This window comes from Papaver somniferum, chromosome 4 (genome assembly GCF_003573695.1).
Source record: "Papaver somniferum cultivar HN1 chromosome 4, ASM357369v1, whole genome shotgun sequence".
NCBI lineage: Eukaryota > Viridiplantae > Streptophyta > Magnoliopsida > Ranunculales > Papaveraceae > Papaver > Papaver somniferum.
In genome coordinates, this window is record NC_039361.1 from 22,076,538 (window position 1) to 22,148,626 (window position 72,089).

General features: G+C 36.8%; 1 long non-coding RNA gene across 1 annotated transcript; it reads right to left on the bottom strand.

Annotated features, from left to right (window-relative positions):
- Nucleotides 1-21,333: 21,333 nt before the first annotated feature.
- On the bottom strand, nt 21,334-38,698 carry LOC113274921. Its single transcript, XR_003323319.1, has 2 exons — nt 37,771-38,698; nt 21,334-22,836 (listed from the first exon to the last, which is right to left on the bottom strand). It is a non-coding gene; the product is annotated as an uncharacterized LOC113274921 (long non-coding RNA).
- Nucleotides 38,699-72,089: the final 33,391 nt, after the last annotated feature.

The window sequence follows — 72,089 nt, forward strand, 5'->3', positions numbered from 1 at the left end:
ATGCCACCATCAAGTGTTAATTCAAAACTCTTGATGTCTTGCTTTACGTTAACTGAATCATTATCAGGTTCTACAAACACCATTTTTAGATTCCAGTTTTATAGGTTGGATCGCACCAAACACAGATTGTTAGATCTTTTCGTGTTTTCCTGCTCCGATACCAATTGAAAAGACGAGGGTACCCAAATATACCTAAATCTAAAACTTTTCCACTTATAAGTCCTTTCTCTGAAAGTGATTGTTTATAGACCGAGTCGAGACAATACAACTAATCGGTTCACACTTTGTGATTTTCTATGGATACGACAATAAGATAACTTGTGTGATTGACTATGGATACAAGATCGAGAAAATACAACAACGAAGTATGTTTACTTGATAATAGGTGCGGACTTAACCAAACACAATAGGATTGCTATCAAGTAAATAGGAATTAACGTTTGTGTAATTTACTTTAAATTATAATAACAACAATTATAATTGCAGAAAATAAAAATAAATGACACAACAAGATTTGGTTAACGAGGAAACCGCAAATGCAGAAAAACCCAGGGACCTTGTCCAGAATTGAATACTGTTAGGATTAATCCGCTATACAAAATCAAACCAACTTCGTATAGTTGAGACCAAGCAACTAAACCTATAGTTCACCTAGTTCCGTTTGTATTCTCACGCCTTCAACTTGTAATAAGTCACGTACTTGGAACAATTCTTTTGGTTCGTATTCCAAACAGTAAAGGAACAACAAATCTATTCGATAACAACTCTTCTCAATCAAGTGATATGAGTTCGACAAAAGGCTCTTTTGTTTATCCCAATAAACTCCTTTATCAGGTCCTTAAATCTATCCAATAACAACTACCTAAGTAATTGTCAAGATTTTTCTATCAATACTTTTAATCAAAAAGAATTGTATTGATGTCGATCTACTCAACTAATCAATCAAATCTATCACAAAGATAAACCGACTATAGCTGGATCCTCTTTACCCGAACCAAGTATTGTGCACACCAAAGATTATGAACCCAAATCAGAAATCTTCTTCGTCTTCAAATCTTCTTAGATCTTCAATAAACACCTGCACATAATCCACTTGAATCTCTTGTAATCAATCACACACAGATTGGAGTCTGTTAAGAATGGATTATCACAAGACGTCTTTAGATCTACAAATAGTCTATAGATCCCCGTCGAAACTTCGATTACTACGGGAAAAATCATCATTGATGACTACAAATTAGAGTTGTAGTACCCCTACGACAACTCCATTTTAAGAATTGTGGAAAGGGGGTATTTTAGAAAGTCCAAGCTTTTCTAAAATGCTTGAATAAGAGTTGTATAGGGTGATGTGATTAATGGTTCGACAATATTTTACCAAAGTTGTGATTCTCTTTCGATTTTTTTTTGAAAACCTAACACAACTCTTGCTTGTGTTATAGGACTATTTTACACAACAAAGGATGCGTATCGTAGAAATATGTAACACAACACTTGTATAAGTTATACAAGCGTTGAAGTTATACAAAATTTGAAGTATTTGAAGCTTCGGAAGGGTTCTGACTTCAAACTTAGCATGATACATCATAGAAATCGATAAATATGAAGCTCGGTGTCGATTCGAACTTCAAATTCGGTATGACGACAAACAAACTATGAAACCCAAAACAAACCGTAAACTATGAAACCTTCGGAATATTCTACGAAACCTGGCCGCGAGTTGACTACTCTAAGTCAGAAACTTGGTAAGAACGACGAATCCATCCATTTACAGGTAAGATTCCTTCGGAATATTCTACGAAACCTTAAACAAACTCTATTTCTGCATATTGTATGCATACCAGGCTCCGAGATCGAAACCTGGCCGCTAGTTGACTACTCTAAGTCAGAAACTTGGTAAGAACGACGAATCCATCCATTTATCGGTAAGATTCCTTCGGAATATTCTACGATCCCTTAAACAAACCCTATTTTTGAATATTGTATGCATACCATGCTTCGAGATCGAAACCTGGCCGCGAGTTGACTACTCTAAGTCAGAAACTTGGTAAGAACGACGAATCCATCCATTTACAGGTAAGATTCCTTCGAAATATTCTATGAAACCTTAAACAAACCCTATTTCTGCATATTGTATGCAAACCAGGCTCCGAGATCGAAACCTCGCCGGGAGTACTACTATAACTCAGAAACTTGGTAAGAACGATGAATCTATCCATTTAAAGGTAAGATTCCTTCGGAATATTCTACGAAACCTTAAACGAACCCTATTTCTGCATATTGTATGCAAACCAGGATCCGAGATAGAAACCTGGCCGCGAGTTGACTACTCTAAATCAGAAACTTGGTAAGAACGACGAATACATCCATTTACAGGTAAAATTCTTTCGGAGTATTCTACGAAACCTTAAACAAACCGTATTTCTGCATATTGTATGCAAACCAGGCTCCGAGATCGAAACCTGGCCGCGAGTTGCATACTCTAAGTCAGAAACTTGGTAAGAACGACGAATCCATCCATTTACAGGTAAGATTCCTTCGGAATATTCTACGAAACCTTAAACAAACCCTATTTCTGCATATTGTATGCATACCAGGCTCCGAGATCGAAACCTGTCCGCGAGTTGACTACTCTAAGTCAGAAACTTGGTAAGAACGACGAATCCATCCATTTACAGGTAAGATTCCTTCGGAATATTCTACGATCCCTTAAAAAAAACAATATTTCTGCATATTGTATGCATACCAAGATCCGAGATCGAAACCTGGCCGCGAGTTGACTACTCTAATTCAAAATCTTGGTAAGAACGACGAATCCATCCATTTACAGGTAATATTCCTTCGGAATATTCTATGAAACATTAAAGAAATCATATTTCTGCATATTGTATGCATACCAGGCTCCGAGATCGAAACCTGGCCGCTAGTTGACTACTCTAAGTCAGAAACTTGGTAAGAACGACGAATCCATCCATTTACAGGTAAGATTCCTTCGGAATATTCTACGAAACCTTAAACAAACCCTATTTATTCATATTTTATGCATATCAGGCTCCGAGATCGAAACCTGGCCGCAAGTTGACTACTCTAAGTCAGAAACTTGGTAAGAACGACGAATCCATCTATTTACAGGTAAGATTCCTTCGGAATATTCTATGAAACCTTAAAGAAACCATATTTCTGCATATTGTATGCATACCAGGCTCTGAGATCGAAACCTGGCCGCTAGTTGACTACTCTAAGTCAGAAACTTGGTAAGAACGACGAATCCATCCGTTTATAGGTAAGATTCCTTCGGAATATTCTACGAAACTTCAAACAAACCCTATTTCTGCATATTGTATGTATACCAGGCTCCGAGATCGAAACCTGGCCGAGAGTTGACTACTCTAAGTCAAAAACTTGGTAAGAACGACGAATCCATCCATTTACAGGAAAGATTCCTTCCAAATATTCTACGAAACCTTAAAAAACCCTATTTCTGTATATTGTATGCATACAAGGCTCCGAGATCGAAACTTGGCCGCGAGTTGACTACTCTAAGTCAGAAACTTGGTAAGAACGACGAATCCATCCATTTATCAGTAAGATTCCTTCGGAATATTCTACGATCCCTTAAACAAACCCTATTTTTGCATATTGTATGCATACAGCCTTCGAGATCGAAACCTGGCCGCGAGTTGACTACTCTAAGTCAGAAACTTGGTAAGAACGACGAATCCATCCATTTACGGGTAAGATTCCTTCGAAATATTCTATGAAACCTTAAACAAACCCTATTTCTGCATATTGTATGTAAACCAGGCTCCAAGATCGAAACCTCGCCAGGAGTACTACTATAAGTCAGAAACTTGGTAAGAACGATGAATCTATCCATTTAAAGGTAAGATTCCTTCGGAATATTCTACGAAACCTTAAACAAACCTTATTTCTTCATATTGTATGCATATCAGGTTCCGAGATCGAAACCTAGCCGCAAGTTGACTACTTTAAGTCAGAAACTTGGTAAGAACGACGAATCCATCTATTTACAGGTAAGATTCCTTCGGAATATTCTACGAAACCTTAAACAAACCCTATTTCTGCATATTGTATGCATACCAGGTTCCGAGATCGAAACCTGCCCGGCAGTGGACTACTATAAGTCAGAAACTTGGTAAGAACGAGGAATCTATCCATTTACAGGTAAGATTCCTTCGAAATATTCTACGAAACCTTAAACAAACCCTATTTCTGCATATTGTATGCAAACCAGGCTCCGAGATAGAAACCTTGCCGCGAGTTGACTACTCTGCGTCAGAAACTTGGTAAGAACGATGAATTCATCCATTTACAGGTAAGATTCCTTTGGAATATTCTACGAAACCTTAACCAAACCCTATTTCTGCAAATAGTATGCATACCAGGCTCCGAGATCGAAACTTGGCCGCGATTTGACTACTCTAAGTCAGGAACTTGGTAAGAACGATGAATCCATCTATTTACAGGTAAGATTCCTTTGGAATATTCTATGAAACCTTAAAGAAACCATATTTCTGCATATTGTATGCATACCAGGCTCCGAGATCTAAACCTGGCCGCTAGTTGACTACTCTAAGTCAGAAACTTGGTAAGAACGACGAATCCATCCATTTACAGGTAAGATTCCTTCGGAAAATTCTACGAAACCTCAAACAAACCCTATTTCTGCATATTGTATGCATACCAGGCTCCGAGATCGAATCCTGGCCGAGAATTGACCACTCTAAGTCAAAAAATTGGTAAGAACGACGAATCCATCCATTTACAGGAAAGATTCCTTCGAAATATTCTACGAAACCTTAAAAAAAACCATATTTCTGCATAATGTATGCATACAAGCTCCGAGATCGAAACCTGGCCGCGAGTTGACAACTCTAAGTCAGAAACTTGGTAAGAACGACGAATCCATCCATTTATCGGAAAGATTCCTTCGGAATATTTTACGATCCCTTAAACAAACACTATTTTTGCATATTGTATGCATACCAGGCTCCGAGATCGAAACCTGGCCGCGAGTTGACTACTCTAAGTCAGAAACTTGGTAAGAACGACGAATCCATCCATTTACAAGTAAGATTCCTTCGGAATATTCTATGAAACCTTAAAGATACCATATTTCTGCATATTGTATGCATACCAGGCTCCGAGATCGAAACCTGGCCGCTAGTTGACTACTCTAAGTCAGAAACTTGGTAAGAACGACGAATCCATCCATTTACAGGTAAGATTCCTTCGGAATATTCTACGAAACCTTAAAAAAACCCTATTTCTTCATATTGTATGCATATCAGGTTCCGAGATCGAAACCTGGCCGCGAGTTGACTACTTTAAGTCAGAAACTTGGTAAGAACGACGAATCCATTTATTTACAGGTAAGATTCCTTCGGAATATTCTACGAAACCTTAAAGAAACCTTATTTCTGCATATTGTATGCTTACCAGTATCCGAGATCGAAACCTGGCCGCGAGTTGACTATTCTAAGTCAGAAACTTGGTAAGAACGACGAATCCATCCATTTACAGGTAAGATTCATTCGGAATATTCTACGAAACCTTAAAGAAACCCTCTAACAGCATATTGTATGCATACCAGACTCCGAGATCGAAACCTGGCCACTAGTTGACTACTCTAAGTCAGAAACTTGGTAAGAACAACGAATCCATCCATTTACAGGTAAGATTCCTTCGGAATATTCTACGAAACCTTAAACAAACCATATTTTTGCATATTGTAGGCATACCAGGATCCGAGATCGAAACCTGGCCGCGAGTTGACTACTCTAAGTCAGAAACTTGGTAAGAACGACGAATCCATCCATTTACAGGTAAGATTCCTTCGAAATATTCTACGAAACCTTAAACAAACCCTATTTCTGCATATTGTATGCATACCAGGCTCCGAGATCGAAACCTGGCCGCTAGTTGACTACTCTAAGTCAGAAACTTGGTAAGAACGACGAATCCATCCATTTATCGGTAAGATTCCTTCGGAATATTCTACGATCCCTTAAACAAACCCTATTTTTGCATATTGTATGCATACCAGGCTTCGAGATCGAAACCTGGCCGCGAGTTGACTACTCTAAGTCACAAACTTGGTAAGAACGACGAATCCATCCATTTACAGGTAAGATTCCTTCGAAATATTCTATGAAACCTTAAACAAACCCTATTTCTGCATATTGTATGCAAACCAGGCTCCGAGATCGAAACCTCGCCGGGAGTACTACTATAACTCAGAAACTTGGTAAGAACGATGAATCTATCCATTTAAAGGTAAGATTCCTTCGGAATATTCTATGAAACCTTAAACGAACCCTATTTCTGCATATTGTATGCAAACCAGGATCCGAGATAGAAACCTGGCCGCGAGTTGACTACTCTAAGTCACAAACTTGGTAAGAACGACGAATACATACAGTTACAGGTAAAATTCTTTCGGAGTATTCTACGAAACCTTAAACAAACCGTATTTCTGCATATTGTATGCAAATCAGGCTCTGAGATCGAAACCTGGCCGCGAGTTGCATACTCTAAGTCAGAAACTTGGTAAGAACGACAAATCCATCCATTTACAGGTAAGATTCCTTCGGAATATTCTATGAAACCTTAAACAGACCCTATTTCTGCATATTGTATGCATACCAGGCTCCAAGACCGAAACCTGTCCGCGAGTTGACTTCCCTAAGTCAGAAACGTGGTAAGAACGACGAATCCATCCATTTACAGGTAAGATTCCTTCGGAATATTCTACGATCCCTTAAAAAAACAATATTTCTGCATATTGTATGCATACCAGGATCTGAGGTCGAAACCTGGTCGCGAGTTGACTACTCTAAGTCAAAAACATGGTAAGAACGACGAATCCATCCACTTACAGGTAAGATTCCTTCGGAATACTCTATGAAACCTTAAAGAAATCATATTTCTGCATATTGTATGCATACCAGGCTCCGAGATCGAAACCTGGCCGCTAGTTGACTACTCTAAGTCAGAAACTTGGTAAGAACGACGAATCCATCCATTTACAGGTAAGATTCCTTCGGAATATTTTAAGAAACCTTAAACAAACCCTATTTATTCATATTTTATGCATATCAGGCTCCGAGATCGAAACCTGGCTGCGAGTTGACTACTCTAAGTCAGAAACTTGGTAAGAACGACGAATCCATCTATTTACAGGTAAGATTCCTTCGGAATATTCTATGAAACCTTAAAGAAACCATATTTCTGCATATTGTATGCATACCAGGCTCTGAGATCGAAACCTGGCCGCTAGTTGACTACTCTAAGTCAGAAACTTGGTAAGAACGACGAATGCATCCGTTTACAGGTAAGATTCCTTCGGAATATTCTACGAAACCTCAAACAAACCCTATTTCTGCATATTGTATGTATACCAGGCTCCGAGATCGAAACCTGGCCGAGAGTTGACTACTCTAAGTCAAAAACTTGGTAAGAACGACGAATCCATCCATTTACAGGAAAGATTCCTTCCAAATATTCTACGAAACCTTAAAAAAACCCTATTTCTGCATATTGTATGCATACGAGGCTCCGAGATCGAAACTTGGCCGCGAGTTGACTACTCTAAGTCAGAAACTTGGTTAGAACGACGAATCCATCCATTTATCAGTAAGATTCCTTCGGAATTTTTCTACGAAACCTTAAACAAACCCTATTTATTCATATTTTATGCATATCAGGCTCCGAGATCGAAACCTGGCCGCGAGTTGACTACTCTAAGTCAGAAACTTGGTAAGAACGACGAATCCATCTATTTACAGGTAAGATTCCTTCTGAATATTCTATGAAACCTTAAAGAAACTATATTTCTGCATATTGTATGCATACCAGGCTCTGAGATCGAAACCTGGCCGCTAGTTGACTACTCTAAGTCAGAAACTTGGTAAGAACGACGAATCCATCCGTTTACAGGTAAGATTCCTTCGGAATATTCTACGAAACCTCAAACAAACCCTATTTCTGCATATTGTATGTATACCAGGCTCCGAGATCGAAACCTGGCCGAGAGTTGACTACTCTAAGTCAAAAACTTGGTAAGAACGACGAATCCATCCATTTAAAGGAAAGATTCCTTCCAAATATTCTACGAAACCTTAAAAAAACCCTATTTCTGCATATTGTATGCATACAAGGCTCCGAGATCGAAACTTGGCCGCGAGTTGACTACTCTAAGTCAGAAACTTGGTTAGAACGTCGAATCCATCCATTTATCAGTAAGATTCCTTCGGAATATTCTACGATCCCTTAAGAAAACCCTATTTTTGCATATTGTATCCATACAGGCTTCGAGATCGAAACCTGGCCGCGAGTTAACTACTCTAAATCAAAAACTTGGTAAGAACGACGAATTCATCCATTTACGGGTAAGATTCCTTCGAAATATTCTATGAAACCTTAAACAAACCCTATTTCTGCATATTGTATGCAAACCAGGCTCCAAGATCGAAACCTCGCCAGGAGTACTACTATAAGTCAGAAACTTGGTAAGAACGATGAATTTATCCATTTAAAGGTAAGATTCCTTGGGAATATTCTACGAAACCTTAAACAAACCCTATTTATTCATATTGTATGCATATCAGGTTCCGAGACCGAAACCTAGCCGCAAGTTGACTACTTTAAGTCAGAAACTTGGTAAGAACGACGAATCCATCTATTTACAGGTAAGATTCCTTCGGAATATTCTACGAAACCTTAAACAAACCCTATTTCTGCATATTGTATGCATACCAGGTTCTGAGATTGAAACCTGGCCGGAAGTGGACTACTATAAGTCAGAAACTTGGTAAGAACGATGAATCTATCCATTTAAAGGTAAGATTCCTTCGAAATATTCTACGAAACCTTAAACAAACCGTATTTCTGCATATTGTATGCAAACCAAGCTCCGAGATAGAAACCTGGCCGCGAGTTGACTACTCTACGTCAGAAACTTGGTAAGAACGATGAATTCATCCATTTACAGGTAAGATTCCTTCGGAATATTCTACGAAACCTTAACCAAACCCTATTTCTGCATATTGTATGCATACCAGGCTCCGAGATCGAAACTTGGCCGCGAGTTGACTACTCTAAGTCAGAAACTTGGTAAGAACGACGAATCCATCTATTTACAGGTAAGATTCTTTCGGAATATTCTATGAAACCTTAAAGAAACCATATTTCTGCATATTGTATGCATACCAGGCTCCGAGATCTAAACCTGGACGCTAGTTGACTACTCTAAGTCAGAAACTTGGTAAGAACGACGAATCCATCCATTTACAGGTAAGATTCCTTCGGAAAATTCTACGAAACCTCAAACAACCCCTATTTCTGCATATTGTATGCATACCAGGCTCCGAGATCGAATCCTGGCCGAGAGTTGACCACTCTAAGTCAAAAACTTGGTAAGAACGACGAATCCATCCATTTACAGGAAAGATTCCTTCGAAATATTCTACGAAACCTTAAAAAAAACCCTATTTCTGCATAATGTATGCATACAAGCTCCGAGATCGAAACCCGGCCGCGAGTTGACTACTCTAAGTCAGAAACTTGGTAAGAACGACGAATCCATCCATTTATCGGTAAGATTCCTTCGGAATATTTTACGATCCCTTAAACAAACCCTATTTTTGCAAATTGTATGCATACCAGGCTCCGAGATCGAAACCTGGCCGCGAGTTGACTACTCTAAGTCAGAAACTTGGTAAGAACGACGAATCCATCCATTTACAGGTAAGATTCCTTCGGAATATTCTATGAAACCTTAAAGAAACCATATTTCTGCATATTGTATGCATACCAGGCTCCGAGATCGAAACCTGGCCGCTAGTTGACTACTCTAAGTCAGAAACTTGGTAAGAACGACGAATTCATCCATTTACAGGTAAGATTCCTTCGGAATATTCTACGAAACCTTAAACAAACCTTATTTCTTCATATTGTATGCATATCAGGTTCCGAGATCGAAACCTGGCCGCGAGTTGACTACTTTAAGTCAGAAACTTGGTAAGAACGACGAATCCATCTATTTACGGGTAAGTTTCCTTCGGAATATTCTACGAAACCTTAAAGAAACCCTATTTCTGCATATTGTATGCTTACCAGTATCCGAGATCGAAACCTGGACGCGAGTTGACTATTCTAAGTCAGAAACTTGGTAAGAACGACGAATCCATCCATTTACAGGTAAGATTCATTCGGAATATTCTACGAAACCTTAAAGAAACCCTCTTACAGCATTTTGTATGCATACCAGACTCCGAGATCGAAACCTGGCCGCGAGTTGACTACTCTAAGTCAGAAACTTGGTAAGAACGACGAATCCATCCATTTACAGGTAAGATTCCTTCGGAATATTCTACGAAACCTTAAACAAACCATATTTTTGCATATTGTAGGCATACCAGGATCCGAGATCGAAACCTGGCCGAGAGTTGACTATCAAAAACTTGGTAAGAACAACGAATTCATCCATTTACAAGTAAGATTTCTTCAGAATATTCTACGAAACCTTAAACAAACCCTATTTCTGCATATTGTATGCATACCAGGCTCCGAGATCGAAACCTGGCCGCGAGTTGACTACTCTACGTCAGAAACTTGGTAAGAACGACGAATCCATCCATTTACAGGTATGATTCCTTCGGAATATTCTACGAAACCTTAAAGAAAACCTATTTCTGCGTATTGTATGATTTCGAGGCTCCGAGATCTAAACCTTGCCGCGATTTGACTACTCTAAGTCAGAAACTTGGTAAGAACGACGAATCCATCCATTTACAAGTAAGATTCCTTCGGAATATTCTACGAAACCTTAAACAAACCCTAATTCTGCATATTGTATGCATACCAAGCTCCGAGATCGAAAACTAGCCGAGAGTTGGCTACTCTAAGTCAAAAACTTGGTAAGAACGACGAATCCATCCATTTACAGGTAAGATTCCTTCGGAATATTCTACGAAACCTTAAACAAACTCTATTTTTGCATATTGTATGCTTACCAGGTTCCGAGATCGAAACCTGGCCGGGAGTGGTCTACTATAAGTCGAAAACTTGGTAAGAACGACGAATCCATCCATTTACAGGTATGATTCCTTCGGAATATTCTACGAAACCTTAAAGAAACCCTATTTCTGCATATTGTATGCATACCAGGCTCCAAGATCGAAACATGGCCGCGAGTTGACTACTCTAAGTCAGAAACTTAGTAAGAACGACGAATCCATCTATTTACAGATAAGATTCATTCGGAATATTCTACGAAACCTTAAAGAAACCCTCTTACAGTATATTGTATGCATACCAGACTTCGAGATCGAAACCTGGCTGCGAGTTGACTACTCTTAGTCAGAAACTTGGTAAGAACGACGAATCCATCCATTTACAGGTAAGATTCCTTCGGAATATTCTACGAAACCTTAAACAACCCATATTTCTGCATATTGTATGCATACCAGGATCCAAGATCGAAACCTGGCTGAGAGTTGACTATCAAAAACTTGGTAAGAACAACGAATTCATCCATTTACAGGTAAGATTCCTTCGGAATATTCTACGAAACCTTAAACAAACCCTATTTCTGCATATTGTATGCATACCAGGCTCCGAGATCGAAACCCGGCCGAGAGTTGACTACTCTAAGTCAGAAACTTGGTAAGAACGACGAATCCATCCATTTACCGGTAAGATTCCTTCGGAATATTCTACGAAACCTTAAACAAACCCTATTTCTGCATATTGTATGCATAATAGGCTCCGAGATCGAAACCTAGCTGAGAGTTGACTACTCTAAGTTAAAAATTTGGTAAGAACAACGAATCCATCCATTTACAGGTAAGATTCCTTCAGAATATTCTATGAAACCTTAAACAAACCCTATTTCTGCATATTGTTTGCATACCAGGTTCCGAGATCGAAACCTGGCCGAGAGTGGATTACTATAAGTCAGAAACTTGGTCAGAACGATGAATCTATCCATTTACAGGTAAGATTCCTTCGAAATATTCCTTCGAATTTATGATGCTCCTCTTGTTGATGATGATAGTGTTTCTATGGACCTGTCGGTGTAGAGAGAGATAAAGTGGATGGTGCTAACTGCGAACAAGATTACAAGTGGTATGTAAGTTAGTAATTCGATGTTACCATTCATGATTGATAAAATAGCACTCAAGAGATCAAAATAGTGCTTCTATTGGTGGGAGGTTGGGTAGCTCACCATTCTATCCGGAGTTTACATACGATGACACACACTCTAAAAGCACATATTTAGACAGGTACAATGATGTGAAGGTCGGTGCCTATCATGATGTAACATGGGTAGTCTCCACTATAGGGGATCACAAATCTAATACCGAATTCAGTATGCACCTCATTTTCCACTGGGATGGTTAAATCCAACTTTAACTCTCATACAAGTAAGAAACCCGATCATGTTCTCTGTCATCTCTAAGTTCAGTCACTCTTGTGAGAATCTCGATGTAATCTTAGCGACATGTATACTATGTGACTCTAAACTAACCACAAGTTGGAGTTTTCTTATTCACTATTTTACACAAAAGTTGAAAATTTCATGAAAAATTTACAATGCAAATGCAACCACTCCCCCACACTTAAACTTTACATTGTCCTCAATGTAAATTGAATCGTCCAAATAAAGTCAAGGTGGGAAATCATATAATGATATGCGACAAGAAATCAGAAAAATTAAATACGAGACAAGAAAAATCTAAAAACAAGACAATAAATACTCATCCTATGGGTTGCCTCCTATTTAGCGCTTGGTTTAAAGTCGTCATCCCAACTTGAAAGACGAATTCCCCAAACACCAACAATCTGAAAAGTTGGGGATCCTTCCATGTAACCTGTTTTGCAAATAGTAACTTCACACAAACATTAGTATAATAAAGCAAAAGTGAAGCTATAGCCCAATAGAAGTTTCCCCCACACTTATTCTTGTCCACACTTGGAAGTGTATAAAGAACATAAAATTCAGGAACTTCTATGGTTTCTTCTATGCAAACATTCATAATATGAGAATCAAATGTTTCTAATGGTGGAAATCGAGAGATAAAGTCATTCAACAATATTCTCGAAGCACATACATTCAAACCAACAAGAAGTAAAGGAGAAGAAACAATATGCAAAGGGTTAGAAAAACCTTGCACAATCTCTTGTATCACGGTATCCTCTTCATCCTTGAAAAACTCAAGTGAATTACTCACCACTTTTATATCATGATCCTCTATCAAACCTTGCAACCATTCTTCGTCCGTTTCTGTCTTAACCAAAGTCTCGACATAAACATCATCATTACAATTCTTTGCAAGCTCAATTGGGTCTTCCACAATATTGGTCATATCGGTTTCATTCTCAACACACTCCTCTTCGTTGTAATGCACATACTCTTTTGCGGCTCCAAATTTCGCTATAAGAAACTTTTTTAGAAGACTCAAAAATGCATCATCCTCAAGCTCCACCCTTTGAATAGGCTCTTGATCATTATAAAGATTAATGCTTGAGTAATCTACACAAGTGTCAACATATTCCTCTTCGTCTTCATCTTGATCCCAAAAAGATTCCGCTGTACACCTTTGGGAAATGTCACCATGAGTTGGTTCAAGGGATGTATCTTCATAATCATCATCACTTTCATAGTTAACATAAGATTGTATCTCGCTGAATTTAGTGTTGCTAATCTCAATCTCATCCTTTTGAATAGGTGAATGATCATTATTAAGATCAAGAGTTGAGGTAGCTACACAATTATCAACGAAAGACCCCAAAGGCTGGCCCTTTTCAACATTAGCATCAATCAAATATTCATCACAAACCATAGGCACATTAGAATAGTTATTGTTTTTAAAGCAAAGTTCTTCCTCGTACCTTTCTTCTTTGATTTGATCAATACCTCTTTGTAAGTTAGCAATACCTTGTCAAGTTGTTTCAGTTTCCTATATAAACAAGGGGGGATTTCTTATTTTTAAGTAAAGGAAAATAAACTAAAATCAAATAATGAAATAAACAAGCAAATCAATAAGATGAAGATATTGGTCAAGGATTAGTTTTCATTCACAAACTTGAATTTGTATCAATAACTAGAATTGATATTTAATCTCAACTTTTATCAAAAGTCCTAGGATACCTTGATCGCAAGAATATCCCGCTAATTTCCTCTTATCATCAACAAACACATTAAAAGATGCGAATGTGAATTCTTCTTAAAAAGCAACTTAAAGTGTAAAAGCACAATTAAGTTTCACTCCCTAAGAATACTAAGTACTATGAAATAAGACTAATCAATGCAAACGAACGTGTAAAAGCACTAATCCGTTTTAACAAAGGTTATGATCCACTTGTAACTATTAGGATGTATCACTACAAGAAATACTCACAATTATGCTACTTGCAATCAGGAATTATCACTTTTACGTATAATAACCCTAATCTAGCAATAGAGATGAAAACTAATTCAATCGATTCGCGACTCGACTAAACATGCATTCAAATCATATAACAATATTAAAAGTGAATCATAATCAACAAAATATGGAGACAAAACTAATTCATTGCATAAATATCATGATTGGAACTCCAACTTATTCCTTAACCAAAAGAGTTATCTAATCATATCCATGGAGTTCATAAACAAGAAGAAGAAATAAGAGTATCATGTTCAAAACCCTAGGATAAAAATAGTAGAAGAAGATATTATGCCTCCTGGAGATGTGTGATATAAGTCAAAAATCTTCTCTTTATAGCTTCCGTTCACCTGATTTAGGTCACACGCCCATCTGCCAAAAAATTCACAACTGAAACATCCCATGAGTATAGCCCATTGCAAACAGGTCCATGTCGAGTGAGTCAGCTCGGGTCACTGAGTCAACTCGCCTCGGTAGAAAATCTGGCAGAGTTTCCTTTCTTTTCAGGCAATTTTCAGGCCAACTTTTGGCCAATTTCTTCTCCCCTACAAACCTAAAATAAAATAAGTACCTGAAACGCCAAAATTTGATCGCAGTCGTATGCGTCAAAAATAAATTACTTTCTCACTACTCAAAATATAAAACATAGCAAGGATAAGAAAGGATCGTTCCCACAGAGAGGATCTAGGTTGTCAAGTTGTTTCGATTTCCTATATAAACAAGGGGGATTTCTGATTTTTAAGTAAAGGAAAATAAACTAAAATCAAATAATGAAATAAACAAGCAAATCAATAAGATGAAGATATTGGTCAAGGATTAGTTTTCATTCACAAACATGAATTTGTAACAATAACTAGAATTGATATTTAATCTTAAATTTTATCAAATGTCCTAGGATACCTTGATCGCAAGAATATCCCGCTAATTTCCTTATATCATCAATAAACAAATTAAAAGATGCGAATGTGAATTCTTCCTAAAAAGCAACTTAAAGTGTAAAAGCACAATTAACTTTAACTCCTTAAGAGCACTAAGTTCTATGAAATAAGACTAATCAATGCAAACGAACGTGTAAAAGCACTAATCCGTTTTAACAAAGGTTATGATCCACTTGTAACTACTAGGATGTATCACTACAACCAATACTCACAATTATGCTACTTGCAATCAGGAATTATCACTTTTGCGTATAATAACCCTAATCAGCAATAGAGATGAAAACTAATTCAATCGATTCGCGACTCGACTAAACATGCATTCAAATCATATAACAATATTAAAATTGAATCATGATCAACAAAATATGAAGACAAAACTAATTCATTGCATAAATATCATGATTGGAACTCCAACTTATTCCTTAACCAAAAGAGAGTTATCTAATCATATCCATGGAGTTCATAAACAAGAAAAAGAAATAAGACTATCATGTTCAAAACCCTAGGATAAAAGTAGTAGAAGAAGATATTATGCCTCCTGGAGATGTGTGATATAAGTCAAAAATATTCTCTTTATAGCTTCCCTTCACCTGATTTAGGTCACACGCCCATCTGCCAAAAAATCCACAACTGAAACAGCCCATGAGTGAAGCCCATTGCAAACAGGTCCATGTCCAGTGAGTCAGCTCGGGTCACTGAGTCAACTCGCCTCAGTAGAAAATCTGGCAGAATTTCCTTTCTTTTCAGGCAATTTCCAGGCCAACTTTTGGCCAATTTCTTCTCCCCTGCAAACCTAACATTCATTCACCAGATACCATTCGACAACATCATCTCGCAGCAACAACAATTCAACTCATTTCTTCAGAAGCAGCAACACCCTTCTAGTTTACCACAGCTCAATAACTCATTACCAGCAGCAGCATTAACCAACCACCAGTGTCTCAATCAACCTCAATTTCCATTTCTTTCGCCGACTCTCACTGCCTGTATCTTAACGTCAACAGCAGCATCAAGCCATTCCATGTCAGGAGCTTAACACTCACCCGCAACACCACCACTTAGCATATCAACACTGCCACGGACTCGAGCCATTTCAGTTGAGTTCCGACCCTGAATCCACAATACCCAATTATCCATACACACAACAGCACTACAGCCAATGCACCTGCAATGCCCCTGCACCAGTTCTGATAGGAGCTACTCATTCTGAACCTGACTGCAAACATTAACGTCACCTTCTCGGATTCATACCTTGCAGCTCTGCCAATTCCATTTGAGCTCAAACTAAACCCACACATCTTCAGACTACCACTTGCTCAAGTCACTGAATTGCATTACCTGCACTTAAACTTAGACCAATACCAGTTACTCATTCATTCACAGAAAATCCTTTCTCTGTCTCAGTTTCGTGTTTAAACTACAAGCAACGCCGACAGCTCCTGTACTTCATCTCCCAAACATCCATCATCTTCGGTTGCAGCTGCAGAACCAATTTCAGTCCACCAGAATCTGAGCTGCAAGTGCAACTCACTCTTGAACTCAACCAGTGCCATCAATCCCAAGCAACATCAACCGCATCAATCTGTAGCATCATGTCTTCACATCATAAGCAAACCATTGATTTCTCTTTCAAGCCAACACTTCCTACATCCGGCTCAGACCCATCATACTCCAGTCTTCCATTTCGAGCTCCTCCACATCTCAGTGACAAAAAAACATGTTCATCCTTAACGAGATAATCTCGTTTCCATGGAAACTCAGCTTGGCTCAGTTCAACCACCTGTAGTCACAAACAAGACCACCTGAAACAACATTTATCATTTATAGTCTCGATGGATTACTAGAGATATACCCACAAAACCTACTTTTCCAACTTACTAGTTCTCCGAAATGATAGCATCCAACGCGCTAAGAAGACATGGAAATTCTGCACACTAGTAATAAGAATTTAGACACATAAATGAACACAATCTCATCCTTAAAAGTTGAGAGAGAAATAACCATCCCTTCTTGAAAGAAATTCGGGTTCGGAGTGATCAAAAGTCTCGACTCTACCTCACAAGAAAGGGTTTTATGAACTTGCTCTCAATAATAAACAGTTTTTTATGGGTCACACATGTGTCCAGGTAGGAATGAAGAGAGAACCCTGAGACACGTTTGAATGGTGGGGAGGTAAAAACCCTCCGAATTGTTTTGAAAACCCACATCTTTTATTCATTTTGAAAACCCTTTTTTCTGACGATCTCTAAGAAAGGAAATCAACCACTTAAGAAAGGTGGGAATATGCTTACTTACCTCGTTATCCGTTCAACGTGCAGTTAGCACCACTCTCACAGCATCCATAGAAACGTCTTCGGTCTTCAATCTTTGTTTTCATCTTCGTCTTCGGTTTTCAACTCTTGATGATGAAATCTTGAACTTCGTAGAATCTTGACAATGAGATTCTTTCCTCTAATTTCTTGTTGCTTGAAACTTCATTACGGATATTTCTTCTTCCATTGGCTTTATTGAATAAATACAAAACCAAAAGCGAACTAAACAAACCAAAATATGATGCAATGATTTTTTTTTCTCTTTTTTTTTTTTTTCTTTTCTTCTTTTTTTTTAAATGCAAGATAAATAACATAAATACAAAATGAAAATAAACAAAAAAAATTAAAACTAATGATGGACCTAACAAAATTTCTATTGTATTTTTTTTTGAGACAAGAGAAAATAATACAAATACAAAATAAAGATAAAAATAAAAATGCAAGTACAAAGGCCATGGTGTAAGTACTTTACCGCTCGATAACTTGTATGTCTCGATATCACAAACTTCTTGAATTCTCATCTTAATAATCTTCATTCTTGTACAATAGTCTTCAACTTGTAAAAATTTTGCTCCTTGTCTTGTTGCTTTACTTGAATCTGAAATCTGCTCATTTCTGTACTGTTGCTTATAAACCTTAAAACGTCTTCAACTTTCCTTCGAATTTATGATGCTCCTCTTGTTGATGATGATAGTGTTTCTATGGACCTGTCGGTGTAGAGAGAGATAAAGTGGATGGTGCTAACTGCGAACAAGATTACAAGTGGTATGTAAGTTAGTAATTCGATGTCACCGTTCATGATTGATAAAATAACACTCAAGAGATCAAAATAGTGCTTTTATTGGTAGGAGGTTGGGTAGATCGCCATTCTACCCGGAGTTTACGTACGGTGATACACACTCTAAAAGCACATATTTAGACAGGTACAAAGAAGTGAAGGTCGGTGCCTCTCATGATGTAACATGGGTAGTCTCCACTATAGGGGATCACAAATCTAATACCGAATTCAGTATGCACCTCATTTGCCACTGGGATGGTTAAATCCAACTTTAACTCTCATACAAGTAAGAAACCCGATCATGTTCTCTGTCATTTCTAAGTTCAGTCACTCTTGTGAGAATTTCGATGTAATCTTAGCGACATATATACTATGTGACTCAAAACTAACCACAAGTTGGAGTTTTCTTATTCACTATTTTACACAAAAGTTGAAAATTTCATGAAAAATTTACAATGCAAATGTAACTACTCCCCCACACTTAAACTTTACATTGTCCTCAATGTAAATTGAATCGTCCAAATAAAGTTAAGGTGGGAAATCATATAATGATATGCGACAAGAAATCATAAAAAGTAAATACGAGACAAGAAAAGGCTAAAAACAAGACAAGATATAAATACAAGACAAGAAATACTCATCCTATGAGTTTCCTCCCATTTAGCGTTTGGTTTAAAGTCGTCAGCCCAACTTGCAAGACGAATTCCCCATGCACCAACAATCTGAAAAGTTGGGGATCCTTCCATGTAACCTGTTTTGCAAATACTAACTTCACACAAACATTAGTATAATAAAGCAAAAGTGAAGCTATAGCCCAATAGAAGTTTCCCCCACACTTATTCTTGTCCACACTTGGAAGTGTATAAAGAACATAAAATTCAGGAACTTCTATGGTTTCTTCTATGCAAACATTCATAATATGAGAATCAAATGTTTCTAATGGTGGAAATCGAGAAACAAAGTCATTCAACAATATGCTCGAAGCACATACATTCAAACCAACAAGAGGTAAAGGAGAAGAAACAATATGCAAAGGGTTAGACAAACCTTGCATAATCTCTTGTATCACGGTATCCTCTTCATCCTTGAAAAACTCAAGTGAATTACTCACCACTTTTATATCATGGTCCTCTATCAAACCTTGCAACCATTCTTCGTCCGTTTCTGTCTTAACCAAAGTCTCGACATAAACATCATCATTACAATTCTTTGCAAGCTCAATTGGGTCTTCCACAATATTGGTCATATCGGTTTCATTCTCAACACACTCCTCTTCGTTGTAATGCACATACTCTTTTGCGGCTCCAAATTTCGCTATAAGAAACTTTTTTAGAAGACTCAAAAATGCATCATCCTCAAGCTCCACCCTTTGAATAGGCTCTTGATCATTATAAAGATTAATGCTTGAGTAATCTACACAAGTGTCAACATATTCCTCTTCGTCTTCATCTTGATCCCAAAAAGATTCCGCTGTACACCTTTGGGAAATGTCACCATGAGTTGGTTCATGCGATATATCTTCATAATCATCATCACTTTCATAGTTAACATAAGATTGGATCTCGCTGAATTTAATGTTGCCAATCTCAATCTCATCCTTTTGAATAGGTGAATGAACATTATTAAGATCAAGAGTTGAGGTAGCTACACAATTATCAACGAAAGACCCAAAGGTTGGCCCTTTTCAACATTAGCATCAATCAAATATTCATCACAAACCATAGGCACATTAGAATAGTTATTGTTTTTAAAGCAAAGTTCTTCCTCGTACCTTTCTTCTTTGATTTGATCAATACCTCTTTGTAAGTTAGCAATACCTTCACGAAGTTCTTGGAGCTGCCCTTCTGTAGCCTCTTTATCTTTTTGGAACTCTTGTTGTACAAAGTTGGAAACTTTGTCTAGAAAGTCAAAGACTTTTTGTTCACGAGCATAAGAATCCTCCCATCCTTGTGGTTTTTCACACAAATACCCGCCATAAGGTTGTTGAGGAAAATCATAAGGATCCATGGAATATTGGTCATATCTAATGAATTGGTTTTGATTATACCCCTGGAATTGTTGGAAGTTGTCATGTTGTTGAGATTGTTGGAAACCGTATCCATTGTTCCAATATGCTCCATCCATGAGAAATAAGTACCTGAAACGCGATTCTCAAAACAAGGTTAAAAACCAGAAAATAAAATAAGTACCTGAAACGCCAAAATTTGATCGCAGTCGTATGCGTCAAAAATAAATTACTTTCTCACTACTCAAAATATAAAACATAGCAAGGATAAGAAAGGATCGTTCCCACAGAGAGGATCTAGGTTGTCAAGTTGTTTCGATTTCCTATATAAACAAGGGGGATTTCTGATTTTTAAGTAAAGGAAAATAAACTAAAATCAAATAATGAAATAAACAAGCAAATCAATAAGATGAAGATATTGGTCAAGGATTAGTTTTCATTCACAAACATGAATTTGTAACAATAACTAGAATTGATATTTAATCTTAAATTTTATCAAATGTCCTAGGATACCTTGATCGCAAGAATATCCCGCTAATTTCCTTATATCATCAACAAACACATTAAAAGATGCGAATGTGAATTCTTCCTAAAAAGCAACTTAAAGTGTAAAAGCACAATTAACTTTAACTCCTTAAGAGCACTAAGTTCTATGAAATAAGACTAATCAATGCAAACGAACGTGTAAAAGCACTAATCCGTTTTAACAAAGGTTATGATCCACTTGTAACTACTAGGATGTATCACTACAACCAATACTCACAATTATGCTACTTGCAATCAGGAATTATCACTTTTGCGTATAATAACCCTAATCAGCAATAGAGATGAAAACTAATTCAATCGATTCGCGACTCGACTAAACATGCATTCAAATCATATAACAATATTAAAATTGAATCATGATCAACAAAATATGAAGACAAAACTAATTCATTGCATAAATATCATGATTGGAACTCCAACTTATTCCTTAACCAAAAGAGAGTTATCTAATCATATCCATGGAGTTCATAAACAAGAAAAAGAAATAAGACTATCATGTTCAAAACCCTAGGATAAAAGTAGTAGAAGAAGATATTATGCCTCCTGGAGATGTGTGATATAAGTCAAAAATATTCTCTTTATAGCTTCCCTTCACCTGATTTAGGTCACACGCCCATCTGCCAAAAAATCCACAACTGAAACAGCCCATGAGTGAAGCCCATTGCAAACAGGTCCATGTCCAGTGAGTCAGCTCGGGTCACTGAGTCAACTCGCCTCAGTAGAAAATCTGGCAGAATTTCCTTTCTTTTCAGGCAATTTCCAGGCCAACTTTTGGCCAATTTCTTCTCCCCTGCAAACCTAACATTCATTCACCAGATACCATTCGACAACATCATCTCGCAGCAACAACAATTCAACTCATTTCTTCAGAAGCAGCAACACCCTTCTAGTTTACCACAGCTCAATAACTCATTACCAGCAGCAGCATTAACCAACCACCAGTGTCTCAATCAACCTCAATTTCCATTTCTTTCGCCGACTCTCACTGCCTGTATCTTAACGTCAACAGCAGCATCAAGCCATTCCATGTCAGGAGCTTAACACTCACCCGCAACACCACCACTTAGCATATCAACACTGCCACGGACTCGAGCCATTTCAGTTGAGTTCCGACCCTGAATCCACAATACCCAATTATCCATACACACAACAGCACTACAGCCAATGCACCTGCAATGCCCCTGCACCAGTTCTGATAGGAGCTACTCATTCTGAACCTGACTGCAAACATTAACGTCACCTTCTCGGATTCATACCTTGCAGCTCTGCCAATTCCATTTGAGCTCAAACTAAACCCACACATCTTCAGACTACCACTTGCTCAAGTCACTGAATTGCATTACCTGCACTTAAACTTAGACCAATACCAGTTACTCATTCATTCACAGAAAATCCTTTCTCTGTCTCAGTTTCGTGTTTAAACTACAAGCAACGCCGACAGCTCCTGTACTTCATCTCCCAAACATCCATCATCTTCGGTTGCAGCTGCAGAACCAATTTCAGTCCACCAGAATCTGAGCTGCAAGTGCAACTCACTCTTGAACTCAACCAGTGCCATCAATCCCAAGCAACATCAACCGCATCAATCTGTAGCATCATGTCTTCACATCATAAGCAAACCATTGATTTCTCTTTCAAGCCAACACTTCCTACATCCGGCTCAGACCCATCATACTCCAGTCTTCCATTTCGAGCTCCTCCACATCTCAGTGACAAAAAAACATGTTCATCCTTAACGAGATAATCTCGTTTCCATGGAAACTCAGCTTGGCTCAGTTCAACCACCTGTAGTCACAAACAAGACCACCTGAAACAACATTTATCATTTATAGTCTCGATGGATTACTAGAGATATACCCACAAAACCTACTTTTCCAACTTACTAGTTCTCCGAAATGATAGCATCCAACGCGCTAAGAAGACATGGAAATTCTGCACACTAGTAATAAGAATTTAGACACATAAATGAACACAATCTCATCCTTAAAAGTTGAGAGAGAAATAACCATCCCTTCTTGAAAGAAATTCGGGTTCGGAGTGATCAAAAGTCTCGACTCTACCTCACAAGAAAGGGTTTTATGAACTTGCTCTCAATAATAAACAGTTTTTTATGGGTCACACATGTGTCCAGGTAGGAATGAAGAGAGAACCCTGAGACACGTTTGAATGGTGGGGAGGTAAAAACCCTCCGAATTGTTTTGAAAACCCACATCTTTTATTCATTTTGAAAACCCTTTTTTCTGACGATCTCTAAGAAAGGAAATCAACCACTTAAGAAAGGTGGGAATATGCTTACTTACCTCGTTATCCGTTCAACGTGCAGTTAGCACCACTCTCACAGCATCCATAGAAACGTCTTCGGTCTTCAATCTTTGTTTTCATCTTCGTCTTCGGTTTTCAACTCTTGATGATGAAATCTTGAACTTCGTAGAATCTTGACAATGAGATTCTTTCCTCTAATTTCTTGTTGCTTGAAACTTCATTACGGATATTTCTTCTTCCATTGGCTTTATTGAATAAATACAAAACCAAAAGCGAACTAAACAAACCAAAATATGATGCAATGATTTTTTTTTCTCTTTTTTTTTTTTTTCTTTTCTTCTTTTTTTTTAAATGCAAGATAAATAACATAAATACAAAATGAAAATAAACAAAAAAAATTAAAACTAATGATGGACCTAACAAAATTTCTATTGTATTTTTTTTTGAGACAAGAGAAAATAATACAAATACAAAATAAAGATAAAAATAAAAATGCAAGTACAAAGGCCATGGTGTAAGTACTTTACCGCTCGATAACTTGTATGTCTCGATATCACAAACTTCTTGAATTCTCATCTTAATAATCTTCATTCTTGTACAATAGTCTTCAACTTGTAAAAATTTTGCTCCTTGTCTTGTTGCTTTACTTGAATCTGAAATCTGCTCATTTCTGTACTGTTGCTTATAAACCTTAAAACGTCTTCAACTTTCCTTCGAATTTATGATGCTCCTCTTGTTGATGATGATAGTGTTTCTATGGACCTGTCGGTGTAGAGAGAGATAAAGTGGATGGTGCTAACTGCGAACAAGATTACAAGTGGTATGTAAGTTAGTAATTCGATGTCACCGTTCATGATTGATAAAATAACACTCAAGAGATCAAAATAGTGCTTTTATTGGTAGGAGGTTGGGTAGATCGCCATTCTACCCGGAGTTTACGTACGGTGATACACACTCTAAAAGCACATATTTAGACAGGTACAAAGAAGTGAAGGTCGGTGCCTCTCATGATGTAACATGGGTAGTCTCCACTATAGGGGATCACAAATCTAATACCGAATTCAGTATGCACCTCATTTGCCACTGGGATGGTTAAATCCAACTTTAACTCTCATACAAGTAAGAAACCCGATCATGTTCTCTGTCATTTCTAAGTTCAGTCACTCTTGTGAGAATTTCGATGTAATCTTAGCGACATATATACTATGTGACTCAAAACTAACCACAAGTTGGAGTTTTCTTATTCACTATTTTACACAAAAGTTGAAAATTTCATGAAAAATTTACAATGCAAATGTAACTACTCCCCCACACTTAAACTTTACATTGTCCTCAATGTAAATTGAATCGTCCAAATAAAGTTAAGGTGGGAAATCATATAATGATATGCGACAAGAAATCATAAAAAGTAAATACGAGACAAGAAAAGGCTAAAAACAAGACAAGATATAAATACAAGACAAGAAATACTCATCCTATGAGTTTCCTCCCATTTAGCGTTTGGTTTAAAGTCGTCAGCCCAACTTGCAAGACGAATTCCCCATGCACCAACAATCTGAAAAGTTGGGGATCCTTCCATGTAACCTGTTTTGCAAATACTAACTTCACACAAACATTAGTATAATAAAGCAAAAGTGAAGCTATAGCCCAATAGAAGTTTCCCCCACACTTATTCTTGTCCACACTTGGAAGTGTATAAAGAACATAAAATTCAGGAACTTCTATGGTTTCTTCTATGCAAACATTCATAATATGAGAATCAAATGTTTCTAATGGTGGAAATCGAGAAACAAAGTCATTCAACAATATGCTCGAAGCACATACATTCAAACCAACAAGAGGTAAAGGAGAAGAAACAATATGCAAAGGGTTAGACAAACCTTGCATAATCTCTTGTATCACGGTATCCTCTTCATCCTTGAAAAACTCAAGTGAATTACTCACCACTTTTATATCATGGTCCTCTATCAAACCTTGCAACCATTCTTCGTCCGTTTCTGTCTTAACCAAAGTCTCGACATAAACATCATCATTACAATTCTTTGCAAGCTCAATTGGGTCTTCCACAATATTGGTCATATCGGTTTCATTCTCAACACACTCCTCTTCGTTGTAATGCACATACTCTTTTGCGGCTCCAAATTTCGCTATAAGAAACTTTTTTAGAAGACTCAAAAATGCATCATCCTCAAGCTCCACCCTTTGAATAGGCTCTTGATCATTATAAAGATTAATGCTTGAGTAATCTACACAAGTGTCAACATATTCCTCTTCGTCTTCATCTTGATCCCAAAAAGATTCCGCTGTACACCTTTGGGAAATGTCACCATGAGTTGGTTCATGCGATATATCTTCATAATCATCATCACTTTCATAGTTAACATAAGATTGGATCTCGCTGAATTTAATGTTGCCAATCTCAATCTCATCCTTTTGAATAGGTGAATGAACATTATTAAGATCAAGAGTTGAGGTAGCTACACAATTATCAACGAAAGACCCAAAGGTTGGCCCTTTTCAACATTAGCATCAATCAAATATTCATCACAAACCATAGGCACATTAGAATAGTTATTGTTTTTAAAGCAAAGTTCTTCCTCGTACCTTTCTTCTTTGATTTGATCAATACCTCTTTGTAAGTTAGCAATACCTTCACGAAGTTCTTGGAGCTGCCCTTCTGTAGCCTCTTTATCTTTTTGGAACTCTTGTTGTACAAAGTTGGAAACTTTGTCTAGAAAGTCAAAGACTTTTTGTTCACGAGCATAAGAATCCTCCCATCCTTGTGGTTTTTCACACAAATACCCGCCATAAGGTTGTTGAGGAAAATCATAAGGATCCATGGAATATTGGTCATATCTAATGAATTGGTTTTGATTATACCCCTGGAATTGTTGGAAGTTGTCATGTTGTTGAGATTGTTGGAAACCGTATCCATTGTTCCAATATGCTCCATCCATGAGAAATAAGTACCTGAAACGCGATTCTCAAAACAAGGTTAAAAACCAGAAAATAAAATAAGTACCTGAAACGCCAAAATTTGATCGCAGTCGTATGCGTCAAAAATAAATTACTTTCTCACTACTCAAAATATAAAACATAGCAAGGATAAGAAAGGATCGTTCCCACAGAGAGGATCTAGGTTGTCAAGTTGTTTCGATTTCCTATATAAACAAGGGGGATTTCTGATTTTTAAGTAAAGGAAAATAAACTAAAATCAAATAATGAAATAAACAAGCAAATCAATAAGATGAAGATATTGGTCAAGGATTAGTTTTCATTCACAAACATGAATTTGTAACAATAACTAGAATTGATATTTAATCTTAAATTTTATCAAATGTCCTAGGATACCTTGATCGCAAGAATATCCCGCTAATTTCCTTATATCATCAACAAACACATTAAAAGATGCGAATGTGAATTCTTCCTAAAAAGCAACTTAAAGTGTAAAAGCACAATTAACTTTAACTCCTTAAGAGCACTAAGTTCTATGAAATAAGACTAATCAATGCAAACGAACGTGTAAAAGCACTAATCCGTTTTAACAAAGGTTATGATCCACTTGTAACTACTAGGATGTATCACTACAACCAATACTCACAATTATGCTACTTGCAATCAGGAATTATCACTTTTGCGTATAATAACCCTAATCAGCAATAGAGATGAAAACTAATTCAATCGATTCGCGACTCGACTAAACATGCATTCAAATCATATAACAATATTAAAATTGAATCATGATCAACAAAATATGAAGACAAAACTAATTCATTGCATAAATATCATGATTGGAACTCCAACTTATTCCTTAACCAAAAGAGAGTTATCTAATCATATCCATGGAGTTCATAAACAAGAAAAAGAAATAAGACTATCATGTTCAAAACCCTAGGATAAAAGTAGTAGAAGAAGATATTATGCCTCCTGGAGATGTGTGATATAAGTCAAAAATATTCTCTTTATAGCTTCCCTTCACCTGATTTAGGTCACACGCCCATCTGCCAAAAAATCCACAACTGAAACAGCCCATGAGTGAAGCCCATTGCAAACAGGTCCATGTCCAGTGAGTCAGCTCGGGTCACTGAGTCAACTCGCCTCAGTAGAAAATCTGGCAGAATTTCCTTTCTTTTCAGGCAATTTCCAGGCCAACTTTTGGCCAATTTCTTCTCCCCTGCAAACCTAACATTCATTCACCAGATACCATTCGACAACATCATCTCGCAGCAACAACAATTCAACTCATTTCTTCAGAAGCAGCAACACTCTTTTGCGGCTCCAAATTTCGCTATAAGAAACTTTTTTAGAAGACTCAAAAATGCATCATCCTCAAGCTCCACCCTTTGAATAGGCTCTTGATCATTATAAAGATTAATGCTTGAGTAATCTACACAAGTGTCAACATATTCCTCTTCGTCTTCATCTTGATCCCAAAAAGATTCCGCTGTACACCTTTGGGAAATGTCACCATGAGTTGGTTCATGCGATATATCTTCATAATCATCATCACTTTCATAGTTAACATAAGATTGGATCTCGCTGAATTTAATGTTGCCAATCTCAATCTCATCCTTTTGAATAGGTGAATGAACATTATTAAGATCAAGAGTTGAGGTAGCTACACAATTATCAACGAAAGACCCAAAGGTTGGCCCTTTTCAACATTAGCATCAATCAAATATTCATCACAAACCATAGGCACATTAGAATAGTTATTGTTTTTAAAGCAAAGTTCTTCCTCGTACCTTTCTTCTTTGATTTGATCAATACCTCTTTGTAAGTTAGCAATACCTTCACGAAGTTCTTGGAGCTGCCCTTCTGTAGCCTCTTTATCTTTTTGGAACTCTTGTTGTACAAAGTTGGAAACTTTGTCTAGAAAGTCAAAGACTTTTTGTTCACGAGCATAAGAATCCTCCCATCCTTGTGGTTTTTCACACAAATACCCGCCATAAGGTTGTTGAGGAAAATCATAAGGATCCATGGAATATTGGTCATATCTAATGAATTGGTTTTGATTATACCCCTGGAATTGTTGGAAGTTGTCATGTTGTTGAGATTGTTGGAAACCGTATCCATTGTTCCAATATGCTCCATCCATGAGAAATAAGTACCTGAAACGCGATTCTCAAAACAAGGTTAAAAACCAGAAAATAAAATAAGTACCTGAAACGCCAAAATTTGATCGCAGTCGTATGCGTCAAAAATAAATTACTTTCTCACTACTCAAAATATAAAACATAGCAAGGATAAGAAAGGATCGTTCCCACAGAGAGGATCTAGGTTGTCAAGTTGTTTCGATTTCCTATATAAACAAGGGGGATTTCTGATTTTTAAGTAAAGGAAAATAAACTAAAATCAAATAATGAAATAAACAAGCAAATCAATAAGATGAAGATATTGGTCAAGGATTAGTTTTCATTCACAAACATGAATTTGTAACAATAACTAGAATTGATATTTAATCTTAAATTTTATCAAATGTCCTAGGATACCTTGATCGCAAGAATATCCCGCTAATTTCCTTATATCATCAACAAACACATTAAAAGATGCGAATGTGAATTCTTCCTAAAAAGCAACTTAAAGTGTAAAAGCACAATTAACTTTAACTCCTTAAGAGCACTAAGTTCTATGAAATAAGACTAATCAATGCAAACGAACGTGTAAAAGCACTAATCCGTTTTAACAAAGGTTATGATCCACTTGTAACTACTAGGATGTATCACTACAACCAATACTCACAATTATGCTACTTGCAATCAGGAATTATCACTTTTGCGTATAATAACCCTAATCAGCAATAGAGATGAAAACTAATTCAATCGATTCGCGACTCGACTAAACATGCATTCAAATCATATAACAATATTAAAATTGAATCATGATCAACAAAATATGAAGACAAAACTAATTCATTGCATAAATATCATGATTGGAACTCCAACTTATTCCTTAACCAAAAGAGAGTTATCTAATCATATCCATGGAGTTCATAAACAAGAAAAAGAAATAAGACTATCATGTTCAAAACCCTAGGATAAAAGTAGTAGAAGAAGATATTATGCCTCCTGGAGATGTGTGATATAAGTCAAAAATATTCTCTTTATAGCTTCCCTTCACCTGATTTAGGTCACACGCCCATCTGCCAAAAAATCCACAACTGAAACAGCCCATGAGTGAAGCCCATTGCAAACAGGTCCATGTCCAGTGAGTCAGCTCGGGTCACTGAGTCAACTCGCCTCAGTAGAAAATCTGGCAGAATTTCCTTTCTTTTCAGGCAATTTCCAGGCCAACTTTTGGCCAATTTCTTCTCCCCTGCAAACCTAACATTCATTCACCAGATACCATTCGACAACATCATCTCGCAGCAACAACAATTCAACTCATTTCTTCAGAAGCAGCAACAACCTTCTAGTTTACCACAGCTCAATAACTCATTACCAGCAGCAGCATTAACCAACCACCAGTGTCTCAATCAACCTCAATTTCCATTTCTTTCGCCGACTCTCACTGCCTGTATCTTAACGTCAACAGCAGCATCAAGCCATTCCATGTCAGGAGCTTAACACTCACCCGCAACACCACCACTTAGCATATCAACACTGCCACGGACTCGAGCCATTTCAGTTGAGTTCCGACCCTGAATCCACAATACCCAATTATCCATACACACAACAGCACTACAGCCAATGCACCTGCAATGCCCCTGCACCAGTTCTGATAGGAGCTACTCATTCTGAACCTGACTGCAAACATTAACGTCACCTTCTCGGATTCATACCTTGCAGCTCTGCCAATTCCATTTGAGCTCAAACTAAACCCACACATCTTCAGACTACCACTTGCTCAAGTCACTGAATTGCAATACCTGCACTTAAACTTAGACCAATACCAGTTACTCATTCATTCACAGAAAATCCTTTCTCTGTCTCAGTTTCGTGTTTAAACTACAAGCAACGCCGACAGCTCCTGTACTTCATCTCCCAAACATCCATCATCTTCGGTTGCAGCTGCAGAACCAATTTCAGTCCACCAGAATCTGAGCTGCAAGTGCAACTCACTCTTGAACTCAACCAGTGCCATCAATCCCAAGCAACATCAACCGCATCAATCTGTAGCATCATGTCTTCACATCATAAGCAAACCATTGATTTCTCTTTCAAGCCAACACTTCCTGCATCCGGCTCAGGCCCCTCATACTCCAGTCTTCCATTTCGAGCTCCTCCACATCTCAGTGACAAAACAACAAGTTCATCCTTAACGAGATAATCTCGTTTCCATGGAAACTCATCTTGGCTCAGTTCAACCACCTGTAGTCACAAACAAGACCACCTGCAACAACATTTATCATTTATAGCCTCAGCAGCTCAGGCCTGTCCTGCACTTCTCTTCAAATTCACCGCAGCACCAACAACATCTGACTACCTTCTACAACCTTGTAATCTCCATGGCATCATCAACTTGTGCTCAAATTCATCACAGAACCAAAAGCCTTTTCATCTCTATCAAAACTCATTATTTCCTCTCTGCACCAGAACCAATCTTCTCTTCCCTGTTTACCGGATCATCACAAACCCCATCATCTGCGCCTCTATACCACTGTAACTTCCTTTCTCATCTCATTAATACCAGAACCTCACTGCAATCCAGCTGCACGGGCTCATTCTGCAATTTCCATATCTCAGCAGCTTCAACTCATCCCAACTAAGCACAAACAACCTTCAATTCCATTGCCGCTCCCACTGCAAAACAGATATTCTTCATCTCTGCCTCAACAACATCACATATCAAATCCCATTTGGAGCTTCTCCTGTAATGAACCTGTCAGGCCAAATCAGCTACAGCTAGCACCGTAAATAGCAGCCACACAAAGATTCTGCTTCTTGTTCAACACACAATCGACCCAATTTGCTACCAAATTCTCAATTCAGAAACCCAAATTCACCATCTCAACCACTCATTATTTCAGTTCAACTTGCCTGACTTCTCAAAACCCCAATTCGTCTCAGACCCATCTTCTATTCCTTAACAAACTCTCAAATAGTCATCAATCTCCTCATAAACCAACAACAAACACAAACCCTAGATTTTCTGTTCTTCCTCTCTGAAATCGAGTTCAACCTCATCATCATAGCACCAGTTCTTATTCTTCTCACCCTTGAAAAACAACCACAAGAACCTATCACCTAATTCTTCTTAATCATCTCTTAATTTTCAGTTCAGTGGAATCGCTCGACAACAGCAATTGAGTCGCGATTGGTTTCAGGGAGAGGAGATGAAATAAAATCTAATCTCTCGGACTTTTGGGTTATGTGTAGGAAAAGGAATTTATTATTGGCACCCCTCTTGATGATTAAGGGCTAACAAGCTCATACATGGCTTTTCGGTTTCAGAGAACCGACAGCCTAATTCCTTGTTCAATTGTGATTCTAGGAGACTGCCAGTTTAATTTCGTGCATAACTCCTCTTGCTCCAAATAATGCCTGTGAATCGATCTTTTTGCTCTTTTCACTCCAAACGTCTAATTTCTTCTTCTTTTGCTCCATATGACTCCAAATTGCCTAATAAACTCAAAACCAAACATAAGATACATATTTTACAACAAACTCGCAAAGAAAGCATAAACAATAGATATAAAACTAGGTGTTTTACAACACCTATCAAATTCCCCCACACTTAGACTTTGCTAGTCCTCGAGCAAATCAAACAAAATAATTCTAAAACATACATACAACTTCGTGTCGTCGAGGCTACGGTCACACTTAGCACGTATAACAAGCCTTTAAACCCCTAGGTGTCCCTAGTGGACGAGTTATAGTCTCGTGAGGGCTTACTAGAGATATACCCACAAAACTTACTTTTCCAACTTACTAGTTCTCCGAAATGATAGCATCCAACGCGCTAAGAAGACATAGAAATTCTGCACACTAGTAATAAGAAGTTAGACACATAAATGAACACAATCTCATCCTTAAAAGTTGAGAGAGAAATAACCATCCCTTCTCGAAAGAAATTCGGGTTCAGAGTGATCAAAAGTCTCGACTCTGCCTCACAAGAAAGGGTTTTATGAAGTTTCTCTCAATAATAAACAACTTTTTATGGGTCACACATGTGTCCAGGTAGGAATGAAGAGAGAACCCTGAGACACGTTTGAATGGTGGGAAGGTAAAAACCCTCCGAATTGTTTTGAAAACCCACATCTTTTATTCATTTTGAAAACCCTTTTTCTGACGATCTCTAAGAAAGGAAATCAACCACTTAAAAAAGGTGGGAATATGCTTACTTACCTCGTTATCCGTTCAACGTGCAGTTAGCACCACTCTCACAGCATCCATAGAAACGTCTTCGGTCTTCAATCCTTGTTTTCATCTTCGTCTTCGGTTTTCAACTCTTGATGATGAAATCTTGGACTTCGTAGAATCTTGACAATGAGATTCTTTCCTCTAATTTCTTGTTGGTTGAACCTTCATCACGGATATTTCTTCTACCATTGGCTTTATTGAATAAATACAAAACCAAAAGCGAACTAAACAAACAAAAATATGATGCAATGATTATTTTTTTTTTCTTTTCTCTTTTTTTTTTAAAAATGCAAGATAAATAAAATAAATACAAAATGAAAATAAACAAAAAAAAAATTAAAACTAATGATGGACCTAACAAAATTTCTCGTCTTTTTTTTTTTTGAGACAAGAGAAAATAATACAAATACAAAATAAAGATAAAAATAAAAATGCAAGTACAAAGTCCATGGTGTAAGTACTTTACCGCTCGATAACTTGTATGTCTCGATATCACAAACTTCTTGAATTCTCATCTTAATAATCTTCATTCTTGTACAATAGTCTTCAACTTGTAAAAATTCTGCTCCTTGTCTTGTTGCTTTACTTGAATCTGAAATCTGCTCATTTCTGTACTGTTGCTTATAAACCTTAAAACGTCTTCAACTTTCCTTCGAATTTATGATGCTCCTCTTGTTGATGATGATAGTGTTTCTATGGACCTGTCGGTGTAGAGAGAGATAAAGTGGATGGTGCTAACTACGAACAAGATTACAAGTGGTATGTAAGTTAGTAATTCGATGTCACCATTCATGATTGATAAAATAGCACTCAAGAGATCAAAATAGTGCTTTTATTGGTAGGAGGTTGGGTAGATCGCCATTCTACCCGGAGTTTACGTACGGTGATACACACTCTAAAAGCACATATTTAGACAGGTACAAAAAAGTGAAGGTCGGTGCCTCTCATGATGTAACATGGGTAGTCTCCACTATAGGGGATCACAAATCTAATACCGAATTCAGTATGCACCTCATTTGCCACTGGGATGGTTAAATCCAACTTTAACTCTCATACAAGTAAGAAACCCGATCATGTTCTCTGTCATATCTAAGTTCAGTCACTCTTGTGAGAATCTCGATGTAATCTTAGTGACATGTATACTATGTGACTCTAAACTAACCACAAGTTGGAGTTTTCTTATTCACTATTTTACACAAAAGTTGAAAATTTCATGAAAAATTTACAATGCAAATGCAACCACTCCCCCACACTTAAACTTTACATTGTCCTCAATGTAAATTGAATCGTCCAAATAAAGTCAAGGTGGGAAATCATATAATGATATGCGACAAGAAATCATAAAAATTAAATACGAGACAAGAAAAAGCTAAAAACAAGACAAGAAATAAATACAAGACAAGAAATACTCATCCTATGGGTTGCCTCCCATTTAGCGCTTGGTTTAAAGTCGTCAGCCCAACTTGCAAGACGAATTCCCCATACACCAACAATATGAAAAGTTGGGGATCCTTCCATGTAACCTGTTTTGCAAATAGTAACTTCACACAAACATTAGTATAATAAAGAAAAAGTGAAGCTATAGCCCAATAGAAGTTTCTCCCACACTTATTCTTGTCCACACTTGGAAGTGTATAAGAAACATAAAATTCAGGAACTTCTATGGTTTCTTTTATGCAAACATTCATAATATGAGAATCAAATGTTTCTAATGGTGGAAATCGAGAAACAAAGTCATTCAACAATATTCTCGAAGCACATACATTCAAACCAACAAGAGGTAAAGGAGAAGAAACAATATGCAAAGGGTTAGACAAACCTTGCACAATCTCTTGTATCACGGTATCCTCTTCATCCTTGAAAAACTCAAGTGAATTACTCACCACTTTTATATCATGGTCCTCTATCAAACCTTGCAACCATTCTTCGTCCGTTTCTGTCTTAACCAAAGTCTCGACATAAACATCATCATTACAATTCTTTGCAAGCTCAATTGGGTCTTCCATAATATTGGTCATATCGGTTTCATTCTCAACACACTCCCCTTCGTTGTAAGGCACATACTCTTTTCCGGCTCCAAATTTCGCTATAAGAAACTTTTTTAGAAGACTCAAAAATGCATCATCCTCAAACTCCACCCTTTGAATAGGCTCTTGATCATTATAAAGATTAATGCTTGAGTAATCTACACAAGTGTCAACATATTCCTCTTCGTCTTCATCTTGATCACAAAAAGATTTCGATGTACACCTTTGGGAAATGTCACCATGAGTTGGTTCAAGCGATGTATCTTAATAATCATCATCACTTTCATAGTTAACATAAGATTGGATCTCGTTGAATTTAGTGTTGCTAATCTCAATCTCATCCTTTTGAATAGGTGAATGATCATTATTAAGATCAACAGTTGAGGTAGCTACACAATTATCAACGAAAGACCCCAAAGTTTGGCCCTTTTCAACATTAGCATCAATCAAATATTCATCACAAACCATAGGCACATTATAATAGTTATTGTTTTTAAAGCAAAGTTCTTCCTCATACTTTTCTTCTTTGATTTGATCAATACCTCTTTGTAAGTTAGCAATACCTTCACGAAGTTCTTGGGGCTGCTCTTCTGTAGCCTCTTTATCTTTTTGGAACTCTTGTTGTACAAAGTTGGAAACTTTGTCTAGAAAGTCAGAGACTTTTTTTTCACTAGCATAAGAATCCTCCCTTTCTTGTGGTTGTTCACGCACATACCCGCCATAAGGTTGTTGAGGAAAACCATAAGGATCCATGGAATATTGGTCATAGCAAATGAATTGGTTTTGATTATACCCCTGGAATTGTTGGAAGTTGTCATGTTGTTGAGATTCTTGGAAACCGTATCCACTGTTCCAATATGCTCCATCCATGAGAAATAAGTACCTGAAACAGGATTCTCAAAACAAGGTTAAAAACCAGAAAATAAAACAAAACTAAAAACAAGAAAATAAGAAACCAAAAACAAGTGACAACCGCTGCCTCTTCGACAACGGCGCCAAAATTTGATCGATGTCGTATGCGTCAAAAATAAATTACTTTCTCACTACTCAAAATATAAAATATAGCAAGGGTAAGAAAGGATCGTTCCCACATAGAGGATCTAGGTTGTCAAGTTGTTTCGGTTTCCTATATAAACAAGGGGGGATATCTGATTTTTAAGTAAAGGAAAATAAATTAAAATCAAATAATGAAATAAACAAGCAAATCAATAAGATGAAGATATTGGTCAAGGATTAGTTTTCATTCACAAACATGAATTTGTAACAATAACTAGAATTGATATTTAATCTCAACTTTTATCAAAAGTCCTAGATACCTTGATCGCAAGAATATCCCGCTAATTTCCTCTTATCATCAACAAACACATTAAAAGATGTGAATGTGAATTCTTTCTAAAAAGCAACTTAAAGTGTAAAAGCACAATTAAGTTTAACTCCTTAAGAGCACTAAGTTCTATGAAATATGACTAATCAATGCAAACGAACGTGTAAAAGCACTAATCCGTTTTAACAAAGGTTATGATCCACTTGTAACTACTAGGATGTATCACTTCAACCAATACTCACAATTATGCTACTTGCAATCAGGAATTATCACTTTTGCGTATAATAACCCTAATCAGCAATAGAGATGAAAACTAATTCAATCGATTCGCGACTCAACTAAACATGCATTCAAATCATATAACAATATTAAAAGTGAATCATGATCAACAAAATATGGAGACAAAACTAATTCATTGCATAAATATCATGATTGGAACTCCAACTTATTCTTTATCCAAAAGAGAGTTATCTAATCATATCCATGGAGTTCATAAACAAGAAGAAGAAATAAGACTGTACAAAACCCTAGAACAAAAGTAGTAGAAGAAGATACTACGCCTCCCGGAGATGTGTGATATAAGTCAAAAATCTTATCTTTATAGCTTCCGTTCACCTGATTTAGGTTACACGCCCATCTGACAAAAAATCCACAACTGAAACAGCCCATGAGTGAAGCCCATTGCAAACAGGTCCATATCCAGTGAGTCAGCTCGGGTCACTGAGTCAACTCGCCTCAGTAGAAAATCTGGCAGAGTTTCCTTTCTTTTCAGGCAATTTCCAGGCCAACTTTTGGCCAATTTCTTCTCCCCTGCAAACCTAACATTCATTCACCAGATACCATTCGACAACATCATCTCGCAGCAACAACAGTTCAACTCATTTCTTCAGAAGCAGCAACACCCTTCTAGTTTACCACAGCTCAATAACTCATTACCAGCAGCAGCATTAACCAACCACCAGTGTCTCAACCAACCTCAATTTCCATTTCTTTCGCAGACTCTCACTGGCTGTATCTTAACGTCAACAGCAGCATCAAGCCATTCCATGTCAGGAGCTTAACACTCACCTGCGACACCACCACTTAGCATATCAGCACTGCCACGGACTCGAGCCATTTCAGTTGAGTTCCGACCCTGAATCAACAGTACCCAATTATCGACCCACTCAGCAGCACTACAGCCAATGAACCTGCAATGCCCCTGTACCAGTTCTGATAGCAGCTACTCGTTCTGAACCTGACTGCAAACATTAACGTCACCTTCTCGGATTCATACCTTGCAGCTCTGCCAATTCCATTTGAGCTCAAACTAAACCCACACATCTTCAGACTACCACTTGCTCAAGTCACTGAATTGCAATACCTGCACTTAAACTTAGACCAATACCAGTTACTCATTCGTTCACAGAAAATCCATTCTCTGTCTCAGTTTCGTGTTCAAACTGCAAGCAACGCCAACAGCTCCTGCACTTCATCTCCCAAACTCCATCATCTTCGGTTGCAGCTGTAGAACCAATTTCAGTCCACCAGAATCTGAGCTGCAACTGCAACTCACTCTTGAACTCAACCAGTGCCATCAATCCCAAGCAACATCAACCGCATCAATCTGTAGCATCATGTCTTCACATCATAAGCAAACCATTGATTTCTCTTTCAAGCCAACACTTCCTGCATCCGGCTCAGGCCCCTCATACTCCAGTCTTCCATTTCGAGCTCCTCCACATCTCAGTGACAAAACAACAAGTTCATCCTTAACGAGATAATCTCGTTTCCATGGAAACTCAGCTTGGCTCAGTTCAACCACCTGTAGTCACAAACAAGACCACCTGCAACAACATTTACCATTTATAGCCTCAGCAGCTCAGGCCTGTCCTGCACTTCTCTTCAAATTCACCGCAGCACCAACAGCATCTGACTACCTTCTACAGCCTTGTAATCTCCATGGCATCATCAACTTCTGCTCAAATTCATCACAGAACCAAAACCCTTTTCATCTCTATCAAAACTCATTATTTCCTCTCTGCACCAGAACCAATCTTCTCTTCCCTGTTTACAGAATCATCACAAACCCCATCATCTGCGCCTCTATACCACTGTAACTTCCTTGCTCAGCTCATTAATACCAGAACCTCTCTGCAATCCAGCTGCACGGGCTCATTCTGCAATTTCCATATCTCAGCAGCTTCAACTCATCCCAACTAAGCACAAACCACCTTCAATTTCATTGCTACTCCCACTGCAAAACAGATATTCTTCATCTCTGCCTCAACAACATCACATAGCAAATCCCATTTGGAGCTTCTCCTGTAATGAACTTGTCAGGCCAAATCAGCTACAGCTAGCACCGTAAATAGCAGCCACACACAGATTCTGCATCTTGTTCAACACACAATCGACCCAATTTGCTACCAAATTCTCAATTCAGAAACCCAAATTCACCATCTCAACCACTCATTATTTCAGTTCAACTTGCCTGACTTCTCAAAACCCCAATTCGTCTCAGACCCATCTTCTATTCCTTAACAAACTCTCAAATAGTCATCAATCTCTTCACAAACCAACAACAAACACAAACCCTAGATTTTCTGTTCTTCCTCTCTGAAATCGAGTTCAACCTCATCATCATAGCACCAGTTCTTATTCTTCTCACCCTTGAAAAACAACCACAGGAACCCATCACCTAATTCTTCTTAATCATCTCTTAATTTTCAGTTCAGTGGAATCGCTCGACAACAACAATGGAGCCGCCATTGGTTTCAGGGAGAGGAGATGAAATAAAAGCTAATCTCTCGGACTTTTGGGTTATGTGTAGGAAAAGGAATTTATTATTGGCACCCCTCTTGATGATTAAGGGCTAACTAGCTCACACATGGCTTGTCCGTTTCAGAGAACCGACAGCCTAATTCCTTGTTCAATTGTGATTCTAGGAGACTGCCAGTTTAATTTCCTGCATAACTCCTCTTGCTCCAAATAATGCCTGTGAATTGATCTTTTTGCTCTTTTCACTCCAAACGGCTAATTTCTCCTTCTTTTGCTCCATATGATTCCAAAGTACCAAATAAACTCACAACCAAACATAAGATAAATATTTTACAACAAACTCGCAAAGAAAGCATAACAATAGATATAAAACTAGGTGTTTTACAACACCTATCAAATTCCCCCACACTTAGACTTTGCTAGTCCTCGAGCAAATCAAACAAAATAATTCTAAAACATACATACAACTTCGTGTCGTCGAGGCTACGGTCACACTTAGCATGTATAACAAGCCTTTAAACCCCTAGGTGTCCCTAGTGGACGAGTTATAGTCTCGTGAGGGCTTACTAGAGATATACCCACAAAACCTACTTTTCCAACTTACTAATTCTCCGAAATGATAGCATCCAACGCGCTAAGAAGACATGGAAATTCTGCACACTAGTAATAAGAAGTTTGACACATAAATGAACACAATCTCATCCTTAAAAGTTGAGAGAGAAATAACCATCCCTTCTCGAAAGAAATTCGGGTTCGGAGTGATCAAAAGTCTCGACTCTGCCTCATAAGAAAGGGTTTTATGAAGTTGCTCTCAATAATGAACAACTTTTTATTGGTCACACATGTGTCCAGGTAGGAATGAAGAGAGAACCCTGAGACACGTTTGAATGGTGGGAAGGTAAAAACCCTCTGAATTGTTTTGAAAACCCACATCTTTTATTCATTTTGAAAACCATTTTTTCTGACGATCTCTAAGAAAGGAAATCAACCACTTTACAAAGGTGGGAATATGCTTACTTACCTCGTTATACGTTCAACGTGCAGTTAGCACCACTCTCACAACATCCATAGAAACGTCTTCGGTCTTCAATCCTTGTTTTCATCTTCGTCTTCGGTTTTCAACTCTTGATGATGAAATCTTGAACTTCGTAGAATCTTGACAATGAGATTCTTTCCTCAAATTTCTTGTTGCTTGAAACTTCATTACGGATATTTCTTCTTCCATTGGCTTTATTGAATAATTTCTTGTTGCACTACTCTAAATCAGAAACTTGTAAAGAACGATGAATCCATCCATTTACAGGTAAGATTCCTTCGGAATATTCTACGAAACCTTAAACAAACCCTATTTCTGCATATTGTATGCATATCAGGCTCCGAGATCGAAACCTGGTCGCGAGTTGACTACTTTAAGTCAGAAACTTGGTAAGAACGATGAATCCATCCATTTACTGGTAAGACTCCTTCGGAATATTCTATGAAACCTTAAAGAAACCATATTTATGCATATTGTATGCATAACAGGCTCCGAGATCGAAACCTAGCCGCTAGTTGACTACTCTAAGTCATAAACTTGGTAAGAACGACGAATCCATCCATTTACAGGTAAGATTTCTTCGGAATATTCTACGAAACCTTAAACAAACCCTATTTCTGCATATTGTATGCATACCAGGCTACGAGATCGAAACCTGGCCGACAGTTGACTACTCTAAGTCAAAAACTTGGTAAGAACGACGAATCCATCCATTTACAGGAAAGATTCCTTCGGAATATTCTACGAAACCTTAAACAAACCCTATTTCTGCATATTGTATGCATGCCAGGCTCCGAGATCGAAACCTGGCCGCGAGTTGACTAGTCTAAGTCAGAAAATTGGTAAGAACGACGAATCCATCCATTTACAGGTAAGATTCCTTCGGAATATTCTAAGAAACCTTAAAGAAACCCTATTTCTGCATATTGTACGCATACCAGGCTCCGAGATCGAAACCTGGCCGCAAGTTGACTACTCTAAGTCAGAATTTGGTAAGAACGACGAATCCATCCATTTACATGTAAGATTCCTTCGGAATATTCTATGATCCCTTAAACAAACCCTATTTCTGCATATTGTATGCATACCAGGCTCCGAGATCGAAACCTGGCCGCGAGTTGACTACTCTAAGTCAGAAATTTGGTAAGAACAACGAATCCCTCCATTTAAAGGTAAAATTCCTTCGGAATATTCTATGAAACCTTAAACAAACCCTATTTCTGCATATTGTATGCATAACAGGCTCCGAGATCGAAACCTAGCCGAGAGTTGACTACTCTAAGTTAAAAATTTGGTAAGAACGACGAATCCATCCATTTACAGGTAAGATTCCTTCAGAATATTCTACGAAACCTTAAACAAACCCTATTTCTGCATATTGTATGCATACCAGGTTCCGAGATCAAAACCTGGCCGGGAGTGGACTACTATAAGTCAGAAACTTGGTAAGAACGATGAATCTATCCATTTACAGGTAACATTCCTTCGAAATATTCTACGAAACCTTAAACAAACCATATTTCTGCATACTGTATGCAAACCAGGCTCCGAGATAGAAACCTGGCCGCGAGTTGACTACTCTACGTCAGAATCTTGGTAAGAACAACGAATCCATCCATTTACAGGTAAGATTCCTTCGGAATATTCTACGAAACCTTAAAGAAAACCTTATTTTTGCATATTATATGCATACTAGGCTCCGAGATCGAAACCTGGCCGCGAGTTGACTACTCTAAGTCAGAAACTTGGTAACAACGACGAATCCATCCATTTACAAGTAAGATTCCTTCGGAATATTCTACAAAACCTTAAAAAAACCCTATTTCTGCATATTGTATGCATACCAGGCTCCAAGATCGAAACCTGGCCGCGAGTTGACTACTCTAAGTCAGAAACTTGGTAAGAACGACGAATCCTTCCATTTACAGGTAAGATTCCTTCGGAATATTCTATGAAACCTTAAAAAAAAACCTTATTTCTGCATATTGTATGCATCTCAGGCTCCGAGATCGAAACCTGGCCGCGAGTTGACTACTCTAAGTCAAAAACTTGGTAAGAACGAAGAATCCATCCATTTACAGGTAAGATTCCTTCGGAATATTCTATGAAACCTTTAAAAAAAAACCTTATTTCTGCATATTGTATGCATCTCAGGCTCCGAGATCGAAACCTGGCCGCAAGTTGATTACTCTAAGTCAGAAACTTGGTAAGAACGACGAATCCATCCATTTACAAGTAAGATTCCTTAGGAATATTCTACGAAACCTTAAACAAACCTTATTTGTGCATATTGTATGCATACTAGGCTCCGAGATCGAAACCTGGCCGAGAGTTGACTACTCTAAGTCAAAAACTTGGTAAGAACGATGAATCCATCCATTTACAGGAAATATTCCTAAAGAATATTCTATGAAACCTTAAACAAACCCTATTTCTGCATATTGTATGCATACCAGGCTCCAAGATCGAAACCTGGCCGCGAGTTGGCTACTCTAAGTCAGAAACTTGGTAAGAACGACGAATCCATCCATTTACAAGTAAGATTCCTTCGGAATATTCTACAAAACCTTAAAAAACCTTATTTCTGCATATTGTATGCATACCAGGCTCCAAGATCGAAACCTGGACGCGAGTTGACTATTCTAAGTCAGAAACTTGGTAAGAACGACGAATCCATCCATTTACAGGTAAGATTCCTTCGGAATATTCTAAGAAACCTTAAAGAAACCATATTTCTGCATATTGTATGCATAACAGGCTCCGAGATCGAAACCTGGCCGCGAGTTGACTACTCTAAATCAGAAACTTGGTAAGAACGACGAATCCATCCATTTACAGGTAAGATTCCTTCGGAATATTCTACGATCCCTTAAACAAACCCTATTTTTGCATATTGTACGCATACCAGGCTCCGAGAACGAAACCTGGCCGCGAGTTGACTACTCTAAGTCAGAAACTTGGTAAGAACGACGAATCCATCCATTTACAGGAATGATTCATTCGGAATAATCTATTCTACGAAACCTTAAACAAACCCTATTTATGCATATTGGATGCATGCCCGGCTCCGAGATCGAAACCTGGCCGCGAGTTGACTAGTCTAAGTCAGAAACTTGGTAAGAACGACGAATCCATCCATTTACAGGTAAGATTCCTTCGGAATATTCTAAGAAACCTTAATGAAACCCTATTTCTGCATATTGTATGCATACCAGGCTCCGAGATCGAAACCTGGCCGCGAGTTGACTACTCTAACTCAGAAACTTGGTAAGAACGACGAATACATCCATTTACAGGTAAGATTCCTTCGGAATATTCTAATAAACCTTAAAGAAACCCTATTTCTGCATAATGTATGCATACCAGGCTCTGAGATCGAAACCTGACCGCGAGTTGACTACTCTAAGTCAGAAACTTGGTAAGAACAACGAATCCATCCATTTAAAGGTAAGATTCCTTCGGAATATTCTACGAAACCTTAAACGAACCCTATTTCTGCATATTGTATGCATAACAGGCTCCGAGATCGAAACCTAGCCGAGAGTTGACTACTCTAAGTTACAATTTTGGTAAGAACGACGAATCCATCCATTTACAGATAAGATTCCTTCAGAATATTCTACGAAACCTTAAACAAACCCTATTTCTGCATATTGCATGCATACCAGGTTCCGAGATCGAAACCTGGCCGGGAATGGACTACTATAAGTTAGAAACTTGGTAAGAACGATGAATCTATCCATTTACAGGTAATATTCCTTCGAATTATTCTACGAAACCTTAAACAAACCATATTTATGCATATTGTATGGAAACCAGGCTCCGAGATAGAAACCTGGCCGCGAGTGACTACTCTACGTCAGAATCTTGGTAAGAACGACGAATCCATCCATTTACAAGTAAGATTCCTTCGGAATATTCTATGAAACCTTAAAAAAAAAACCTTATTTCTGCATATTGTGCATACCAGGCTCCAAGATCGAAACCTGGCCGCGAGTTGACTACTCTAAGTCAGAAACTTGGTAAGAACGACGAATCCATCCATTTACAGGTAAAATTCCTTCGGAATATTTTATGAAACCTTAAAGAAACCATATTTCTGCATATTGTATGCTTACCAGGCTCCGAGATCGAAACCTGGCCGCGAGTTGACTACTCTAAGTCAGAAACTTGGTAAGAACGACGAATCCATCCATTTACAAGAATGATTCCTTCGGAATATTCTATGAAACCTTAAAGAAACCATATTTCTGCATATTGTATGCATAACAGGCTCCGAGATCGAAACCTGGCCGCTAGTTGACTACTCTAAGTCAGAAACTTGGTAAGAACGACGAATCCATCCATTTACAGGTAAGATTCTTTCGGAATATTCTACGAAACCTTAAACAAACCCTATTTCTGCATATTGTATACATACCAGGCTCCGAGATCGAAACCTGGCCGAGAGTTGACTACTCTAAGTCAAAAACTTGATAAGAACGACGAATCCATCCATTTACAGGAAAGATTCTTTCGGAATATTCAACGAAACCTTAAACAAACCCTATTTCTGCATATTGTATGCATACCAGGCTTCGAGATCGAAACCTGGCCGCTAGTTGACTACTCTAAGTCAGAAACTTGTAAAGAACGACGAATCCACCCATTTACAGGTAAAATTCCTTCGGAATATTCTACGAAACCTTAAACAAACCCTATTTCTGCATATTGTATGCATATCATGCTCCAAGATCGAAACCTGGCCGCGAGTTGACTACTCTAAGTCCGAAACTTGGTAAGAACGGCGAATCCATCCATTTAGAGGAATGATTCCTTCGGAATATTCTATGAAACCTTAAAGAAACCATATTTCTGCATATCGTATGCATAACAGGCTCCGAGATCGAAACCTGGCCGCTAGTTGACTACTCTAAGTCAGAAACTTGGTAAGAACGACGAATCCATCCATTTACAGGTAAGATTCTTTCGGAATATTCTATGAAACCTTAAACAAACCCTATTTCTGCATATTGTATACATTCCAGGCTCCGAGATCGAAACCTGGCCGCGAGTTGACTAGTCTAAGTCAGAAACTTGGTAAGAACGACAAATCCATCCATTTACAGGTAAAATTCCTTCGGAATATTCTAAGAAACCTTAAAGAAACCCTATTTCTGCATATTGTATGCATACCAGGCTCCGAGATCGAAACCTGGCCGCGAGTTGACTACTCTAACTCAGAAACTTGGTAAGAACGACGAATCCATCCATTTACAGTTAAGATTCCTTCGGAATATTCTACGATCCCTTAAACAAACTCTATTTCTGCATAATGTATGCATACCAGGCTCTGAGATCGAAACCTGGCCGCGAGTTGACTACTCTAAGTCAGTAACTTGGTAAGAACGACAAATCCATCCATTTAAAGGTAATATTCCTTCGGAATATTCCACGAAACCTTAAACAAACCCTATTTTTGCATATTGTATGCATAAAAGGCTCCGAGATCGAAACCTAGCCGAGAGTTGACTACTCTAAGTTAAAATTTTGGTAAGAACGACGAATTCATCCATTTACAGGTAAGAGTCCTTCGGAATATTCTACGAAACTTTAAACAAACCCTATTTCTGCATATTGTATGCATACCAGGTTCCGAGATCGAAACCTGGCCGGGAGTGGACTACTATAAGTCAGAAACTTGGTAAGAACGATGAATCTATCCATTTACAGGTAAGATTCCTTCGAAATATTCTACGAAACCTTAAACAAACCATATTTCTGCACATTGTATGCAAACCAGGCTCCGAGATAGAAACCTGGACGCGAGTTGACTACTCTACTTCAGAATCTTGGTAAGAACGACGAATCCATCCATTTAAAGGTAAGATTCCTTCAGAATATTCTAAGAAAACTTAAAGAAACCCTATTTCTGCATATTGTATGCATACCAGGCTCCGAGATCGAAACCTGGCAGTGAGTTGACTACTCTAAGTCAGAAACTTGGTAAGATCGACGAATCCATCCATTTACAGGTAAGATTGCTTCGAATTTTTAATGAAACCTTAAAGAAACCATATTTCTGCATATTGTATGCATACCAGGCTCCGAGATTGAAACCTGGCCGCTAGTTGACTACTCTAAGTCAGAAACTTGGTAAGAACGACGAATCCATCCATTTACAAGTAAGATTCCTTCGGAATATTCTACGAAACATTAAACAAACCCTATTTCTGCATATTGTATGCATACCAGGCTCCAAGATCGAAACCTGGCCGAGAGTTGACTACTCTAAGTCAAAAACTTGGTAAGAACGACGAATCCATCCATTTAAAGTAAATATTCCTAAAGAATATTCTATGAAACCTTAAACAAACCCTACTTCTGCATATTGTATGCATACCAGGCTCCGAGATCGAAACCTAGCAGCGAGTTGACTACTCTAAGTCAGAAACTTGGTAAGAATGACGAATCCATCCATTTACAGGTAAGATTCCTTCGGAATATTCTAAGAAACCTTAAAGAAACCCTATTTCTGCATATTGTATGCATACCAGGCTCCGAGATCGAAACCTGGCCGCGAGTTGACTACTCTAAATCAGAAACTTGGTAAGAACGACGAATCCATCCATTTACAGGTAAGATTCCTTTGGAATATTCTACGATCCCTTAAACAAACCCTATTTCTGCATATTGTATGCATACCAGGCTCTGAGATCAAACTTAGTCGCGAGTTGACTACTCTAAGTCAAAAACTTGGTAAGAACGACGAATCCATCCATTTAAAGGTAAGATTCCTTCGGAATATTCTATGAAACCTTAAACAAACCCTATTTCTGCATATTATATGCATAACAGGGTCCGAGATCGAAACCTAGCCAAGAGTTGAATACTCTAAGTTAAAAATTTGGTAAAAACGACGAATCCATCCATTTACAGGTAAGATTCCTTCAGAATATTCTACGAAACCTTAAACAAACCCTATTTCTGCATATTGTATGCATACCAGGTTCCGAGATCGAAACCTGGCCGGGAGTGGACTACTATAAGTCAGAAACTTGGTAAGAACGATGAATCTATCCATTTACAGGTACGATTTATTCGAAATATTCTACGAAACCTTAAACAAACCATATTTCTGCATATCGTATGCAAACCAAGCTCCGAGATAGAAACCTGGACGCGAGTTGACTACTCTACGTCTTAAACTCCATAAGAACGACGAATCCATCCATTTACAGGTAAGATTCCTTCGGAATATTCTGCGAAACCTTAAAGAAACCCTATTTCTGCATATTGTATGCATACCAGGCTCCAAGAAAGAAATATGGCCGCGAGTTGACTACTCTAAGTCAAAAACTTGGTAAGAACGACGAATCCATCCATTTACAAGTAAGATTCCTTCGGAATATTCTACGAAACCTTAAACAAACCCTATTTCTGCATATTGTATGCATACCAAGCTTCGAGATCGAAAACTAGCCGAGAGTTGGCTAATATAAGTCAAAAACTTGGTAACAACGACGAATCCATCCATTTACAGGTAAGATTCCTTCGGAATATTCTACGAAACCTTAATCAAACACTATTTCTGCATATTGTATGCATACCAGGTTCCGAGATCGAAACCTGGCCGGAAGTGGTCTACTATAAGTCGAAAACTTGGTAAGAACGACGAATCCATCCATTTACAGGTATGATTCCTTCGGAATATTCTACGAAACCTTAAATAACCCCTATTTCTCCATATTGTATGCATACCAGGCTCCGAGATCGAAACCTGGCCGCGAGTTGCATACTCTAAGTCAGAAACTTGGTAAGAACGACGAATCCATCCATTTACAGGTAAAATTCATTCGGAATATTTTACGAAACCTTAAAGAAACCCTATTACAGCATATTGTATGCATACCAGACTCCGAGATCGAAACCTGGCAACGAGTTGACTACTCTAAGTGAGAAACTTGGTAAGAACGACGAATCCATCCAATTACAGGTAAGATTCCTTCGGAATATTCTATGAAACCTTAAAAAAAACCATATTCCTGCATATTGTATGCATACCAGGATCCGAGATCGAAACCTAGCCGAGAGTTGACTAATTTAAGTCAAAAACTTGGTAAGAATGACGAATCCATCCATTTAAAGGGAAGATTCCTTCGGAATATTCTATGAAACCTTAAACAAACCCTATTTTTGCATATTGTATGTATACCAGGCTCCGAGAACGAAACTTGGCCGCCCATCCATTTACAGGTAAGATTCCTTCGGAATATTCTATGAAACCTTAAACAAACCCTATTTCTGCATATTGTATGTATATACCAGGCTCCGAGATCGAAAACTAGCCGAGAGTTGACTAATATAAGTCAAAAACTTGGTAAGAATGACGAATCCATCCATTTAAAGGTAAGATTCCTTCGGAATATTCTACGAAACCTTAAACAAACCCTATTTCTGCATATTGTATGCATACCAGGCTCCAAGAACGAAACCTGACCGCGAGTTGACTAATCTAAGTCAGAAACTTGGTAAGAATGACGAATCCATCCATTTACAGCTAAGATTCCTTCGGAATATTCTAAGAAACCTTAAAGAAACCCTTTTTCTGCATATTGTATGCATACCAGGCTCCGAGATCGAAACCTGGCCGCGAGTTGACTACTCTAAGTCAGAAACTTGGTAAGAACGACGAATCCATCCATTTAAAGGTAAGATTCCTTCGGAATATTCTATGAAACCTTAAACAAACCCTATTTCTGCATATTGTATGCATACCAGGCTCCGAGATCGAAACCTGGCCGCGAGTTGACTACTCTAAGTCAGATTTTGGTAAGAACGACGAATCTATCCATTTACAGGTAAGATTCCTTCGGAATATTCTATGAAACCTTAAAGAAACCATTTTTCTGCGTATTGTATGCATACCAGGCTCCGAGATCGAAACCTGGCCGCGAGTTGACTACTTTGAGTCAAAAACTTGGTAAGAATGACGAATCCATCCATTTACAAGTAAGATTCCTTCAGAATATTCTACGAAACCTTAAACAAACCATATTTCTGCATATTGTATGTATACCAGGCTCCGAGATCGAAAACTAGCCGAGAGTTGACTAATCTAAGTCAAAAACTTGGTAAGAATGACGAATCCATCCATTTACAGGTAAGATTCCTTCGGAATATTCTATGAAACCTTAAAAAAACCATATTTCTGCATATTGTATGCATACCAGGCTCCGAGATCGAAAACTAGCCGAGAGTTGACTAATCTAAGTCAAAAACTTGGTAAGAATGACGAATCCATCCATTTACAAGTAAGATTCCTTCGGAATATTCTACGAAACCTTAAACAAACCATATTTCTGCATATTGTACGTATACCAAGCTCCGAGATCGAAAACTAGCCGAGAGTTGACTACTCTAAGTCAAAAACTTGGTAAGAACGACGAATCCATCCATTTACAGGTAAGATTCCTTCGGAATATTCTACGAAACCTTAAACAAACCCTATTTCTGCATATTGTATGCATACCAGGTTCCGAGATCGAAACCTGGCCGGGAGTGGTCTACTATAAGTCGAAAACTTGGTAAGAACGACGAATCCATCCATTTACAGGTATGATTCCTTCAGAATATTCTACGAAACCTTAAAGAAACACTATTACAGCATATTGTATACATACCAGACTCCGAGATCGAAACCTGGCCGCGAGTTGACTACTCTAAGTGAGAAACTTGGTAAGAACGACGAATCCATCCATTTACAGGTAAGATTCCTTCGAAATATTCTACGAAACCTTTAACAAACCCTATTTCTGCATATTGTATGCATACCAGAATCCGAGATCGAAACATGGCCGAGAGTTGACTATAAAAAACTTGGTAAGAACGACGAATTCATCCATTTACAGGTAAGATTCCTTCGGAATATTCTACGAAACCTTAAACAAACCCTATATCTGCATATTGTATGCATACCTGGCTCCGAGTTCGAAACCTGGCCGCGAGTTGACTACTCTAAGTCAGAAACTTGGTAAGAACGACGAATCCATCCATTTACAGGTAAGATTCCTTCGGAATATTCTACGAAACTTTAAAGAAACCTATTTCTGCATATCAGGCTCCGAGATTGAAACCTGGCCACGAGTTGACTACTCTAAGTCAGAAACTTGGTAAGAACGACGAATCTATCCATTTACAGGTAAGATTCCTTCGAAATATTCTATGAAACCTTAAAAAAACCATATTTCTGCATATTGTAAGCATACCAGGCTCCGAGATCGAAACCTGGCCGCGAGTTGACTACTCTGAGTCAGAAACTTGGTAAGAACGACGAATCCATCCATTTACAGGTAAGATTCCTTCGGAATATTCTACGAAACCTTAAACAAACCCTATTTCTACATATTATTTGCATACCAGGTTCCGAGATTGAAACCTGGCCGGGAGTGGTCTACTATATGTCGGAAACTTTGTAAGAACGACGAATCCATCCATTTACAGGTATGATTCCTTCGGAATATTCTACGAAACCTTAAACAAACCCTATTTAGCATATTGTATGCATACCAGGCTCCGAGATCGAAACCTGGCCGTGAGTTAACTACTCTAAGTCAGAAACCTGGTAGGAACGACGAATCCATCCATTTACAGGTAAGATTCATTCAGAATATTGTTCGAAACCTTAAATAAACCATATTACAGCATATTGTATGCATACCAGACTCCGAGATCGAAATATGGCCGCGAGTTGACTACTCTAAGTGAGAAACTTGGCTAGAACGACGAATCCATCCATTTACAGGTAAGATTTCTTCGGAATATTCTATGAAACCTTAAACAAACCCTATTTATGCATATTGTATGCATACCAGGATCCGAGATCGAAACCTGGCCGAGAGTTGACTATCAAAAACTTGGTAAGAACGACGAATTCATCTATTTACAGGTAAGATTCCTTCGGAATATTCTACGAAACCTTAAACAAACCCTATTTCTGCATATTGTATGTATATCAGGCTCCGAGATCGAAACTTGGCCGCGGGTTGACTACTCTAAGTCAGAAACTTGGTAAGAACGACGAATTCATCCATTTATAGGTAAGATTCCTTCGGAATATTCTACGAAACCTTAAACAAACCCTATTTCTGCATATTGTATGCATATCATGCTCCGAGATCGAAACCTGGCCGCGAGTTGACTACTCTAAGTCCGAAACTTGGTAAGAACGGCGAATCCATCCATTTAGAGGAATGATTCCTTCGGAATATTCTAAGAAACCTTAAAGAAACCCTATTTCTGCATATTGTATGCATACCAGGCTCCGAGATCGAAACCTGGCCGCGAGTTGACTACTCTAAGTCAGAAACTTGGTAAGAACGACGAATCCATCCATTTACAGGTAAGATTCCTTCGGAATATTCTATGAAACCTTAAAGAAACCATTTTTCTGCGTATTGTATGCATACCAGGCTCCGAGATCGAAACCTGGCCGCGAGTTGACTACTTTGAGTCAGAAACTTGGTAAGAACGACGAATCCATCCATTTACAGGTAAGATTCCTTCGGAATATTCTACGAAACCTTAAACAAACCCTATTTCTGCATATTGTATGCATACCAGGCTCCGAGATCGAAACCTGGCCGCGAGTTGACTACTCTAAGTCAAAAGCTTGGTAAGAACGACGAATCCATCTATTTACATGTAAGATTCCTTCAGAATATTCTATGAAACCTTAAACAAACCCTATTTCTGCATATTGTATGCATACCAGGCTCCGAGATCGAAACCTGGCCGACAGTTGACTACTGTAAGTTAAAAACTTGGTAAGAACGACGAATCCATCCATGTACAGATAAGATTCCTTCGGAATATTCTACGAAACCTTAAAAATTTGTAAAGATGAACCGTTTACATGTAATATTCCATCAGAATATTCTATGAAACCTTAAACAAACCCTCTTTTGGATATTTCTACCCAATCTCAAAAAGCCTAAATTTCTAGAATTTAGTGGGGGGTATTAGAGAAAATAGTTTTTAGCAAAAGTGAGAAAAATTTAGCAGAACCGGAGACCAAAATAATTTTTAGCAGAAGTGAGAACAATTTAGCAGAAGTGAGAAATCTTTTAGCATAAGTGAATAAAATTTAGCAGAAGTGAGAAAAATTTAACAGAAGTGTTTATAACTCTATGACAACTCTTGTAAAGGTTGTCAATAGTAATGACAATTTTTTTTTGCAGAAGTGAACAAAATTTAACCATCCATTACAAAAATATTACATAAGTGCATTGTCATTGTAGAATGTATGTGATTGTTTACAGAGAAGGTTTTGCGCTGTTTGCGGCTCAGTCACCTGAGCATTATTTTTGAACACTATATTTTGTTTTGCAAATCTTATAAAGGGTTGTCATAAAGTTAGTATATTAAAGAACCACAAACTTGACAGAACTTGTGATAGTGTAGGTATGGTTAGTGGTGTAGACTTGCATGCAGGAGGCTGAGGATCAAATCCCCCAACCTCATTATTTTTGAACATTATATTTTTACTTCAACAACTCTTATAAATGTTGTTATACGTTTTTATTTAGAAAATAAAAAACCAAAACTTGTGAACTGTAACAATGGTTGATGCTAGACTAACCCATAGTAGGTTCATGTTCGAATCTCCCCCCTAACATTATTTTTCATCATCATATTTTGGTGTTCTTCAACAATTCTTGTGAAAATTGTGATAAGCTTAGTCACTACATTTATGGAACAGAGTTGTTATAGCTAAATGTCATCACAACTCCTTTGCTTAAGGAGTTGTCGTTTGTTTTCTTAGCGCAACCCCTTGGTCCTAAGAGTTGGTAGTGATGATATACGACAACTTTTCATTTGAAACCAGTTGTAAAACATAAGACTTTCGACAATATTTTGCAAAGAGTTGTAAAAATCTCAGTTGTAGATGTATATTTTTCCTGTAGTGGATCTAGTTTGAGTGAATCTTATATCAGAAGAGAAGATTCTCAAGCATAAAAAAACTAGGTGCAACCAAAGTTCAATAACCGTTAGTCAATCAAATCAATCGAAAACAAAAGATAAACCACAATTATCTAGTTTCCCACCAACAATACTAATAGAGCTTCTCAATCGCAAAGAAGTCTTTAAACCGAGCGGCCGTAAGAGATTTCGCCTAATTAGGTTACTTTCCTCTCTGAATAGGCGGCTCCACCAGTAACAACACAACTAGGTAGTTTTGCTGGCTCTGAGGATTAGTTTGCGAGAAATGCAAACTTTGATATTATAGACCAAGGAAGTTTGGACACCAAGGAATTTCCAAAACCGAAAATATTCTCAAGATATGCAATAAATTCCAAATTCGGTTTCTATAATTCCTTGAAATTCTTTATCCAAATATTGACCGAAATCTCTAAGAAAATCTCCAATTAGTAAATGCACATTACTAATTTTTATTTTCCAAATATAAAATTAAAAACCTTAATTAAAATATTCTCAATTTATTTTCGATCCGGGATTCTCCTTTAGCTATTAAGGAATATCTTTGAACAATAAAAGATAAGTGTTACTGCACATGTTCAAAGTATGTCGACATCTTTACTTTGTAAGTCCTTTTTCATACTTACAATCTTGGAATCGATTTGCCACACTTCTAAACAAGTTTAGAATTGGTTCGTCTGACTTCCAAGAACTATGTGATTGATTATCCTATCAAATCACCAAACATGGGTTTCACGGTTCTACCTAAACAAGTTTCGGTTCTACCTCCATGTGGGTACTATAATTAGTCACGCTAGTTACCAAAACTTGGTTGACTAGGTACTAGGATCGGTTCCCACATATATATGGTATCTTACTTGTATTTGTTGCACATGTCCATAGTATCGGCCAGTTCTCAATATCTAAAAACGTGTTTCACATGTTCATAGGATCAGTTCCCAATAATTAGAAACTTGTTGCACCTCTTACAAGGATCGATTACCCTCTTGTGATAGGTTGCACCTCTTACTAGGATCGGTTCCACTTTGCCTAGAGTTTGTCATACCAATAACACTAAATCGATCATACCATCTCAGGTGATTACTTAAGATCGATTTCACTAATAAAAGTCATACCAATACAAAAGTCAGGCCTTGTGAATAGTTTTACCAAGAACATAAATAAATTCATGAGCGGTTATACCAATCACACATATTGGTAGTTCAAAATATATGCAATGAATAACAATACCAATAATCCTAGCGATTTCCCTTTCGATTCACAAAACAATTTCATGAATTTACTCCCTTTAAACGAATGTAAAACATTGTTTCCTAGGATGAAATATTCACCTCATGCCCATACATAATCACAATAGCATTCAAACGATTATGTCGATGTCTTATATACGAAGTTCAAAAGATAAGCATTATACTTTGTATTGTATTCCTCAATACTACGTCTAACTAGGGTATAATCATTCATAGCTTCGAAGTTATGTTTTCAATATGCACGACTTGAAAGATACGTTAGGGGAATGAAACAGTTCAAGTCAAATATTACTAACCTCAAGTGGAAGGATGATGTCGTTGTTGTAGCTTCGTATTTCTTCACATTCTTCAAGTCTTCATTAATACTTGTAATGTCTCATATCCTAATATTTTCAAGCTAACCTATACGAAGTTGGGTCTAGCATATAACCAAGCGACTCTTTAAATGAGTTTTGGTTCACTAAAATATGACAACCAAACTTGACATACCAACGCTTGGTGGGTTCAACCGAGCTATGCTCAAACACTTTTAGTATAGTTCATTTCTCAGATCTCAGAACTTAAACTATGGACCGAGATGTTGTGTTTTCCTCTTCAAAGTTACTTGATATGAAATATTTCTTCCTAATTAAGAATGCACCATCTGTTAATGAAAAGGAATTCATTTGAAAGATTAAGAAGAAACAGTTGCTCAGTAAGAAGAGAAAGAAAAGGATTCGAAAGTAAAAACACTGATTATAAATGGTGACTCAATTCTTTACTCAAGCCAAAATAGAGTTACATGCTCTTGCTGATTCCTTCACCAAAACTTCTCATATGCAAGAAGTTCTTGTAAAAAAACAAGGTTTTCTTCTTGAAGATATTTACAAGATCAATCTTGGTGATGCTAATCCGTCATCTAACTGTGTCGACAATGCATTATAACAAGAGTTAATTCGATAAAAGCTTGCTTATATAATATAAGTAAGAATAAAAGCTTGCCTATATAATATAAGTAAGAATAGATTAATCAATTCTTGATAAAATTCATCATTTGTGTAAAATATATTATCTCAATAAAGTTTCTATCAAAAAAATTATTGATAAGAATTTATTTCTTTGTGTCATCCATATTGATAGTTTGTGATTACAATACTTGTTCTGATTGAAAAAAATCTTTGTGTTGCTTTCAGATTATGAGATTAACTTTTCATTATCTAAATTTAAGTTTAGCTCTCATGAGTGGCTTATATTATTATGGTTTGTGACTTTTGATTGATAACTGATTTTCAGATCGAATCTTTTAGGATTGTTATGTCAAAATCACAAGAATATTCTGATGATTTAACTCATATGTGAGTCACAATACTGAATAATATATTAAGTTCCATAATCGTATTATTTGAGTGTTCATGTGAGTTTGCCTTTATGTTTAGTTTTTCTCTTGAAGGTAATGACTAAGATCTTTCCTTGACCTTTCTCTGGTAAAGGTTGTTTGTGTTGTTTTCTTGTTTGCGGGGGAATAACACAGAGAGAGAGTTCTATTCTGAACTTTCCTTAATGATATATCTTTACGGTGAATGTGCTCGTGGAAATTGGGGATTTTTGATAATTTTTTTCCTAATAAATAATTAGATCATTTACGATCTTATTTTCACTTACCGAAGTGATGGAAGGATTACTATGGTTAATCACTTTCATGATGAGAGAACTAAGTTAATTACGTCCTTAGTAGATTCATAGAAGTTAGGGACAATTACTTTTGATAATCATGGTCTTGACAAGTAATTAAGTTGATTCTGATCTTAGTTTGGTTTGCTAAATCAAAGGAAACTTCGGGTAATTTCCTGATAAAAAGCTAAGTTAATTACTTCCGGCGGTTTCAATATTAGCAGGCTTATGGAAGAAGGTATGTTAGACCTCCAATTAATTGGCTTAGACTCTTATAGGTTATATCAAGTTCTTATGAATTTGTGAAGTTCTTTCTAGATACTTGTTGTATTTTTTGGACATTTGTCATTTTGGTGACAAAAAATATGCTAGAGCATTGCTCGGCTGAACCCAGTGATATTGGTATGTCAAGTTAGTTGTCAAATTTATGCCAAACCACATGATTGATATGGTATACTAAAGTCACTTTCATCCTAGATTAGGTTTCGCTAATAAAATATGTAGTCGAAGCTATTCTTGAAGACTGAAGATTAAAGACTACACAAACATATCTAAAGAGAACTTCATTAAAGCTTAGTAAAGAATACTTGATTCTCTTCAATGTTATTTTGAGGAACCATAAGTGAGATGTTTTATTTTTTGTTAATGACGGTGGTTCTCCTATTTATGTGTTGTCTCATGAGCTTCAGGAAATTGAGCTTGGTTTACATATGGCTTTAAGAGATGGCTTTCTTAAGGTGCATATTGTTATTGGTTCGCCTTTCTAGCGCCTGGCATGACATGAGAAATAAAATTTTCTCTCCTGACAAACTTTCGTCGCTGATAAGGCGCATCAGGTTTACAAGAGGAAAAAGTATAGCAGTCAGTTTTGTTTTGGTTTTTCTATTTTTATTTTATCTCAGAATTTGTTTTTAGCACGCGGAATGTATCAAAAGAATAAAAAAAAACTTCTATAAATAAAAATAATAACTCTTCTAAACAGACCGAGCAAACTGGACTCCCCAAAACCGTCTAATAGACTTGGTTGGTGGGTCCCCCTCCCCCGAGGATGGCAGGATGCCACTTTATTGTGCTTGTCTGTTTTGGGAGAGCCCATTTTTTAAATCCATAAAACATATTTCGTAAAATTAAACGGTACAAGAGTTAAAATAACCACACGTACACGTCGCACATAACAGGTTTTTTTTTCTTTTTTTTTTTCTTTTAGTGAAAGTTAATTTTCAAGGGTAAAAAAATCTCCTCTACCCCAAAATTAACAGTGGTGTGGATCTTTTACGGCATAAACGAGACCCTTAAAAGAGGTATCAAGTTGGATATCATTGGTACACATTTGGACCATCTTTATTGGTCTACACTTAGGCTGTGTTTGGTACGTTTGATGTCCAAATAGTTAAATTTGTTTGTCTCGTTACAAATTCCAACCTAGGATAAAAAAAATTATATGTTCCTTGTTTTTAAGAAACTAAAAAAAAATGAAGATATGGTATTCTCCCAAATTCCTAAGTAAGATATATATCCTCATTTGGGTGTGACAGTTATGTTAGTTGAAAATAAGTAGTTGTCTTTGTTTCTTAATTTCCTAAAATATATCTATAAATTTATTTAATTTAATATTTTATAATTATATTTATTCTAATAAAATAAAAATAGTAGTGTGAGAATCTGAGACAAACAAAATACAAAAATAAACCCATGACAAACTTGATGATGATCGAAATCAAACTAAAGAAAACTAGAAGTTTGTTTGTTTTTTAAGGTGCCAAACACGACCTTAGCTTTTTCCAAGAATATAAAGAGTATGGCTACTTCTTCTCTACTTTGCTCATCTTTGTTACTCAAACCGACTTGCTATTTTATTCATCTCTCTAAAATCATTCAATTCTCGATCCATCGTATTTCCTTTAATCAATTAAAAATCTCCATGGATGTTGTTTCGGCAATACAACATTTCTAAAATAATTAGGTTTTATAAAGTTGGTTGGGTCAGAAGATTATATTATTATTTTAGATAAATTATTAAATAATCGAGTATTAATTAATTGAGTTCCAATCGTGTATATATAAATAAGAATAACCTCCATCCATATAATAATAAAGAATTTAGTCCTAATATGAGTCATTTATGTTAATATATAAATAATAATAATAAAATGTATAAATAAAAATGAACTATATATTGAAATAAGTATATATTTTTAGGTCCGTCTTAAAGATTTTACCACCATATAAGAATAAAATAATATTATAATAATATAATTCGAAAAACAAATATAAGAAATGATGCTTGTACAAATTTTGTTAAATTACACTTATCCCAGCTTTATTTATACGTATAAACAAAGAAGTAGTTTTAATTGTTTTAATACTTTGAACATTTCTAATAAATATTTGTTTCTCATAATTATACATGTAATGTGTTTCTAATATTGATATATTATAATTAACATTTCATCTATTCCAAATGATTCTCTATAAGAATAGCCTCCATTTAACAATATTTTCTTTGATCCCAAAAAACATTCTTATAAAACTGTACCGTAATAGTTTCTAAAAGAAAGGGCATAAGGTCATTCTCATACAAGCTCAACATACAAACTTATTCCAGATTAAATTAAAAAAGATTTATCATTCCATAGAAAAAATTAATACACAAGATCATGAGAATATTTTATTTTTGAGTCTCAAAAACCCTATGTGACATCAAATTTTCTACATACCCAAATATCATTGGAAGTTTTCTGAGTTATTTAATGTTATGCATAAAATGGTAGAAGCCGAATAAAAAAAATCAAGAGGTAAAAACTACCAATGTTCTTTAACTTAATCGATCTTTTTACCTTCCATGTGTAATTAGTTTGTTCATTATGTTATTTGGAGTGTAATACTATGATTCAGGGAATTTCCCGATACACTAGAACCTCCAAATATTGATATTCCATATATTGATAACCTCTACATATTAATAAAATATCATGGTCCCAACTTGGGCCAGTTATAAATAATAATAACCTCTACAGTTTAATATTAATGGTTTTTTTCAGTCAAATCTTAAGGAAGTTACCTCCATATATCAATAATCGACAATATATTGAAGAAATATAGATCTTATTACACGAATTTTATCTTTCATATAACTTCTTTTCCTAGCATTGGATGACATTCTGATTTTTTTGGAAAGAAACTAAATTGATGATTATATTCTACTATACGTAATAGTACTTTTATAGTTATCGAAAACATCGAAAATTCCCTAGTAGCATAACAAGTCCCTAAATACATACATGTATTTGTGTATGGAACAATAAAAATATATGTACATCATCTAGTACAATTATAAATACATTGAACATACAATAAAGTTAAAAATTTACATTTTCTATGTGTACCTCTCTATATTAATAACCTCCATATATTAGTAATTTTGTGAATGCCCAAGAGTATTGATATGGAGAGGTTTTACTATAACGTATATTTCAAGCCAATAATGTAGTGCTATTTGATGCCTTTAAGACCAAGAACGTCAGATTTGTATATCTCAATTTCATTTACATATTTTCATATCAGAATGCACAGAAAGAATTACAGTAAAAGTTCCACAAATGAATAAATAATGAAACTAGCTAGCTAGTAATATTTGACGATGAATCTACTCCAGAACACAATGATGGCAACGACTGACATAAGAGTAATGGGCATCCATTTCAATGCAATAACCTGTATATAACAAGACGAACCTAAACATCACATTTGCATCATTCCAAGGAAATATTAGACACCCCCAAGGCTTAAATATAGTATTTAAATTTGTTAATATGCTTACCTCTAGAGTAGGAGAAGACCAAATTGGAGATGCGGGAATAGGCGCCAACACCTTTTCTATTAATTCTGTCAATGTTGAAAGTAAGTTTTTGTATCTCCTATCAACCACAAACCGAAGTACATGAACCCAACAATAATTCAAGCAAAGATATATACCTGATCTTTGTTTGTTCTCTATGATTTTTGAGATGTCTTCGATGATAACGTCCAAGTCTTGTCGACTATTTGCATTTAGTTTGGAGAGGTTGGTTTGAGTTCTAGTATCTACATACCGTCATCTAATATTCGCAATGACATTATCTATATGCACGAATTATGACCAAAATTAGTGAAACTAGAAATTTTTATGTAACCTAATTATTGACTTTGTGTCTTTTAGAAACCCATCATCAACATGGTGTATATGTACAACCCATAATATATTAGTAGAAAATTATAAGTTTTTTTATCGGTCTTTGAAAATTGTAAGTTTTTTAGGATTCACCAGAAGCAAACCAAAATCTACCGGTTTACACAAACCTGAAAATTATTAGGAACCGTTGGACAAATGGGTAGGTTAATGGTTCGGGTCGGTGCGGTTCTGCGATTGAGTTCGGTTTGTGTGTATCCCACTCACCTTTCCAGATTTTTCTATCATCTCTGTCACAAAGCTAAAGAATACATATATAGTAAATTCAGGGGCGTGACCAGTATTTTTAAAGAGGTGGTTCAAAAACAATCGACGCTCACAATGTAAAAATCGTTGAGTGCAGAAATATCCATGACTGTGTTAAATAAACCATCTTGATAGCCATGTAATTATTTTTTGTTGAGTATTAATCCCTACCTCCAACAACTTTCGCACAAGGAAATAATGTCTTCGTGCAACTAAAGCTTATCAACTATCGATTTTTATGGCAGTATACTGATATCGAGGAAGCAGACGGGCATCATAAATAACCCCTTTTTATATTTCTTAGGTATTACCATGACCTTGAGGACCCAAACTAAGGTTTTCGGTAAAGAAGTTTTTGGGAATACAGAAAGAAGATAATGTCAAGTTAGCTTTTTTGTACACCCCATCAGTCCCGACCTAAGATCCAATTTCATGGATCAATGAATTTCTCCTCCTCCACTGACGCGCTAAAGTTTAGGAATTACAGGGCGGATGTATCCAAGTGGTTGCAGTGGATGGGGAAAACTTTTTCTTCTTTTGTATTTGTTATATGGTATGCAAATGGAAAATTTAGAAACAAGTTTAATTCACTTTTTAGTAGGGGTGCAAAATCCTTTTTTTTTTTTTTTTCTTATTTTGGGCTTACTATTTTTTTCAAAGGAACTTACATATATTAAACATCCAAATACCTTACATCATGAGTTATGTGAGAAACTAACATAGCAGGTGAATGAAACCACCATTTCCCACATAAATTATGTTTACGGTCTGCCTTAGCTAAAGCATCTACAACCTTATTACATTTTCTGTATACAACCACACAAGACCAAACCGGGTTATTGTTAAAAAATATTTACACATTTTCGAAGTAAAGGCATACTTTGCCAGTGATAAGGAACAAATTGCTGCTGCAAATAAGAACTTACAACAAGATTATTTGTTTCATATATAACATGAGACCAACCATTAACTGTCGCCATTTCCATAGATTCCGGTAAAGCCCAAGCTTCTGCCTGATGTATATTGATAGCTCTTGCCCTTCCCAGAACATATGCTCCTGCATGATTTCGAATTATAATTCCAATACAAGCTAATAATGTGCATTATAAGAAGCATTAATGTTTATGTTCAAAAAATTTAGAGGAGGTGGTTTCCAGTGAAGATATAACTTTGAACAAGTTGTAAGAGAACTATTATGACTCACAACAGAAATGCCAAATGATGATGAGCAATGTAAGACTTTATATGATGAATGACTGTGTTGGGATTGGGAGAAAGATTATCAAACACAATTTTACACCTATGCTTCCAGATGAAATGCATTATGCAAATAATAAGGTGGATAGAATCAATTGACTGGTGGATACTAATAGAAGAACTCTTGAGCTGCCAAGTCTGAATCCAAGCAAGAAAAGAAGATTGCTGCAATAAATAAGAATACATCTGAGGATAGAAATAATTCCATATTGCTTGAGCAAATGGATAATGCAGCAACATATGATCTAAGTCTTCAAACTGACTAGTATTGCATAGAACACATTGTTGATGAGAAGCATCCATATGTTTAAACAACTTAACTTTGACATGGAGATCATTATGAATACCTTTCCAGAAAAAGAGTTGAAACTTGTAAGGTATTTTCAGTTTCCAAAATTTTAACCAAAATTGAGGAGTTAGTCCCATAGAAGCATCAGAAGGCATATCTTTTTCACATAACAACTTGTATATTGAACCAGCAGTAAAAACACCAGTGGCAGTGAAAGGCCAGACTAAAGTATCTTGCTAATCTAATTGAACAGGAATAGTTAGAATTGCATTCACCTGGTCTGGTTGATACAGTTGTCGAAGAATAGGAATATCCCATTGTGCATCTGTGAATCAATGAGCTCAGAAACCCATTGATGATTATGAATATTCAATTCATCCCACTCTTGGATAGAAGATTGCATATTAGGGATCCAACTTGATTTCCAAATATTGATACGAGTTCCATACCCTACTTGCCATTTAGCATACTTCAAAACAATATTGAGACCAAGACAAATACTTTGCCAAATCCAGATAGAATTAGTAGTAGATGGAGAAGGAAAAAATTGCAAATCATTAAAAGTAAAATATTTACCTTTTAAAATTTTAGCCCACATCTCCTCTTGATTGTGAATTAGCTTCCATGCTAATTTTGCAAGAAAGGCTAAATTATAATTGCTCAATTTTTTGAGACCTAAACCACCAAGTCTTTTCGGCAAATAAGCAATTCCCCAAGAAAAAAATTGTTGAGACTTGTGATTGTTGAAGTTGTTTCACCAATAAGATCTTTGGATTTAATCCATTTCATGAATAGTAGTCTCCTGCAACTTAAAGACCTGCATCTGATACATTCCCATAGTACTTAAAACAACATTTATTTGAGTAGTTCTACCTGCTTGATTGACAATTTTTCTGTGCCAACCTTTTAATCTGTTATTCATGTTATCTAAAATACCTTGACAGTTCTTATGCCTTGATCTATGCATCAAAAGAGGGATTCCTAAATGTTTTTCTCCAAGACCCATCACTTTTATATTAAGCATGCCAGAAATATTAGACTTTTGAGCAGTTGAAGTGTGCTTACCAAAGAAAATAGTCGATTTTTGCATGTTAATAACCTGACCAGAAGCTTGCCCAAAAATATGAAGTAGATGCTGAAGATGACCAATATGAGAAGGAGTAGCTTGGAAAAACAATAAGCAGTCATCTGCGAAAAATAGATGATTAATTGCAGGACAATGCAGGTCCAAGAGCATAGCTCAGTGGTATCCCATCAACTCCAGTAAGTAGGAAGTCAGGGGTTCGATCCCCACCATAGTAGAGGTTTATGTTTAAATTAGTTGTATAGAGGGGTTTGGCGGGGTTGGGTCTAGTAGTGGGGCTAGTCCAACTGGCTGGATTTGGGTTGGGGCCTGGGTCCGGCTTTAGCCTATCAAAAAAATAAATAAAAGAAATTGCAGGACAATTGTAGGATCAGAATCTCGCAACAATTATGTTTCAGCGAAATTATCAATGGTATTGCACAATAGCGTCGCAGAACAATTTTAGAAACGACGTCAGCAAAAATCACGAGAAAGATGTGATAGTCTTGCGAAAATTAGAGAGCTTGCGAAGTTAACATTTGTAAGGTTGCGAGAATGTCGCAAGCTATATCCGAAAATAAAGGACAGATTAGCTGTCATCCACTATGTATTTCCTTAGAGATAGTCATTCGAGTTGTAAAGGAGAGAGAGATCTTTTTTGAGTAAGAAACAAGTAAATAGGAGAGAGAAAGTCTAGAGCAAAGTTCATTCTTGATTTCTTTATCTTTCTTGTAAGAACATTCAAAAATTAATCAATAAAATTGAGAGTGTAAAAACCTAAAAAAGAGTTGATCAACAATGAAATCATATGAGGGGTGTAGTGTAGGATTTCCTGCAACTACATAATGGCGCTAGAAACAGGGACAAGTACAAGATTATTCTAGAAAAATCTAAAGATTGATATTGAGATTTGTGAAAATTTAAAGTAAATGATTAAGAAATTTTCATAATTTTTTGAAATACTGTTAGCATTGAAGAAATGGCTACAAGAAGAAATACATCCGAACAACCGACTATTATTAGAAGAAGCAAAAGAATTGCTGGAAGAGAAAGAAGTGAAATGGGAGAATCTACTAGAATGAGAAATAATAGAGAAAATCTAATTCAATCGCCAATTCAACAAACGTTAGTTCAAGAGAGGAATACAGATTATGACAGAGTGAGCGTACACACTTGGCGATCAAATTCAGCAGAAGAAATAGAAGAAGAGCAACAAAATAGAAATTATAGACAGGATGAGAGAAATCAAGAAGAAGATGAAGGAATAATTCATGGAGGTGAAGAAATTGGAGCGTTAGAAACATTGAGACGAAGAATACATGAAGAAAGAAGAGCCGAGGCAGAAGAACGTGCAAATTTAACAAGACAAAATCACGAATTAAGGATGGAGAATATTAGATTGCATAATAGAAGATCGAGAAGTATTAAAAAATCATATTTCAGATCAACCAGAAGAGAAATGAGGCAAAATTCACCTACGATCAATGTTGGAAACAATATTTAAGAAGAAATGTCAAATCCTAATGAGGAATATCACGAAAATAGAGAAAGAATTGATGATCGTTACATTCCACAAAATGAAACTTTTGATGATAGGAAAATTGGAGGAAATCAAGAGAACGGGCAAATTCAGAGACAAAATAACCAAGATGGCGAAGGAAATCAAGAGGAGGGAAGAAGAATTTTACATGTGAGAGAAAATCAAAGAAATCAACAGACAATTGAAGAAGAAATTGAAAGGCATAATGCTGAACAAGCACGTTTAATCTGCGAACGTGAAAGGTTGAGAGCGGAAATGGAAGAGCAAGAGCTTCAGGAGACAATTCGTCAGAATAATCATGACAACTGAGAAAGAAGGCGTATACAAAACCGGAATAATGATAATCTCAATGAGGAGTATGATAGAGTGAAGAGAATGGTTGAAAGACAGCGAATTGAGTTGATAAGAAATGAACAAAATTATGGAGGGGAAAATGAACGACATCATCATTTGCGAATTCAAGATAGGGATGAGGAAGAGAATCGCAGAAGAAGACGAGATGAGGATAATGAAGAAGAGATACAAGATTTCGCAAGAGAAGATAGACGTGAACGCAGAAGAAGAGAAGCAAAATTAAAGACACCAATGGATCAAGATTCAGGAGTAAATAAACAAATCTTGAAAGAAGTAGAAGAAATGAGAGGAATGCTAAATAACAGAGGAGAATTAGGTAGAAGACAATTGGATGAAGCAATCGAAGAAGCTGCGAAAACTCCATTTACAAGGCAAGTACAATTAGGAGGAATACCACCGAAATGAAATTTGCCCGCATTAACCAGCATTTTCGATGGAACAACTTGTGCAATTCAACACATTAAAGCTTATGTGAGGTGCATGTTACAATGGGAAAATCATGATGCGGTGTTGTGCAAATATTTCACATCCAGTTTAACAGGAGAGGCGTTAAAATGGTTTGAAGGTTTACCAAAGAATACAATGACCTCCTTCAATCATTTGCAGACCACATTCTTGGGAGCATATATAAGTAATAATTCCTCACGACCTGGTATAGAAGATGTGTTTGGATTAAAACAAAGGATTGGCGAAAGTTTGAAACACTTGACTAAAATATGGAGAACTATGTGTAGCGAAATGGCTGGCCGTGTAGATGAGAGATATCTCAGATTATCATTTATCAATGCTATGTTTGCAACAAACTTGTTATATATCCAAATCTTCAGAGTCAAGAATACGATTACAATGACTGAATTGCGAGAACTTCAAGAAGAATACATTTCTTTAGAGGAAAGACAAAATGAAATGGAATCATATCCAATTGCGAACACCATCTCACAAGCAGCGAACGCAAGCTTATTACCCAAGCTAATAAATACCGTGGCGAATACTTCGCAAGTACAACAAGAAAAGGTGACAGGTAATAATCAGCAGAAGTTGGTAGCTATGGGAAGTCGAGACCAAGAAGAGTATGAAAGAGAAAGAAATTTCTACAGTCGTGGAGGAAATAACAATATTCAAAGACTCGATCAACTACAAGAAAATTATGGAGGACAAAGACCAAACTTTAATAGAGGACAAGGAGGTCACAAGGTAGTATGGGAAGAAATCAAGATGCCACCTCTAAACGAAAGTGTGGAGAAGATATGGGAGGCTATAATCTTGATGGAGAATATACCAACACCATGGAACATGGGAACGGAACCACCCCCAAATCACAGAAGTCATGAATTTTGTTCTTATCATCATTTTCATGGACATACCACAAATGATTGCAGAAATGTAAAGAGAATTATTTTGAGAATGATAGATCAAGGAAAACTAAAAGACTTTCTGGTAGGGCATCCACAATCTCAACGATTACCACCACCACCAGAACATCATAAAGCGAATACGATGAGAAGTTGGTGCAAAAGCAAAAAATCTATTCTGTCACTCTATCGTACATTCATATAAGACAATTGAAGATTTTCATGATAATGTTTTAAGTAGAGTGTTCGCAAGAGATAATAATGCTAGAGAAGTTATGAATATTGCGAAAATTTCACAATTAGAGGAATGACAGAAACATATCATTTCTTTTACCGCAGAAGAAATTCCCGAAAGAGAAGAGGTGCATGACAATCCATTGGTAATAAAATTAGAAATTAATCCAAAACCAAAAGAAGATGAGGATGATGAAGCTGAAGATTCATGGGAAATCAATAGAATACTAGTCGATACTGGAAGCTCTATGAACATCTTATTTTATCATACTTATAAAACCATGGGTGGAAGAGATGATGATCTTATACCTTCAACATAAGATATATGGTTTTAATGGCACTGCTAACAAGCCTAAGGGGGAGGTTACTATGCAAATTCCATTGAAGGGAATATCTTCTGAAATCTCATTCTGTGTAGTTGATGTAGAATCATCCTACAATGCATTAATTGGCCGACCTTGGCTACATGGGATTCTAGGTGTAGCTTCAACTTTCCATCAACGTATCAAATTCCCTAACCCCAATGGTGTAGAAATCATAAGGGGAGATTGGGTTGAAAGAAAGAAATGTTACGAAACTGAGATAGAATCTTGCGAAGGAAGAACAAACAAGAAGGAAAACTAGCGACACAAAATCAAGGATATACAAAGAAGTGAGAAGTTGATGGTGGATGCAATCGAAAAGAAAGGAGAAGAGATGTTGCAAAACTAATGCTAGCTCAGAGTAAAAAGGATGAACATACCATTACCAAGGAAGCATTAGCAGAAAATCATAAAGAAGCAGAGGAGGGCAAAAGTAATAAAAGCAAGAAATGTATGAATGATTAAGTTTTTGCCATAATCTCGCAATAAATAAAATTCTCAAAAATACATTTGATTGAACAACAAAATTCAGATTGCGAAATTCAGATACAATATTATGAATTGCGAGACTCTCGCAGAGATAATGAATTTTACAGAAAATAATCAGAAAAGAATGACAAAAGAGAAAGAGGCGAACCTTTATGGCGTACACCCTAGTTCGCGAATAAAATTTCGCAAGAGGAAAATGTAAGACCTAAAGTACGTCATATTAGGGGGTACCTGTTACATGGCTCAGGGAAAGGCTACACCGCCACCGGAACCTGAGTCATGGAGATTTGGGGTTAATAAATCCCATCCGGGAGAGGCACCTTGGATTCTCAACTTAAGCATATGACTTAGGTTGGGCGACTAAGGTAATAAGGACTCTCCCAAGGAGTGCGGATCTGATCAAGGCGCCGAGGTACACGGTTGAGTCAAGAGTTCCGAGGGCGTTTGAAGCGTCCTTGCCATTCTTGACAAGTCTTGGCTTATACTGCACTTGGCCCGAAGAAAACCCCACTTAGGGTGCAGTCTCGTAACCATAAGCCCTATAGGTAAAAGGGATAAGAGGCTGCGAAAACAACTGGTTGTTGTTAAGACTGGATGGGAGAAGCTAACCTTGTATGGTAGAAGTAAGCCTCCTTGAAGGGGCAACCAGGGGGAAGATAAGGGCGGCACCCTCCATTAGGGAGATGATAAGTGTCTTAAGACGCAAATGTCATGAGACTTATTATTCGCAAGGATAATTAAGGCTTGTCATATTTGTGCAACAATCCTGAAGAGGCAATAATACAAAAGAAAAAGATAAGATGAGATCAATGGGTTTTCGCATGAAAGTGCGAAGACGTCCTGCGATTTCATCGCAAGACAGCAATGTCATGGGGCTTTATTTTCGCAAGAATATTTAGGCCTGTCATATTGTCGCAACATTCCTGAAGAGGCCATAATACAAAAGAAAAAGTTAAGACAAGATCAATGCGTTTTTGTATGAAAGTGCAAGGACGTCCTGCGATTTTTTCGCAATGACAAGAGATGGCATAATAATACCTTTAATTAGGAAGGCAAAGTAAGACCATATAATAACACAAACTAATTATAAGCATTCATAACAGATTATTTTTTGCAAGAAAGATAATGAGAGGCAAGTATGGGAATCGATATACAAGAAGCATTATCTTTCTTATCAACAAAATATTAAAAGAAAAAGTTGACTCCAAAGTCGATTGAAAAATGTAGCTCTCAAAAGTGATAAAAATAAGACAGCTCAAGAAAACAAAGCTAGAAAATAATCTCAAGCTTCAATGTCAATATCACTAGCAGGAGATGACAGAAATTCTTCGCCAACATTCTCGCAAGCTTCTCCTTCATTTCGGCTTTGATCTTCGCCATGACTAGCATTTTGATTATCGCCAGCAATTACTTGACTAGCATCTTGATTATCGCCAGCAACTACTTCTTCAGGAGAAATTTCTTTCTCATTCTGATTAACACTAGCAAATACTTCTTTAGAAGGAACTTCTTCATCTTCCAGGAAATTATCCTCTGCATCGCTTTCATAATCATAATCACTATCAGCAGGACTGGGAACTTCATCATCATCTACTTCTAAAGGATCAATTGATGTAGGAGGAAGAGAGTTGGACAATAAAATGTCATTTACAAGGACTTCAACTCGGAGATGAACTTGGAGAAGAAGTGCTCTTTGATGATTCCTATCTTGTTTATCCTTAAAATAAGCAAGATAATCAAGTCTTCTTTCTGCCCTGTCGCGAGAACCAGTAAGGGTAGAGACGAGTAATGCATTCTCTTTGCGAATTTTAGCATATTTAGCCTCCAGATCAGAAATGGAAGAATGAAGATTCTTCTCAGACTCTGCGAAAAATAGAATACAAAATTTTATTAAGATAAGGAATTCAGAGATATATGACAAAGGAAAGATAATTAAGGCAGTCAAACTATTATGACTACCTTCCTTTTGCGAAATAAGGTGTTGAATTAAGGATAGACAACTATTCTCCCAATGATCCATTGCGTCATCAAATTTATCTCCAACTAAACCTTTAAGTCGAGACTGAAGATTTTTCTCTTTAGAAACAAGGAAGGCATTTTTCTTCGCAGGAGAAGAATAAGATTCTTCTAATTTGGAATATTGTTCTTTAAGCTGATTTTCCTTCACACTTAAATCTATTCTACCTTGAATGAGTTTATCTCTTTCAGCGATAGATGATTCTGTTACTTCTTTAAGTTCATTTCTTAAAGAGCGAAGATATTTCTCTTGGTCAGCACATACTTTTTGAAGAATATTAAGTTGTTGCGAAGATATCGCCATCTTGTTTAAACAAACTCGCTTCTCTTGAGATAAGGTTTTATTCTCATCTGATAAAGTTTTCATCCCTAAATTAGCTTTGGTTAAAGAATAAGAAAGACGAGATACTTCATTACTTAATAGATCTTGTCTTTGAACTAATTGGGTATTTTCATTGGTAAGATTATTTATTTGATCAAAAGAATATGAATAGAGGTTATCTAATTGGTTATATTGATCCATTAAGACTTATTTATCAACACGGGCTTCTTCAACAGCAGATTCAAATTGATATCTCTCCATTACTCGTTTCTGATTTAATGCTTAACATGCGAAAGAGAGATTTAAAGGATAATTAAACATGGAAAGTATAAAACCATCGAAAAGGCAAATTAAAGACATAGATAAGGAAATCATACCTCTTAATTCATCATTCTTCTTGCAAAGATTGTCACGATCCAACAAAACATTCCGAAGTTTCTAATTTTCAAGACGAAGAGCATTATATTCTTTTTCTAAAGCTGTCTGCGAAGCAGCTTTGTCAGAACCCAAATGCTTGCTCAGAATTTCGCAAACATTAGACTTGATGGGATCAGTAGAAGAATTCTTTCCATCATCCAGAATCTTAGATAAAACCTTGAAAGCAATATCTATCCCTTCCACGGTTTCTTTCGATAAAGGAAGAGACTTGGGTAGAGAACTAGTAGAAATAGAAGGTCGAGAAACATTCTGAATGGGAAGAGAAGAGGTTTCATAGAAGGATCCATAAGGGGAATTTCAATCATAGAAAGATCAACTGGATAAATGAAGTCAGAGGCAGCATTTTCGTGAGTTGGAGATAAAGGTTTATCTTGCGAAAAGGTCGCAGGAGATATGGAAGAAATAAAATCAGAAGCACCATCTTCACGAACTGGAGACAAAGGTTTATCTTGCGAAGATTTCGCAGGAGATTTGGAAGAAATGAGTAGGTGGAAGGGAACAAAAGTTGGAACAGCCTTGAGGTGGCGAGATTTCTTGTGAGGTTTATGAAGATCTTTATCACCCTGCGAATTACAATCTAGATAAGAAACAGAGGCAACAATATTTTTATTAGAAAAAGATAGTTTTTCTTACTATCTTCTCATTCGCAGACTTTCTTTTGTGTGCGACAACTTTGTGCTGTGATTTGGGATTGTTAGGGTTTTGAACTGTAAATTTAGTGTTGGAGCCGCTTTTGCTGAAATAACAAGAGTATGGTAATCACATAAATAACATCACAAAAGGCAATAAACAAGATTAATTTCAAATATATCAATTTCAGCAAAACTTATAAGGAAGAAAAGAGAAGACTAACCTTGATGAATCCATGAAAAATGATAGCAGGGAGATTGTCTTGAGGAAGATCACGAACTATGAAGATCTAGTTTGAAGATGAAGAAGAACTTAAAAAGATTGAAGAGGAAAGAAGAAAAATTGCAATAACAGAATTTGCAGAAGAATGATGAAGTTGCAAAGAGAATAAAAGGGAAAAAGAAGAGAATGAAAATAAATATATATAGAGGGAATTTTTCCTCGAGAAAATAAACATGGTTAATACGGAAAGATTTAAGCGGTTAAAAAGTAACGGTTACAAAAGACGTGTCGAGAAATAAATGGAAGAAAGAATACATGTGATAAATGTAGAATATGAGAAGATAAATGTAGAATATGAGAAGATAAGCAGTTGCGGCATTTCTCACATCGTTCTCTACTTTGAAGAGAACATATGAGAAGAGGCAAGATGAAGGATCAGAATCTCGCAACAATTATGTTTCAGCGAAATTATCAATGGTATTGCACAATAGCGTCGCAGAACAATTTCAGAAACGACGTCAGCAAAAATCACGAGAAAGATGTGATAGTCTTGCGAAAATTAGAGAGCTTGTGAAGTTAACATTTGTAAGGTTGCGAGAATGTCGCAAGCTATATACGAAAATAAAGGACAGATTAGCTGTCATCCACTATGTATTTCCTTATAAATAGTCATTCGAGTTGTAAAGGAGAGAGAGAGATCTTTTTTGAGTAAGAAACAAGTAAATAGGAGAGAGAAAGTCCAGAGCAAAGTTCATTCTTGATTTCTTTATCTTTCTTGTAAGAACATTCAAAAATTAATCAATAAAATTAAGAGTGTAAAAACCTAAAAATGAGTTGATCAACAATGAAATCATATGAGGGGTGTAGTGTAGGATTTCCTGCAACTACAACAATGCCTATTAATTTTAATCCCATGAAGCTGACCAGAATCAATATTTGCTGTAAAAGTCGAGAAAAAGCTTCCATGACAAAGAAGAACAAATAAAGGGACAAAGGGTCACCCTGACGAATACCACGAGTTGGGGGAAAAGTAGTACTAGGTACTCAATTGATGAGTAGAGAGACATTTGTAGTAGAGATGCACTGATCAATCAAAATAATCCAATCTTCATGAAAACCTAACTGACGAAAAAATCGAAAGTAAAAAAGACCACTTTACCCTGTCGAAAGCTTTCGACATGTCTAATTTCAAACCAACCAGGGCTTGATTAACCTTTTTGAGTTTCATACTGTGAAGAATCTCATGAGAAATAATGACATTGTCATGGATATGTCTGTCTGATACATAGGCAGATTGGGTAGGGGAGATAATATTTGGTAGTAAAGGTTTTAAACGGTTAGCTAAATTTTTTGAGATTATTTTATAGCTAAAACCTGAAAAGTGAATTTTGGGGATTAAAACCTGAAAAGTGTGATAGATGGCTTTGAG